Below are 69,890 nucleotides of genomic sequence, written 5' to 3' on the forward strand. Positions count from 1 at the left end.
CAAAACAATTTTCTTTAAAGGTGCCTTTATTTCAACCAAGTAAATAGGGATGTTTAGAAGATCATACGTATTGCGTATCATGCATCATGTATTACGTATCTAATCGTGATCATTCTCATTATACGTAAATATAGTTTTGATTGGATGTCCCAATGTAAACATTTCCGTGACCCATTTAAAAATTGCACAGCGGCACTATTTTTACATAATATGAGAGTGATTACGTGATATAATATACGTGATGCGTATCATCTGCTGAACCTCTCTATTAGTGTACCGTATAAACGCAAAATGTACTCCATGACAACAACAATCTTAAAACAAACGTTCAGTTGTCAGGCCAGCACGTAGGTATAAATAATAGCATAAAAATTGTGATTGCTTGACATTTTTTTCGTCTTTATAATTTTCTTTTTCTTCTTTATTACAGCGTACAAGATTCAATACAGCACGGGTTCAAACTTGCACAGTCAATCACGCATTATGAAATTACTAAAGGACAACAAAGATATAATAAAGAATGTTTAGAGACCAAAAAAAAATATCTACAAAAAAATTTACATACCTCATTTCTTTTGTACCTTTAATTTGTTTACGTTCACTGCTTAAAGTTACCTTAATTATCACTCGACGCTCATTTTGAGTTTTGCTTTAAATTTTGTCTTGATTTTGTTTTATGAGTGATTGGGCACCTAAATCGACATAAATGTATTGGACATCTTGCTCTCACAGGAAAAATAGAAGGTAAAAAGAGTAAGGTGGACCAAGAAAAACGTATTCGAATAGTTTGATCAGCTAGGTGACAAAAAAAAAAAAGAAGAGTAATATTAGAGAGATGAGTGGCGTACGATGATTACCGATGTCTGGCACAGACTTGGCACTTGAATAAAAAAAAAAGAAAAGAAAAAAAAAGAGAGAAAGAGAGAGAGAGAGAGAGAGAGAGAGAGAGAGAGAGAGAGAGAGAGAGGAGAGAGAGAGAGAGAGAGAGAGAGAGAGAGAGAGAGAGAGGTGGGGGAATATGCAATGTTTACTGGACAACAGATTGTTAATAATTATGTTTTAAGAGCATTTAAGGAACACTTGATCTATTTTAAAGTCCTATGATGTGATATGATATGATATGATATTATATTATATGATATGATATGATGTTTAAATGAGAAAGCCGCACACTTCTTTTAATCGGGAGAACAAATATTTGATTTGTCAATTGCTCCATACATCTTTGCTAGAAATACGAGCAACAATCAATACTGATTCTCTCTGTTGTCAATTCACTCCTTTCTGCTTCTGACAATTTTATACAAACATCACATTCACGTATAGATAGGACCTAGATACTTAAAAGTGTGCAGTCGCAGTGGAATTTTAGAATCAAATTGACGTTTAATAGCGACGAGTCGGTACCATAGAATTAAACGAATGAGAATACGTACGAAGCCTAAAAAGTGTCCACCAATGAAAGCATTCAGCGCCATTTTGTTGTTGGCTGAGAATGTAGTAATTACCATTCATTCGGTATCTATGTCAACATAACGACACAAGAAAAACAACAAACAATATCAAAATCCACAATAAAATGTTTCAGAACTGTTGCATATATTTATGGCACAACGAAGCTGTCAAAAAATGAAGTTAGAGAATGTGTGTAATCATGTATTATAATAACCTGTAATGTGTTTTCCAACCACCACATCATCTACTACTACAACCACCACCACAATATCATCACTAACACTACTACTACAACCACCAGCCCCACATCATTATCACTACCACTACTACTACACCACCACCAGCACATCATCATCACTACCACTACTACAATCACCACAACCACATCGTCATCACTACCACTACTACTGCAACCACCACCACCATATCATCATCATTACCACTACTACTACAACCACCACCACCACTACTACTACAACCACCACCACATCACTACCTCAACTACTACAACCACCACCACAATAGCATCACTACCACTACTACTACAACCACCACAACCACATCGTCATCACGACCACTACTACTACAACCACCACCATATCATTACCATTACCACTACTACTACAACCACCACTACCACCATATCCTTACCATTACCACTACTACTGCAACCACCACTACCACCATATCATCACCATTACAACTACTACTGCAACCACCACCACCACCACCATATCATCATCATTGAAATATTTTTTTTTTAATTGAGCTTTATATAGTGCAATATCTACTAAATGTGCTCAAAGCGCTTTACAAGGGGTCCCTGGTCAACATTTAACATGTAGGACGGGACATGACGCCTGTTAGGCGATATTACAATTTTTCGGACAAAGACAACTCTGTTAACGGCCAGGTACTCATTTTACACCTGAGTACGGTGAGAGAATGTGAGTAAAGAGCCTTTTCCAAGGACTCAACTATGCGCCGAGCGCGAGGCTCGAACCCAGGACCTTCCGATCCGGAAGCGAGTGTCATACTACTAGACCACATAGCCGCATCATTACCACTACTACTACAAATACCACCACCACATCATCATCACGACCACTACTACTACAACCACCACCACCACCATATCATTACCATTACCACTACTACTACAACCACCACCACATCATCATCACTACCACTACTACTACAACTACAATCATCACCACCACCACATCATCATCACTATTACTACTACAACTACAACCACCACCAACACCACATCACCTCACTAACACTCAGTACTACAATCACTACCATTAGGTTTTGGAGCTTTACTTCATTTGAAATAAGGAAACTTCGGTATTGTATTTGGCATTGTGTTTATATATCATAATATAATTCTAATCAGTTATCTATTTAGAACTAGATACTATACAATATGTATGCCAAATACCACCCCAATTCCCCTTTCTTGTGTGCGGGAATTCCTCTTTCGGCATTGAAATTGAGTGTGAGAGAGTCATCACTACACACATAAACAACAGAAACAATTTAAAAACAAGACTATGACACGCAACCACTCACACACGAGGCTATACTATTTATCCTTTTCTCTATATAGAATAGGACAAGACAAACAATAGCTTGTCTCTCGCTACACTTCGCATTGATGTTTGTCGTCTCACGAGTTCAACTCTCGGTCGACCTGTCAATATTCCTTTTTGCCTCGGACGTAATCATTAATAGAATGTTGTGTGGTTTTGACCGTGAAGAAAACCTTAAGAAGTCACATTTATATCATTTTAGAGAGATCGTTTTGAATAATTTTGAGTTAAACGAGCGAGCAGCAACTTGTTTTCATGAACGGCCGATCAGCGCTTGTTTACTATAGTAACGCGATTCCCAGCCAACATCAAAATGGCGGATATTTTTCTCATCGAGGCCGCTGGTTGGTTAGCCAATAAGAGCACCGTACGGTTTCCATTGGGTAAATTCCTTGGTCGGTACTTATTTACAAGTTTGATAACCCAAAGTATTATGGTCTCATTGTTGTGATGGAAATACTCTCAACCCCACGCAAAATATACTCCATTATAACAATGCTAAATCAACCCCATAGCTGTGTTCGGTTATCAGACCTGCTAATAACTGTACCTAGTTTAATAGCCATTTGATTGCAATGATAAAAATAAAATCTAGGAACACCCTAATCTTAGTTCTTTAGCAATCTTTTACAGTGCCATCAAAAAGGAATTTATGAAAATTATGAAATGTTTCTAAGATTTCTTTTTATTCAAACCTCTTCTAAAAAACTATTATTCGTAGGGATGCTGATGTTATCGGTGTTGCTATGGAAAGAAACTAGAAAATGGGCATAACTTTTAAATAGATTTGATTTCCAATCCAGTCACACTATTTAATAACCACCACTGAGGTTGTCGGTTTCTCAAGTTGTGCAAGTGCATGTTGTTCAATGGGCGTATCCGATGTCAAGGTACAAGGATTGGTTGAACTTGAATCCACTTTTGTTTGGACGTTTGCGTGAATTGATCTCTTATCATATGTAACTCTTCACTCGTCTTCCTTTTTACTAGCGCTGCATTGACATTGACTGTTGTGTCGCAAGTGACTGATTGATGATGGTGATGATGATGATGATGATGATGATGATGATGATGATGATGATGAGGAGGAGGAGGAGGAGGAGGAGGAGGAAGAAGAGGTGGTGGTGGGGAGGAGGAGGAGGAGGAGGAGGAGGGTGATGATTATGATGATGATGATGATGAGGAGGAGGACTAGGAGGAGTTGGAGGACTTAGATGATGACCTCGATGAATAAGAATGTGAGGGAAGATTGTTATAATGAATGAATGAATGAATGAATGATGATGATGATGATGATGATGATGATGATGATGATGATGATGATGATGATGATGATGATGATAGTAATGATGATGATGATGATTTCATATTCCAGGCTTAAACGGTGATGTTGTCTGGACACTGGACATACACCCACTGATGGATTGAAGCTTGTTGATACCTTATTATCTAACTCAACCTTCACTCCCGGGTCACTAGAGAGGCAATGACCTAGTGACACATGCTCCGTAACGTTCCACTAAACGTAATCATTATGGATGGGATGGGCAATTAAATCATTATATCTAATAATAATAATAATAACAATAATAATAATAATAATAATAATAATAATAATAATAATAATAATAATAATAAATAATAATATAATAATAATATAATAATATATACTTTATTCATCCAAAAAAAATCGAAATTCGTTTACAGACGTAGCATGCATGAAAATGTTTAAACACAAAGTTGAGAATCTATGGCGATAATGTATACACAAACACACACACACACACACATATATATATATATATATATATATATATATATATATATATATATGTGTGTGTGTGTGTGTGTGTGTGTGTGTGTGCACAAAAATGTAAAAATATACAACCAAGACCCAATAGCAACACTTTATATATTAATTTGATAAATTGAGATAGGCCATATCTATGGCCTTTAGTCCGAACCTGTGTGTGTATATTTAAAAGATAGTATTTAATTTAAATCACAGTTGCACGTTAAAAAGTCGAACACCATGTGGCAAAAATGAATTAAGGTGACGTGTTGTCTTTGTTTTTATAGATATAAGGCGACGGCTCCTCATGAATATATATAATATATATATATATATATATAATATATATATATATATATATATATATATATAATATATTATGGGTTTATTGATTTTGACTCTACTTATTTATCGGATATTTCATTATATTTTACGATTCATTTATGTATTTGTCTTTGAAGAGGCGAAAGTTTTTCAGACTTTTCGGCGTTTTTTATCGTGTGCCAAGTCACTAATGACTTCTAAGCCTCAGTTCAACCAATTATGTTGTAGAATGGATAGATGATTTCCAAAGTTGAAGTTTGTTATTATACAATACTGGTCAATTATGTATACATATGCCTTCCATACTCATCATTATCATGATACTAATACCCCCACCCCTAATTCTCAAAATAAATGTTGAAAACAACAATTGCGATGCGAATTAACAGCCAACTCCAAACCCCAATCCACAAATCAAGATCTCCAGTGCATGTAGTAAATGACTTCACATACTTCAGCAGTGAAGTTAGTAAAACAAGAGGTACGGAACATGATATCAAAACCAGAATAAAGTAAGCCCAGCAGTCTTTTGCCACCTTGTCGCCCATATGGAAACTATCACTAATGCAACTAAACTTAAAATATTTGGCTCCAATTTGAAACCTATTCTTCTGTTTGGATCTGAAACCGGGAGAGTCATATACACCCTTACTCACAAAATTCAGACCTTCATAAACAAATGCCTTCGCAGGATTTTGAAAGTCAAATCGCATTCCTAATATAGAATTATGGAAAAGGTCAAACCAAGAACCTATTAGCACCCAAATTATGGAGATGGTTCGGTCACACCTTGAGAAGATAAGGGAGCAACGTCGCCTCCAGTCCCTCGATTGGAACCCCAATGAATCTGAAAGGTTGGTTTTCCGAAACAGACATGGCGGCGCTCGTTGTCTGACGAAATGAAGATTACATGCCACCCCTGGGAGACTAACAAGAAGCAAGCGCAGACAGAAGCAGATAGCGGACGCTCGTATAGCGGTTCACAAGGAACGAAGAGGATTACGTCCAAGAATAATGTCGGCGTATATATTACCCCAGGTAGAGATTGATAACACTAACACTGATTTTCAAGAAAATCTAAAATAAATAAACGAACAATGTAGATAGAAATAGAAGAGAATGAAAGGGGAAAAAAAAAAGAAAACATAATATAATGAGCTTTATTAAAGCGCATAATCCACTAAATGTACGCAAAGTGCGTTACCATTAGTAATGATGATGATGATGAGGAGGAGGAGGAGGAGTAGGAGGAGGTGGAGGACGTAGATGATGACCTTGATGATGATAAGAATTTGAGAGAAGATTGTTATAATGAATGAATGAATGAATGAATGAATGAATGAATGGATGAATGAATGGTGATGATGATGATAATGATGATGATGATGATGATGATGATGATGATGATGATGATGATGATGATGATGATGATTACGTTTAGTGGAACGTTACGGAGCATGTGTCACTAGGTCATTGGCTCTCTAGAGACCCGGGAGTGAAGGTTGGGTTAGAAAATAGTATCAAAAAGCTTCAATCCAACAGTGGGTGTGTGTCCAGTGTCCAGACAACATCACCGGTTAAGCCTGGAATATGAAATTGTGACAAGCCGAAAACCCCAGCAACAAGCCAACAACAAAAATGTAACGACAAGAGAAGGTATGATGCGTGTGTAAGACATTATTACAATTATGTATTTTTCAGAGTAAGAAACGATGTTACCAACAAATGCCTGTTGAGAGTCTTTTCCAATGATTCCATTTTTTGCGCCGCACAATGCGGGGCTCGAACTCGAGACCTACGGACCACAACCCGTGGTGGTATCCTACCACCAAGCCACAAAACTACACATGTCACACCATTCAATCAACCCATGGATGATTAAGTAGGAACATGCAAATTAATACAGATGTCAGCTTTCGAATTTCGGCATTTCCTGTCAGCATCATTAATCCACGAAATAATGGCCATAATATTCAGTCGTTGGTGATTAAGTTGCAATAAAAATGGACACCACTGGAATTCACGGCCGTTTTCAAGGGCACATTAAAATTATTGTAAAACGGTTAAGCTTGAAATTTAGAGAGCTAAGACAGAACACTTTAAGAAAATTGAAGATTGGATAAGTACTATTACTACTACACTACTAATAAGAAACATGACGCATATGAGGCGATAATACCATTTTTTTTCTGACAGAGACAACGCTGTTAACGACCAGGTACTCATTTTACACCTGAGCCCGATGAGAGAATGAGAGTAAAGCGCCTTTTCCATGGATCAAATATGCCAATCAGAGCGGGACTCGAACCCTGGACCTTCCAACCCGAAGGCAGCAGCCTTTATGGTTCACACTATTATGTTATGACGATCGACCCAATCAGCAAAGTCCGGTCCGCATTCGTGCACCGTCGCGAACCCGCCTGGTAGCATCGTCACAACACACCTTTCGACTAGATGCTCTGCCGTCTCGGGTTCTTGCCCACAGCGTGGACATATTGGACAGGAAGTTAGACCCCACCGATGTAACGCACTTGCCGTTAGGCAGCTCCTCGACCGAAGCCGATTCGCAGCTACCCAGTGTCTCTTCTTACTGGTATCAAAGCCTGGCAACTTCTCACCAAGCTTAGAGGAGTGTAGGCGAGTAGAGTCTTTGTTTCGGCCGGCCGGTTAGAGAGGACGCTCTACTCACAATTCTACACGAATAAAGACGATGGCGGTAGATCAAAGAAGGTAGCATTTTTATTTACCAACCATCATTCATGGTACTAAATTATACAAAGTAATAATTTCCCATCAGAAAAAATAAATCGGATGTTCCTATCTCCCTATTACAATAAAATTGATACCACAAATGATAAAATCGGCCCACAAGTAAGGGAGTTATAACATTTTTTAAAGTTACAATATTTGTCATCAAAGTCATTTTTTATCACCAAACTCGTAATATTTGTCCGATTTTTACCAAACAAAGTGCAATGTCAACGATTTACACCCACAAATAAAAAAGGATCAAATCGCAATTTCTACAATATATTTTATTGTTGTCGCAAAATGATAAATATCAAAGCACAATTATTCCTAACCGTTTCCATCTTCTAACGTGAAAGGCAGGCTCTCCATCTTCGTTCTGAATTGCTGTGACAAGAGAATGGGAAAGAAAATTTGATCACGTGATCGTTCAGTCGATCGTTCGGTTAACTTGACGATTGCAACTATAACTCACTATTATATGGTTTGTTCGACGGATGGAATTTCATGTGACATACATTTGATGATGTTTTCAGAGAGTCCATACCTGTCTCAAGCGCTATGCATCTCTGTTTTCTATAATCATTTTCTAAACCGTAGGCTGTCATCGTTGAGCAGTTTTAGTTTTCTATGAGTGGATTAGTACTACTGATACTACTACTACTACTACTACTACTACTACTACTACTACTACTACTACTACTACTACTACTACTACTACTACTACTACTACTACTACTACCACTACTACTACTACTACTACTACTACTACTACTACTATCATCATCATCATCATCATCATCATCATCATCATTATTATTATAATAATAATAATAATATTATTATTATTATTATTATTATTATTATTATAATTATTATTATTATTATTATTATTATTATTATTATTATTATTATTATTATTATTATTACTATTATTATTATTGTTATCATTATCATTAACACCAGCATTATCATCAGCTTCCTCATTATTATTATTATTATTATTATTATTATTATTATTATTATTATTATTATTATTATTATTATTATTATTATTATTATTATTATTATTATTATTATTATTATTATTATTATTATTATTATTATTATTATTATTATTTATTATTATTATCATCATTTTCACCATCACCATCATTATCATCATCATCATCATAATCATAATCATCATCATCATCATCATCATCATCATCATCATCATTACTATTATAATTATAATTATAATCATCATCATAATCATCATTATTACTATTGTTATAATTTTTAATATTATTGTTATTAACACCAGCATTACCATCATCATCATATGATCATCCGCATTGTTATCATAATAATAATAATAATAATAATAATAATAATAATAAATAATAATAATAATAATAATAATAATAATAATAATAATAATAATAATAATAATAATAATAATAATAATAATGATAGTAATAATAATAATAATAATAATAATAATAATAATAATAATAATAATAATAATAATAATAATAATAATAATAATAATAATAATAATAATAATAATAATTATTATTATTATTATTATTATTATTAATATGCTGTGGTTGTAAGTCAACGTCGTTGCAGCTGCTTATTGTCACTTTTTAACTTCTGATTACCCCGCCGCTCAGGTCTCAAAGATTATAATATGTCTTAATCATTACAAAATTAACGATAATAATATATATTTATATCAAATAGGAAAGGAGAAAAGATCTCTCATGTTTGGCATTGAGCATCAAGGATAGGGCGCATTTAGATGTAATGTAACATTTATGATGTACACCCAAGTCGCACTAACGAGAATTATAACAAGGAAATGCATTGAGACTTCACTTTATTAATGGTTTTCTGATTAAGTTTTGGGCCTTTTTTTGTTGTTGTTGAAAAGGAGATAAATAAATAAATAAAACATAATATATTTTGTGTTTTTATTATAATTTTAGATTGTAAAAACGAAAGTAGAAAAAATACACTTGTTGTCAGCTGTGACTACCCAGCATTCGCATTTGGATGTGACGTCACAAGGGAAAACATTCAGTGAAGGATCTGTTTGCATTGTGAAAAGATTTTGTGTTCGATGGTTATAATTTTCTGACAAATTTAATGGCTTGGTGGTTTGTAGTTGCTCGTAATTACAAACCATCGTGATTTCAAGCCATACTGGCATCGTCTTCCGATTCAGAAGACGGTGGTTCTTGCCCCCCACCGCCTAAGAAACTGCGATTCTCACAAACGATAATGCAGACCAATGGCAGTGCTCAACACAATGGAACGACTGAAAATTCTCATGAAAATACCACCCCGTCGACCTCAAATGGTGTAGAAATTACAAATGGTGCAACTTCAGAACAAACGGCGAGAACCCTGTCAAAAACTGATCAAGACATTGTGAGACTCATCGGACAGCATCTGCGTGGCCTTGGATTTAAGTAAGCGACCAAAATAGAACACAATCCTTTGTGTTGTGTGGATTGTCCATATGACTGTTGTGGTGATTGTGATACAAAATTAGCAATGAAACTTATTTGTCACATAATTAATTTTTTCCAGATACACCACAAAATTCTTGAATATTTTGTAAAGGGTCTAATGTATATGTTTTTAAGAAATGATTTTGTTACTTCTAATTTAGTTAGAAAACTGGACTTGGGACTCAAGTCACTCAAGTGCGAGCCAGAGTCAGAGTGTCCATCTGCCACTGCCATCATCGAGGCAAGGCAAGGACGGGCTCTTCTCTTCTTTTTCTCTCCTTTTTAAAATTTTCTTTCTCGGATTTTATGCTCATAGGTTTACACTTCAAGAAATAATTTGATATACACATCAACAGTAATAATACTCGGGTCGGTTTATCTGGAAGAAGAAGAAAAAGCGAGGGGGGAAATCAACTCACACTGACTCTGCTGACACCACTCACACCCTTCTGTAGGTGTGTTGCATCATGTTAATCTTTCAATTATAGTCCAGCAAACAGATCTCTGATACTGATATCAGCAGGAATAATGCATGTTGACCAGCCTAATGAGCAGATTAGCCACAAGGAATCATAATTGAAATTGGGGCACGAGTCAAGGACCCCCTTGACTTTGACTTTGATATACACACTATGTTGCAATCCATTCAGCCTCCAAAACGCAAGCGCAGTAAATAAATAGCCTTCTATAATTTTATAGCAGTTGTAATGCAGATTTGGTTTTTAAACTCATCTGAGTCTCTCTCTCTCTCTCTCTCTCTCTCTCTCTCTCTCTCTCTCTCTCTCTCTCTCTCTCTCTCTCTCTCTCTCTCTCTCTCCCCCTCTCTCTTAAACGACTGTCCCAAGGTTTGGAGGTGACTTGAGGTACCTCTTTACACATTTCTATTTCTCTTGCTGTCTCAACTTCAGTCAGCTATTACCATTATATGGCCTGGTCTGTGAAGTCTCTCAGCTTTAGTTGTACCATTAGCCTTCCCGCCATCTCTCCATATCTATTTGGTCTTATAACTATTTGAAATTAAATAATATTAGCATTTATATAGCATATAATCACTAAACGTACTCCAATTGCTTAACAAGGGGTTGTAGTGTAGGACGAGACATCACATCTTTAAAGCAATATTTTAAACAATTTTTTTGACAGAGACAATGCTGTTAATGGCCAAGTACTCATTTTACTTGAGTATTTTGAGAGAAAAGAGTAAAGAGCTTTTTTTTTTTTAATGGACTCAACTTTGTGCCGCTCAGAGCTGGACAAACCAGTTCCAAGGTGTATGTGATACCTCAAGATCATGATATGTATCACTATCACAAAGCCAATATATATATAAGATTTGCCTCAATAGGCAGTGGATAAGGCAATGAAAAAAGAACAACTAATAATACAAATGCTCATATTCTCTCAGCTATTTAGAAGGATCATCTGCTCCTAATTAGATTTTATTTTTGTGTCATTAATTATAGAAAGATTAAATTTTATGTGGGATTTTTCTGGGTACAAATGCGTGCATAAGTATCATTTCCAACTTTTCGTATTTTGCCATTGCTTAAACATGCTGTTGATAGTCTAATTTTGTTTTAATTTTCTTTATTACAAGCATACCTTATATCACCTTTGCCCATTTGTCTTTGTCCAAAATAATGTTTTGGATTCTTAACTTCTTATTTAATTTACGGTGGTTTGTGAGATTATGCCAGTTATAAATTAACAAAATACTCGGCTAGTCTATTGAGTCAGGATGTTAATTGACATCTGGGACTGCATGAGGAGTGTCTCTTGGGTTTGTCAGACGGCGGGTGGGAGGTTGAGCAAAATATGTGCTCTTGACTTTTGAAACGAACTAAAGAATGTCTGTTATCTCTTAAATTACATTAAATGAGAAATTCATTATATTCATCACCTCCCTTCATTTGCCATTATTGTGTGAAATCTTTAGTTTACCAATAGGATTTTTATTTATTGATTCATATTTAACAGCTACTTTTTTTTCATTTTTCTCTCTCTATGTTTATGCGTCTGTGTGTGTAGGCCAATTTTTAGAACGTTTTGGAACAGTGAATTTTGTGTGCCTCCTGACTACAGGATTAGGCACAATTAAAATTAACTTCATTACTATTAATGATGATAATATTTGACAATTTTAGGACCTGAGCATAGAGTACTACATTCTTCAAAAACTTGCGGCCCTTGCTAGATTGGCTTTTATTAGGTGACTGTCTATAAAACTGCTGTCTCAGTGCCTATTTGTTGTTTATCAGACAAGGATGGTTGGGCACCTTGGATGGGTCTAGAGTGGTTTCTCTTCTATTTCTGGGTGGGGTTCCTGACCTCCCATTGTGGGCAGGAAGGTACTTGCTGTGTCTTCTATCCCCCTGTATTTGTTTTCCAATTGCTTTCAGTCTTTGTCTTGGAATAAGATGAGATTACTTGGTCTTGTCCTGGCCGGATACCTTGGCTGAGAGGGAAACAGTCAAATGTACAGTTAATTTTGGGAGATGATATTTGATTCCTTGTAAATCATCTTTCTGTTATACTGTTATTTTGTTTTAATTTTTAAAATATGATTTGTAAACATTTGAGTGTATTCCTCTTAGTGGGGACTTGTGCTGGTGTCTGGGTGAGACTTTTAGGTGATCTCAAACTAAGTACACTGATAGTCTGTTCTTGGAACCTACATCTGTTCCCTATTTGAACCTCTTCCCCCTGTCTTACTTTTTCCTCAAGTCCCTTTAATTGTACATCTAGACTGTTTTTACTATCCAATTTTCTTCCTTTTTACTGGCACTGATGTGACTTAAATGTATTGTAAGTGCTGTAAAACCCTTAAAAACATAAAAACAAACGGTTCTTCTATTTCCATTTTTGGGTTGCACCCTGTGAAATAATGTAAAAGTAGAAGCCACCAATTATAATGCTATAAAGCCAAGGAAAAAAGGCATGCTGGCTGAAGATGCATCCAGTTTTTGAATCTATCATTGTTGACAGTCTTAAATCTTTGGATGGTCATTTTGAACAAATGTCTGACCCCAGATACAACTCTTCTGCCTGAGTAGGTGAGGTTAAGAGTTTGATAAAGAGAAGCACAACAAAACATGCTCTAACTCTGAATTTGCTTTTTGTGGAAGGTTTCAAGAAGTGATGGAAGAAAACCAGGGTCATCCTTTCAGCTCTTTCATTGCTTATGGTAAAAAGTTGATATTAAAACTTGCAAAGACGTTAAGAGAATTTTCATACATGGAAAGCGTTAATTTTACTCTGTCCTAGCAGACTCCACTATCAAATTGAATAAAATCTTCAACAAAGTATGCAGGCTTGCCTACCATCCAAGGAATTCCTGAAATTTGAAAAAAATAATGGCTGTCCTGGAAAATGCTGAAGTTTTTACTTTTTGTCTTGGAAATTTAAAAAATAAATTATTTATTACCACCAGGAATTATGCAGTTCATGCAATCATGAACTACTTGTGACATCATCATCATCACCATTACTACAACAACCACATCCCCATCATCATCTCTACCACCACCACTACTACAACAATCACCACATCATCTCTACCACCACTATTACAACAACAACCACCACCACATCATTCCTACCACTAATACTATACTATGACAACCACCATCACATCATCATTTCTACCACTACTACTATAAAAACCAAACAACCACCACCACATCATCATCTCTACCACCACAAACTACAACCACTATCACCACCACATCATCATCTCTATCACCACTACAACAACAACCACAACCACATCATCACCCATACCACCACTACTACAACCACCACCATCACCATGTCATCAGCATCAACAAACCGTATCATTTGGAAGTTGGTAAGCTATTCTCTATCACTTTGGTTCGAGAAAAATTTCCTCCTTTTTTTTTTGTGGTCATTCTCTCCAGTGATAGTGTTATCTTGAGGAGTTATCCAAGTGATATTTTATCTTAAGCCATTGAGTGAGTGAGAATGACCCATTTTTTGCAAGCAGATTAGTCACTACGTATAATTGCCTCTAGCACCATTGTAACCATATTATGCTCTTGATATCAATATAAGATGTTTGACTGTCCTTTAAGACATTGTGCAGCTTATTGTTCCTCAAGTTTGAGGTTTTATCCGTAAAATGTCAGTGAAATTTGAAATTATGGGTATGTCAAATGGCTTTGTAACAATCCATATTGTTAAATGTTTACATCCTCTCAAACATGGCTTCGTCAGCTGATTGATCCGAAGCACCATCAATTTTGAGAGTGTAGTCAGAAATGACATCCCTAATTAGCTGAATTTCCACTTTACTTGAATAGATGAAACTATAAAAAATATCCTTTCTACTGCCTTCCATAAACTGAGCATCAGAGTCAGAGGACAGCACCCCCTGACTTCAAACCCAAATCAAAGGTACATGGGGATAAAAATGGGCAGCAACTTTACCCCTTGCAAGGACTTTGGTGTTACCAAGGAGGTAGAAAAATACACTTGTCATTTGAGTCAGGAATGTGGTGTAAGCCTTTTTGTCCAGCAGACTTTCTACCTTTGCCATGGGGTGTAAGTTGGACGGTGTAGCTGAAAGAGATTGTGGGAAGTGATATCCAGTTTTTTTATGAAAGCTGTATGGATTCTAGAACAGCAGGAGATGACAATAGATGGTAGCTAGTAAGTCCAAGGTCTACACAGAAGCCACTTGGCACATAGAGGTTTGCATACCACCTAACCCTTCTGCTTTTTGTGGAATAATTCTGATTTTTACTCTTTGCACCATTCTGTTGCCTTCTTTAAAATTCCAATTTTCAAAAATAGTGATAATGCTAAGAAAGAGGGAGGGGTGGTAAATAGAAAGTGGTGAGGAAAAAAAATATACGTTTAACGATTGCCAAAAGGGAAATAAAGTCAAGAAATCAATTCTGCCACCAAATGCAGTTCACAATCAATTTAATTGTCCAATGCTAAGAGCGCCTGCTATAGCCACTTTAAGCTAAAGGTTACAATAATCCCCACCATGCAGTTTCCAGAATAAAAATAGGACTGCCATTTTGCTTATGTGTTGTAGGGGGCAACTTAACAGCTTATCCATTGTGGATAGTGGACCCTATTTTTTTGGTCTCAAATCCCTATTTTCCGATGTTCTGATTCCATTTTTTAAATGTGAAGTATTGGTAGGTCTGGGTTTGATGGGTTAACACGAAAAAGATAGCTAATGTTCAGCATATTGCTTGAAATGGTTTTAGGACAGTTTTGATACTGTACACAAATTGAGAGAGACTTAAATATTATATGGGATTGTCAGATACAAATGTCACTACCAGAGCACTATCATTATCTTTACTACGTTCATCACTAAGTCACTACAATTGCTGGATCTCTGCCACAACCACCAGTTTAAAATAAACATCAGTACACAAGCATCGATTCTACCAACAATATCACAACATCACTACCACTGCAACCGTATTATCACTACACCAGCACACCATTACAGTACAACCATTAGTACTTCTGCCATCTCACAACTTACTTACTTACTTAATCCTCTTCGGGCCTTGAGGCACATAGGGCATCCACCAGACATCTCCATTTTTTGCGATCAGCTGCTTTTGCGGTGGCTGTATTCCAGGACAAGCCTGCTTCCTTTAATTCTTTCTCCGTGGTCCTTCGCCAGGTTTCTTTGGGTCTTCCCCGCTTTCTCTTCCCATCTGCTGTCCAGTACAAGGCTGTCTTGGGAAGTGACCCTTTTTCCATTCTGGCCACATGACCCAGCCAACGCCATCTTCTTTTTATTTGGCTTTCAATGCTAGTGCAGTCAGCTTTCTTTAATAGATCCACTGTTTTTATTTTTCTAGGCCAAAATAAATTTAAAATTCTTTTTAAACACTTCACAACTACCACTTAATAATTACTATGGGGCCACTGCCACCACAATAACATCTTCGCCTCTTACACGGTTGCATGATCAATACCATGCTCAATACCATGCTACCTCCATACACATCATCATCGTCACCACCATAAGCATTAAAGCATTGTGTTTTTACCAATACTACCACATTTTGCTTTTATTAGGTCCTGTCTTTTTTTTTCATTTTCAGTCAAACTGCAGAACAACTCATCGCCGAGTCAGGATGTGCCCTAGAACATCCCACAGCAGCCAGATTTCGGGCTCATGTTATGGAAGGCCAGTGGGATAAGGTACCCAAGATTCTGAATCCATCGCTTTAAAAAATGTTATCGTATACATCACCTTTTAAAATTTTATCATATATATCTATACATGAACTCCAGGGAGTTCAGAATAGGGTGGCCAGATTGGTGTAAGGAAAATCATATTTGACAGTGCCACTGATATGCTCCACACTCTATTGGGTCTCAGGGCCATAGTTGAATTCAAAATTGCTCTTCTTTTTGACCGAACTGCTCCGGTATTAAAAAAAAAACGAATTACCTCATACAAGCCAACAAGAGTGCTGAGATCACATGATCTTTAACTGCTATCAATACCTAAATCAAAATTGAAATCATTTACCAAATCTGGCCCAACTGTTTGGAATTCGCTTCCTCCATCTGTCTGATTCTTTGGTTTTCAAGAGACGTCTGAAGTCATTTCTTTCTCAAAGTGCTTATTATCGTCAATTGTCCTAGTTTAATATTACTGTCTCATACCTTTGCTGTATCTGTGTACTTGCACATGTGTGGGTGTGTTTGAGGGTGTTAAGCTTTTGATAGCATTTGATAGTATGCATGTGATGTAACGCACTTAGAAATTTCGACAGGAGTTGCTATATAAGATGAAAATTATTATTATTATTATTATTATTATTATCAAGGTTGCCAATTTTGCGTATATTTACGGAATTCGGTATGTTATAAACCCTCATTATATTGTCCAATCACCTGCTAATAGGAAAAGGTAAGTACATAATGTCTTTTAACTGGAGTTCAGCACTCAATCTATGTGTTTGCATAAAAGTTCAGTAAATCTTTGCCTCCCTAATTGGCGTCCCTGTATTTATTATTATTATTGTTATTATCATTATTATTTTATGGATTGCGCCCTATTGAGAATGGTTCTGTATATTTAAATAGAAGTAGAAAGATAATCAAAAGGTTGTGAAATCAAACAATCTTTGGGTTCATACAAATCAAGATGTGAGGAGTTAGAAATTGATAATGGCATGAACCTTAGTAATTAGTGTTGAAACAGATTATTTTAATGTGAAAATATTTATTCCTCAGACTGATGATGACCTGCTGGAGCTTGAGCCTCTTGTCAAAGGAGGCAAAGAAGACATCATTGTAAGGCTTGTTATGATAGAATTTTTTTTTTTTTTAATCCTTATTTATTTAAGTTTTCCAATTTCGATAATGGAATGAAAAATATTATCTTGTTAAAGATTGTTCCTAAGCATTTCTATACTTATTTATGAGTCTAATCCAGATCTCTTCATTTCCTTTATTTGTTAATAAACGAACGAGTAAAAAATCCTTCCTTTTTTTAAGACCACATGCCCTTCAGTATTTCTACACATTTGAATGATTCTAATTCAGTTTAGGCCTTCTTCCATTAATGTAGGGAATCGTCTTTGTAAGACGACCTGTTGTAGATCAAAATAAATGAGATATTGGCCTTCAGTTACAATTGTTGTATATTTTTCTGTCTGATCTGATTTTTAAAGTGATGAGATTTTAAAAAGTCTAAAATTTGATTATTAACTAGAACATTTATATCGCGCAATATCCACTAAACGTGCTCAAAGTGCTTTACAAGGGGTCCCTGACCAACAGCAACATGTAACTTATAGAATGAGACATGACGCCTGTTAGGCGATATTACATTTTTTTTTTTTTTATAGAGACAACACTGTTAACAGCCAGGTACTCATTTTACACCTGAGTACAGTGAGAGAATGTGAGTAACGAGTCTTTTCCAAGGACTCAATTAGGCTCGAACCCAGGACTTTTCTATCCGAAAGCAAGCGTCATACCACAAGACCACATATGAGTGTTGATTTTTTTTGTATTTTTGTATTATTAATTTATTATCCCTTTTTTTTTTTCTTCAGAAAATGCGTTTCTTACTCCTGGAACAAAAATATCTGGAATTGCTTGAGGATGGCATTCCATTGAAAGCCCTAGAATGTCTAAGACATGAACTTACTCCTTTGAAATACAATACAGAGCGAGTTCATGTTCTGAGCACGTGAGTGACTTGTTAGCATGTTGATTTAATGCTAGCCTTTTATTTGCTCTTTTCATCCTTGTTACAAACATAATCAAATTTTACCTTATTATTGATTAAAGTGTGTCAGATGGAGTCAATGATAAAAAACGGAGATAAAATAGATTCCCTGTTTTTGGATGAACCCTCGAACGGATTTCTTGACACAACAGCCAAAAGAGGCATTATTAAATATTGGGTAGGGTCTTTGAATTCCCATGGTGGGCGGGAGGTCACACTTTGTCTTCTATCCCCTATATCTGTTTTCCGATTTGCTTTATGTCTTTGTCTTGGAATGGGATTGCTTTGTTTTTTCCTTGATTGGGAGGGAAACAGTCAAGTGCATAATTATAGTTTTGGGAGATGATATTCTTTTCCTTGTATATCAATATCTGTTACTTACTGTTACATTTTTTTTTTTTTTAATATATAAAGGTTTGTAAGTCATTTAGTGAATTTCTCTTAGTTGGGACCTGTGCTTATTTCTGGATGAGACTTTTAAGTGATCTCAAACTAAGTATATTGATGGTATCTCATTGGAATCTACATCTGTTTCCTATTTAAGCCCTTCCCCTTTTTCTTGTTTTTTCTCGTGTGCTTTCAATTGTAAATGTATAACTTTTTTGACTATCCCATTTTTCCCAAATTACCTACATTGTTGCAAACACTTTAAAACTCGACAAAAAACAGACTTTAAATAGTCATATGAGCAACAAACGTAAATGGATAAATTTAGTTTATGGAAACAATGTAAGCTTGTGATGTTTATTGTATATACATATAAATACAAATGTCCATCCTTCATTAAAAAAGGATAAATGGTTATTCATCTCTTCTTTTTTTTTTTTTTCCTTACCTTAATGGAGTTCTGTCTCCCTACAGAGATTGAATGCCATGGAACGCTATTCTTCACACTTTTTTTTTTTTTAATTCCCTTTATTCATCCCAAAGGGGAAATTTGTCTAGGGTCTATTCCAAGGGAAGACTGGAATAACCCTGGCATCACCCGCAGTGCAGCGCCTCAAATTGAGCTAAGGCGAGGTGGCTTTTTCAAGGCTACATGATCGAATGGTACTTTTCGGGTACTTAAAAAAAAAATTTTTTAAAGGTTTTTTTCCATGTTTTCTATTTTTTTAAAATGTTAGATGTTTTCATGATATAGCTGTGTTTTGTTTTTTCCAAATAGATACATGATGTGCAGCAATGCTCGTGAATTGAGAGAATGCTCTCACTGGGAAGGCAGAGGCAACGAAAGCCGGCAGAAACTTATTGAAAACTTGCAAGGTAAGAAGACTATCCAAGAGATTAGAGATATTCAGACATTTTTCTTGTCAATGAATCAGCTACCTTGGCTAATCATTTACTCATATGGATAAAATGCAATAATACTGTTTGATATTTGTTCTTAATTTATTTATTATAAAAAAAATCAGATTTTAATCAGAAATATTTCAACCAAACTCATATTTCTTTACCTGCCTATTAGAGGGAAATAGGTGTTTTTCAGCTGTTTCTAGATTGAGCTGTATCATCAAGTATACATTGAGGGGGTTGGCATTATGCGTTACTTTGTATTTTCTCTCCATATGCAGTAGAAACCTGATATAATTAGGATGGTCAGAAGAGCAAAATCCTTGTTATATGCAAGGCTGAGAATCTTCCATCTAAATGGTAGATCTCCACCCATCCCCATCACAATTTTTTTTTTTTTATGAATAAAAACCACTCGCCACAACCACTAGATCAACATCCCTACCTTCATTACTATTACAACCACCACAACATAATTTCTACCACCACCACATCATCATCCCTACCACCACTACTGCAACAACCACCACAACATCATTCCTACCACCACCATATCATCATCCCTACCACCACGACTGCTACAACCACCATAACATCATCATCAACCCTACAACCACCAATCTTCAACCACCAACAAATCATCATCCCAACCACCACCCTACTTCTACAGCCACCCCATATCATCATCCCTACCACCACTACTACTTCAACTTCCAGCGCATCATCATACATACCACCACTGTTACTACAACTACCACCACATCATCATACATACCACCACTACTACTTCAACTACTAGCACATCATCATCCCTACCACCACTACTTCTACAACTACCAACACATCATCATACATACCACCACTATTACTATAACTACCACCATATTATCATCCCTACCACCACTACTACTACAACTACCACCACTATTACTACATCTACCACCATATCATCATCCATACCACCACCACCACTACTACAACCAACACCACATCATCATTCCTGCCAATACTACTACAACCATCACCTCATCATCATCCTTACCACAACTACTACTACAACCACCACCACACCACCATTCCTAAGACCACTACTACAACCACCACCTTATCATCATCGCTACCACCACTACTACAACCACCAAAACATCATCATCCCTTTCACCACTACTACTACAACTACCATCTATAATTACCACCATATTATCATCCCTACCACCACTACTACTACAACTACCACCACTATTACTACAACCACCACCACATCATCATCCCTACCACAACGACTACAACCACCACCACATTATCATCCCTATCACCAATACTACTACAACCACCACCACATCATCCCTACCACCACTACCACTACATCTACCAACATATTATCATTCCTAACACCACATCATCATCACTACTACAATCACCACCACATCCTGTATCGCTGGGTGGGGATCCTGACCTCCCATAGCGGGCAGGGAGGTACATACTGTGTCTTCTATCCCTTTATATCTGTTATCCAACATGCTTTTTGTCTTTGTCTCGGAATGAGATTACTTGGTTTTGTCCTGGCACTGGCCGGAATCCTAGCTGGGAGGGAAACAGTCAAATGCATAGTTATTGTTTTGGGAGATGATATTTTTTTCCTTGTAAATCATCTCTCTGTTTTGTATTATTATTTTTATTTTGAATGTATAATGTAAGCATTTGAGTGTGTTCCTCTTTGTTGGATTTTGTGCTTGTGTCTGGATGAGACTTGTAGGTGATTTCAAAATAAGTACATTGGTGGTTTGCTCTTGGAATCTACATCTGATCCCTATTTGTTCTCAATTCCCCTTTGAGCGGGTGGTTGGATGGGAGCATCACCCTTGAATCATATACCTATGATGTTCGCATGGGTGTACGATCCGATAGTGATGTCGTTTCTTCTTCTCTTTACTAGCCTATCCTGCTTCTTTGGTTTGTGATTGTATTTTTGACAGGGGATATTTTTTTTCTGTAAATCTTCTGCCTGTTTGTTCTTGGTTATTTATAATTTAGCTTATGGTATCTTTAGGTTATGATTTTGATTTACATTTGTACTATTTTTGTTAGATTGCTTGTTTTTTTGTTTCAGCGGTCTCTCATATAACCTCAATTGTGTTGGAAGAGACCTAAAGCAACAAACAAACAAACAAAACATCCTGTATCGGTCTTGATCTACGTGCTGAAAAATTTCCTCCTTTTTTGTGACCAGTAATTCTCACCCCTGTTTATGTCATACTCAGAATATTGAATATTCAAGGAAAATCAATTGTAACAATAATAGTAATTGTAGTAGTAGTAGTGGTAATATTTACGTGGATTAATGATGCAGTGGTTCCCGGCTGTAACGATTATGTTTAACTAAAGAGTAAGTGGAGGAAACAGATGAGGATTTGAAAATCCTGTAATTGCTGGATCTTTGTGAATCAGGGCGTGCTATCTATGGTTTCCACTGTATCATGATTCTGTCAGTTCTGCTCAAATTATTTTTTGATATACACTGTTGCTGCTGCGTTTCAGATCTGCTTATGCTACCAGATGGCTCTACTTTATATATGCCATGTCAGAATATGTTCAGAATCATGTTGTTCTTTGAGCAAACCCAATCAATGTAATTTTTTTTTTTAATTTCAGAGTTTTTACCTCCATCTATTATGCTTCCTCCACGACGACTCTTCACTCTTCTAAGTCAGGCAGTTGAACAACAAAAAGAAAAATGTCCATATCACAACACACAGTTGGACTCAGATCTCTCCTCCATCTGTCTCCTTATGGACCATGCATGCACTAGGTGACCTTAACTTTTACTTCCTGATATATCTTCTTTTTATTTTTTTATTTTTTTTTTATCTTTGGGGAGATGGGGGTAAGTGGAGCAGTCATTTTGCCTCTTAAGTGGTAAGATTTTTTTCTTAACTTATGCACTCCAAGATAATGAATTGAAAATACTCTACCTCATTGTCATAGATTAAAATGTTTTGTTTGGATAGAATACAAGGTAAGATTTTTTGTTGTTGACTGAGCTGTGAATGCGTAAGTTTCTTAGGTTTTTATATTTTTAATTAAAATATATCTGAGGCAAATTGAGGCTTCCTTTTTTTTCTATTTTACCTTTAGGTTTGGTTTGGGTAGATGTGGTTTCATTTTCAAACTTCATGCAAACCACCATTTAGATATGATTTTACCCTAAACCCAACTTGTGTTATGGCTCATCAACTTATCTGAGCTGACAAAAATAAAGGTTCCCCCCCCCCCCCCCCCCCCCCCCCGTTGTATGTACGGTACATTAAACCAAATGTGCAAATGTGGAAGACTTGAATCTTAAAGCTCTTTAATAAGGAATGGAAATATTGTAATTTTAATAAAGAATATAGCAAGTAATTAGCATATCAGAATGTATTTTCAAATTTGTATTATATATCATTTCTTTCTTTCAAGGGAGCAATTTCCAACTGTAACAACACAAGTTCTTTGGGACCACTCAGATGAGGTTCTGCATTGTCAGTTCTCTCCAGATGGCACCAGGTTGGCCACAGGATCCAAGGACAATAAACTCATAATTTGGGAAGTTGACATCGTAAGTGAATATTTCAGAAATTTGCTTTCCAGAATGGTGTTTGACAGACCACACGGACAATTCCACTCAATGTAAATGTCAGAAAAAATATTTTTAAATTCAATATGATATACTTTTGCTGCCAAACGACTTTTAGTTATGAAAAGGGTGGGGATTCCCTTTTCCTTTGCATTGCTTACAGCATACCCTCTTTGCTACAAACATTGATTGAACATAATATTGAAAATGAAAATTCTTGACCTAGTAATACAAATTTCCTTCTTTTTTTCTCCCCATTCATTGTAAATGCATCTCAAAGATATTTTGGATTTGACCTTTTGAACAGTTAGGGTATCAACATGTAAAATATCATGATTTTATCTGATTACTTAGGTATCAACGAACGTTTGAAATAGGCGATGCATTAATTTTTTTTATGTTTGGACCTGCAGCTCACTCAGGAACATTTCTTGCTCATGGGCAATAAAGCTTGATTCAACCCTATTCTACATCAATTTTTTTTACACTGATTTTTAATAAATTCTGATTCATTGTGTATTATTATTTCATTAATCTGTCATGTTGATCATAAATAGAATCTTTTTAACTTACTCTCATTGATTTTCAAAAAGTTATGATCACAAATAAAAATTATTTTAAACTGGTATAGGTGTCTACTATTGTTAATATTATTTGTGCTTTTCAGGACAATTTTGAGGTTCACCACCAAAAGACACTAAATGAACACAAATTTGGTGTGGGTTTTGTGGCATGGTGTCCTGACAATATTCACGTCCTTGTGTGTGGGCCTGAGGAAACCAATGAGGTTGTCATTTACAATGTTGTGGTGAGTATTCAAATTGGCATTATAATAAGGCGGACCTTGGATACAATGAGGTTGGACAGACAATAAGTCAGTTCTTGTATTTAAGGATTTGAAAGAAAGAGGCTATCACTTATTTATATTTTCTTCAATGAGTCATGAGTTGGCAAGGAAGGCAACTACACACACTGCTTTGGTACAAAAAAAAAAAATGGTGCTTTTGTTTTTTTTTTTTTTTTTGTTTTTGTTTTTTAAAGGATTAGTGTCACTCTGCTTATTCAACACATTAGTTCAAATTCACAAATGATTTTGATTAGAGGAGGGAATTGTATCATTTATTGTAAGGAAATGTTTGTGTGTGTGTGTGTGTGACATGGAGAATTGAACAGTGTGTTGGAAGCTGCAAGTATTATGCTGGTACATGAATAGATTCAGTTAAATACAAATGTCCTACTGTAAAGAGTAGGCATGTCTATGAAGGGTGACAGTTTGAGGATTTTATTTGACATTTTTTGGATTCCATTTTCGTAATGTGTTTAAAAAGTAAGATTTCACCTGTTTTTTGTTTTTTTTTGTTTTTGTTTTTTTAATTGATCAAGTAGAGTGATGTTGATTGGAACCATTACCTTGTTATTTCAGACTGGTGAGATCAGACAAAGAATCCACCAAAATAGTGATGACAGTTTGACCTATGCATCTTGGATGCCCGATGGGCGCAAATTGGTTGTGGGTGGTCTTAGAGGACAGTTTTATTATTGTGTAAGTGGAAACATTTTCAACTCTTAGTTCTGGTTTTTAGTTGTTTTTCTTTTATGTACATAAAAAAAAAATAAAAACAACTTAAAGGGCTGTAAAGTTTATATTTAGATAACAAATTATTGGTGATAAAAATTAACAATATATTGTTTCACTCATATGTCCACATTTGTTTTTAAATGATCAAATAGTTTTACTGTTTTTATTCAAATTAACTTTAGTAAATAAATGGATCATGCTATTGATATGTCTTCATACCTAAGTATATCAGCTAAAAATCAAACAGCAGCAATCTATTTTATAAATTTCTTTTTCTCAACCAGGACATTGATGGCAATGTTATAGATCTTTGGGAAGGTATTCGTATACATGGTCTTGCTGCTCTTGATGACAAGGTTGCTCTGGCAGCAGACACACACAACCGTATCCGAGGATACAACTTTGACACATTACAAGACTTTCCAATGTAAGTTTTTTTTTTTAATGCAATTTTAAAAAACCAAATTCTTTTGTCATTAATTATATTTGAAAGCAAAGGCCTGTTGCTGAATGATTTTAAAGTGGTTTTTATACATTTTTTCCTCGATTTTGAATCTTGACATGTCATTATATTATGCTTGCGTTGACTCCAATTAGTTGGCCAAGTTCACGAAATTGCTAAGTTCTTTTTCAAGATTTAAGGCTTGTTTCCTTGGTTTAAAATGTCACTCTCTGCCTTGAAGAAATAATAGGTTGAAGAACGGGCTTTTAATAATTGTAGAAATTATGAAAAGATAATTAATCTTGGGGAATTTGCAAAAAAAAATACCAGACCATAAATATCTCAAGAGCTTAAATGCCTCCAACGTAGGACAAAAATGTTGTGGTTAGATGCATGGAGCTGGAACCAGCTTTACTCGTGAGAGCTGATGCTTTACCAATTATGCTACCAGAACCTCTATATTACGAGCACATAGTTTCCAACTTGTCTTGTATTGAGCTAAGAATTTCCAGCATAAAAGATTCAAACAGTTTTCAAATTGCTTGATTTCATTTTATTTTCCTCAGCATCCAAGAAGATCATCCTATCATGACATTTGTAATGGATGAGAAAAAAGAACTTTTATTAGTAAATGTTGCTTCTCAGGTATGTACTCTCTCTCTCTCTCTCTCTCTCTCTCTTTCTCTCTCTCTCTCTCTCTCTCTCTCTCTCTCTCTCTCTCTCTCTCTCTCTCTCTCTCTCTCTCTCTCTCTCTCTCTCTGCAAAATACGTCTTATTATATTATACCTTTTTATTTCTCATGTATTGATTTCTCAGGAGGGACAATTGACCTTTTTATAATATTTTATTATTATGGATATTTTCATATTTAGGCCTTTGGAAAAGTGGGATAAATTCAGTTTGTTTTGTGACAATACACTATTAAAATATTATCCTGATTATTTCCACCAAACAGCAGATATGAACACTTTATCATTCCAAGATTAGATAACAGTTTGTTATGTGATATGATAAATTCCATTCTCATATTTTAACTGATATTTTAAAAAACTGAATCTTCCATATTCGTTTTCAGGGCTAGTATTTGATGTTTGTTAGTTGTCATCTTCCTTTCTAAAAAAAATAGGAAAGAAAAAATTATTACTTAATCTCCAAGATAGTCATGAAATTCTTTTGCTTACTCCTTTTTTCTCATCTCAAAGACGTTTTAAAATAATTATATTTTGAAGAAATGTTTTGCTTTATTTTGTGCTATGCCATGCTCTTCTACAAAGAATTGATATATATTTTTTTAAAAATAAATTGTCTTCTTTTTATTTAAGGGTTGTCATTTATGGGACCTGAGAGACAAGGTGCTTTTACGCAAATTCCACGGACAAACTCAAGCCTTTTATACTATATATTCCTGTTTTGGGGGGCTCAACCAAGATTATATTGCCAGTGGTAGTGAAGGTGAGGATAATATCTATTTTACTTTTGTTTTGCTTATTTCATAATGAGTTCATAGTAAAGGCTAATTTGTTGAATGAGTTTTTAAAAATATTTGATTGCTTTAATTTCAGACCACAAAGTGTTCATATGGCATAAAAGTCGAGAAGCACCTGTAGCTGTTTTAGAGGGTCATCGCCTCGTTGTCAATTGTGTACACTGGAACCCAACTGAACCAAGTATGTTAGCCAGTGCTTCTGACGATGGGACAATCAGAATATGGGGACCTAAAGACAAACTAAAGAAAAGAAAAGGTAAAATGTTCATTTAACTAGTTATGCCTCTTGAGACTAGATTTTTTAGATAAAACTTGTTTATACATAACGCTAATGTTGGCATAAATTACTGAAATGTGTGATATTGATTTATCCGTGTGACAGAAATGTTTGTTAAGATGCAGACTAGTCATTATCGACCTCAATGAATTACTGGATCATAAGGATGAAAATAGTTATTTTAGGAGATTTGTCTTTTTAAATGGTTTTAGTATTTATTTTAAAATTCTGGTTAATTTTTTAAATAGAAGGATTGCTGTGAGTAAAAGTCTTTCTGGACACAAATGTTTACTCATGGTCCTGTGAAGTCAACAGTTATAGATTCTTTTATGTGAATTTTAATCATTCATCAGATTGTATCTTTATTGTTCAGAACAATTGAAGCGGTATAATGAAAAAAGAAAATAAGTTTTAAATTGGAAATGGTCAGAATTATGGAAATAATTGGGGTGGGTTTTTTTTTTTGTTGTTTTAGAAACTACAATCGATTATCTCTACAAAAACATTTAGATTTAACACAAATATTTAGCATAGTTGTAGAAGTCACAAGTTTTAAAACATGACTCTCAGTAGCATGTTCAAAACATGCGTTGATTTTCCGTTTAAGATCCATATTTTCCAGTGCTCAATAAAACTTGCTCACCTTTTCAACCAATGGCATATGGGATATCAATGGAGAGGGCATGTCATTTTTTCTTTCTTAGTAAAAGTAAGCATTTTACCATAATAGGTGACAGAATTTCGTAGTTTAACCAGTAAAGAGGGTTAAAATCTGTACACAAAGATAATCTTCTCTTTCATAGCCATATAAATGACCTCTCCTGATTGATCAAACTTATCATAGGAAGCCATCCACTGATGATGATACATATCTTTGTTAAAGTGCTTTGTAGAGTAGGGGTCAATTTTTAAAAATCTAGGTTTTTTTATACTTTTCTCTCAATCATTCATATCTCAAAATTAGATAATCAGAATTTTATTAATATTTGTAGTCAAATTTTCAGACATATGCATAACATACCTGCCTATTATTACGGACTTGCGGAAATAGAAGAAATATTACTGATACAAATGGTCGCAATTAAAAAATAATAATATATGTAATATAATGTGTAGAATTTGTAGCAGATGTAGTTTTTACTCATTCACTGGACTTGATTTCTTATGAATATTTTACCATGCTGTGGAAAATGGACTTTGATTGATGCTTGACCCGCATAAGTAGTAGGCCTATTTAACATGGTAAGTTTATTATAAAAGGGTGTATCTATCATTATTTTTGTTTGCTTTAGTATTACTGAAATTTGACCATTAATTACTGATGAATTTTGTATTTCTTACTGAATTTGAAATTTTCAAGTAGGCAGGTATGGCATAATAATATATAGGCTTTGTTAGTTGTGAAAAAAATGACCCAACAACAAATTAATACCTTTTTGAGTAGGCAGATCACATTTAAATCCCTTTCACATCTTTTTGTTCATTTGCTTTTCAGATAGTGCAGCCAGCTCAGGACGCAGTTCACCAGTATGACAATGTGTGTAGATATTTGATTGTGTGATCATTTCATCATCAGTGCAGCAGTGATTAAATATGTAACGTTGAATGAAACTGGAATTTGATGTATATTTTATATGATTATGATATTTTTGGTATTGTTTAATTGCTTTAATCTTCATGTAAAAAAAGTATTTATTGTATATCAGGGATATTGATGCTAAAGCAAACCACTGCACCTCTAAAAAACGTTCAATTTGTTTGACAGCTTCTGAATACATGAGAGGCTATGGCTCTTAAAATTTTTCAAACTTCTTTAGTAGAATTGATGGTGAAAATATTGCATTTTTACAAGAACCTGTAAGTCACCTTGGACAAACATTGGATATTGATTTATGCTACTTTCTTTTATGTGCCTATAATAAAGCTTTGTCTGCAAAATGAACATGACGCTAGAACCTTGAACCTTTACATTGTGAAATTCCATTTGTCAGCAGGGCCTACAAACCATCACCCCCTATTGCTTATCTAACCAGGAAGGACATTTTTATCTAAGATTCTTTTGCTTCTCCTTAGGCAAGTTTATCTGTGGTGGATATCATACGACTTTTAAGTAAACAATTGTAAACAAACCTTTCATTGTAAATTTCCTTTTCCAAAACTATTTTCATCCAGTTTTGGTTACAGCTTATGGGATTTGAAGCTTTGGCATAAAAAAAAAAGTAATATTGATTTAGTTAGCTACTTTCATGTGGTAAGTTTCAGCAGTTATACATCTACAAACTATAAAAGGAAAACTGATGAAGAAAATTGAATTTTGTTTGTTTTGATACTAAGTCAACAAAGCTTCCTCATGGAACTACATAAAAAGTGAGAATGGTTTCTTATTTACAGAGGTATTATCAAAACTTATTGAACGTCTTGATTAGTGGCTCTTTTTCTTATATGTAGAACATATTAAAATTATCATTTATTTATGGGAGATAATAAGTAACCAAAAAGAAACTATTTATATCTGGGACAATATGATTGTCCATCTATGAACCAATTATAATCTGTTGATGTCTCTTTGTTTTTTCTTTTTCTTTTAACCAAGACGAAAGCTGTAACTTACTTTGGAATAATGTCATGATCTTGAGATGCATATCTGTTGCCATGGGTAGAGGATATGAATAATATCATTCAACTTACATTTCTATTGATCTCATAATGATAAAGAAGATGGTAGAGCAGAATAAATTGTATGTAAGGGTATGTTAATGTGTTTGTTACATATAAATTTGTGAATCTAAGTCAGATTTTCAGCTGAATGTAGGGTGTTTCACGATTGTGGGTAAACATTTCCATTTGAAGTATACTTGTTGTATTAAAAGTTAACAACAAATTAGAAAAGATTACAAATTTTGTCAACCATTTGTCTGGTATGATTTTACTTTTCATCGTTTTAAAATCTGGGGTTTATTTACTATTCATCGCATTAAAATTTAGCAAATGGGATATTTTCATGGATTACTTTTTTGCATGAAAATATTTAAGTGCATAATTGGACAACTAGCTTTTGCTGACCTTAAAGGGTTTATAGAAATGAATTCATATTTGATTTTGAAAAAGAGGAAAAGTTTATCTGCAATTTGTCTTACCTACTGTATGCAAAGCTCAAATATTTTTTGTTATCACACTTGGTTTTGGTTTTCACCACATTATAGTAATACACCATGTACAAAAGGCAATGGAATATGCATAGACTGTAGAACATCATTAGTAAAGGAAATTGTGTATACGTATACAAAGGATATTTTGTCTGTGTAGAAGTGGAACCCAGAAAACATCAAATATGAAATGGGTTTTTAATTTAGTTTTAAATGATTGTCAACTTATCGTAGTGGCAATAAAAGTTTTCTATGCCTCTTTTTTTGTCGGGGGAGGGACGGAAATGAGATGGGGTTTTTTTTTTCAAATATTGTTTTTTTTCTGTTTTTTTAAAATTCTATTTGTTTATATTTTTTTTTTTTTTTGAATTAAGTTTTTGAGGGAATGGGGGGGGGGGGGGGGGGGGGGAAATTAGATTATGATATTTCATTAACTTTAAGGAAGTCTAATTAAAAGACTTTTTAAATGTCACAGCACATTATTTTTACTTTTCCTTATTTTCAGTTGGCTCTGCCCATGATTTGCAAAAATTAAGTCTATGTGACCAAACAGTTTTGAAAGGGTATCTAACCATTTCTTGTGTAATGTGTCGTGGGACAAAAAGTTTGGTGTCATTTGTTTTCTTGATGGATTGATTAATCTTTTACACAAAATGATGATAGAAAATCATGGGTTGGAGATCTCAATATGTTGGCTTATGGCCACTTTTGTCATGCATTTTTTTTAAGAATGAGAGATGGTAATTTTTCCCTTGTAAATCATTTCTCCATTAGATGTCTTATGTTTATGAGCTAATCTTTAGTTTACATGTACTAGATATATATTGTTAGTGATAATACAAACGTACCTTCATTTTCGGCAAAGATGCAGGTGAGGGGATGACTTTTGTCTCAGACTAGGTTCAGAGGTACATTTTTTCCATCGTCTATTCCTGTTTTTGTTTTGTTTTTTCTTTTATCTGAATTTTCTTTTCTGGGTGCTTAAATGACTAATTAAAAACAAAACAAGAACAAAGCAGCAGTTTGTCTTTTTCATTAATACTTTCCCATCAAGTTTCAGCACATTAAATCCTGATGACCATCTTGGATGGATGTAAATTGGGTCTTGGTTTCAATTTATATTTTTTATGAATCCATTTGCAATAATGCAATTTTGAAAATATATATATTTGAATTGTGTATAAAATTTAGGTTTTTCTTTTAAGAGGTTCTTCTTGAGAAATTGTCACCCTTGAAGATATTTTACCAGAAATGTGTACAAAATAGTGTAACTGTGTTTGAGGTTCTACGATTACATGTATAGTTGGAAATCTTTTGTGAGAGTGTCAAGGCAACATTGCCATTGTTTGGATTATCATAATAACTCTTCTACCAATCAGCATCTTGCTAAAAAAAAATATGTGAATCTTATTATGTCCATCACTGACTTTTAAAAAAATATTAATCATCCTTGTAGAAAAGGTAATTATTTTCAAGAAGTATCAACAGAATGTCTTTTCTTTTCCTTTCCTTTGAAAGCAAGAGAAAATGGAACCAGATTAGTTATTTCAAAATTTTATGAAATCAAAAACTTTTTTAAATAAGAAAAATACTTCATATCCTAATTATTTCAATTCTTATTTTTCTTTTTTTTTAAACTTGGTTCTGAATTGTCATTAATAATTTGCAAGCATTGGATGGAAGATACCATTCATTTAACCTAGACGTCGAAAGATACCATTCATTTAACCTAGACGTCTCTTTCAAATCATACATCACTTCATTAATTATTGTAAATACTCATTAGTTATAATTAGAAATATTTTTTAATAAAGACAACTAATCCTTCATGTCGTTGATCAGATTTTGTGAAAGGTTGGAGTATAAATGGAATTATTTCAGTTTCCTATTTCTTGGTTCTTCCTTGTGTAAATAATGTCACTAGAATCACAATATTTTTTACCATCATTGATAAAATCAATATGTATGCATAACGGGACTATTCAAATTAAAGATCTGAACCAATAATTGAATTTTGTAGTTCATGTTTGAAAATCTATACTTTTAATATTGATGAGATAGTGCTCTCCAGAAATGTGGTGTTGGAGATGAATGACTGCTTCGTGTCAAATTCGTTTTTGGGGTTTTTAAATATTTTGTTTGTTTTTTAAAGTTATTTTTCTTTTCTGAATTTTAGTGGGGAGTCAAAACTGATAACAGAAAATAATTAATTGCTAGGTTGTATTAATAAGCACTAACCACAAAGTTGTGCTGAGTTTTGAATTAAAACCTTTTTATTGGTAATGGGATAGACCATCGCTGCTTCTCATATTGTCATGAAAAATATTAAAACAATAATAACAGGAATAGTACTAACATCAGCAGCCTCGGCAAAGCAATGCGAGGATGAAAGTAAATAAATGAATAAATAATAATGATAGTAACAATAATGATTGATGATGATTATTAAAAATAATGTTGATGATGATAATAATAATGGATAATAATTATGATAATAATACTAATAAAGATAATGATGATATTAATAATAGTGGTATTTTTTCTTTGTTTAAAACTCTTTGATGAACCAGCTGTACATCTTTTTGGGTCAGGGTGTCGGAGTTGCCTTAAAAGAATAATGAAAAGGGCAGAGCATTTTACAGAACTTATTATTTTTATAGTGAAGAATGAATGTTGAATAAGAAAAGGTCCTCCAATATGCCTTGGTAAAGTAAATGGTTTGCTCTGTGCCATTATTGTCATTTTATTTGTCATCAAGTGTGTAATTGTATCTGATAATCAGGATATTTTATGTCATGGGAAATATTTGGATAGTGATTGGATTAACTGAGCGTTCTTTTAAAAAGATTATTTATGAATGAATGATTGGTCGTCTTCTCAGGGATTTAAAATGCAATTAAGCATGTGTTTCATTATGATAATTACGGATGAAGTTTGAATGTCTTGTTTGTTTTTGGTTTTAAAAAAATATTAATGTCTTTTTTTCCCTTTAAGTTAAAAGTAAAATCTACTCCTCTCATCTGTTATCCTGTTATATGAAACCTTCTGTCCTTGTCCCAGAGTGATGTGACTTGATTTTGCTCAGACCCTTGCAGGAGACCTTTCTCTGACTGGGTGGGGTTCCTGACCTCCCATAGTGGGCAGGGGGGTACATACTGTGTCTTCTATCCGCGTATATCTGTTTTCCAACATGTCTTCTGTCTTTGTCTTGGAATGAGATTACTTGGTTTTGTCCTGGCCCTGGCCGGAGTCTTGGCTGGGAGGGAAACAGTCGATGCATAGTTATTGTTTTGGAAGATGATGTTTTTTTTCCTTGTAAATCATCTCTCTGTTATGTATTATTATATTTGTTATTTTAAATGTATAATGTTAGCATTTGGGTGTGTTCCTCTTTGTTGGATTTTGTGCTTGTGTCTGGATGAGACTTATAGGTGATCTCAAACTAAATACATTGGTGGTATGCTCTTGGAATCTACATCTGATCCCTATTTGTTCCCAGTTCCCCTTTGTCTTACTTTCTCTTGGCTGCTTTAATTGTAATTCTAGAACTTTTTACTATTCCATTTTCTTCCTTTTTACTGGCGCTGATATAACCTAAATATGTTGCAAGCGCCGTAAAAACCTTAAAAACAAAAACAAAAACAAACCTTTCTCTGAGGGAAATAGATGGATGCAAGTATCCCCCTCCCCCCTGTAAATCTTCTCTCTAAGTGACTGTCAGATCGGGAATGATCAGATTTTTCGTTAAGTTAAGGATCCCATGTCATTGACTGTTGTCTGTGCAAGATTTTGAATCACCTTAGACTGTACACAGGTGTAAATAGCTGCTGGGATTTGTGATTTGTGATCATATTTGAGATTGTTCCTAGTTGTCTTCTTAGGTCTGAATATTGCAAGCTATGAAATCTAAATCTATCTAAATTTCTTTTTATTTTGTACCTTCTTTCTTTTCTCAGGCGCTGAAAAGAATAAAACATACCATAAGCGCCAATAATTTTCTAAAATAATAACTAACTCAATCAAAGAATTTTTTGAGCTTTTCTAAACAATAGTAATCTTTGTTTGTGTGCCTTAGAGGGTTATAGTATGTTATGATTTAACACACACGATGACTTCCACTTTTGTTATTAGTCCAGTATCACGATACCAAAAGACTAACAGTAACTTCTTTGTTGACATAAATGATTTGGATAATTGGAAAATCCTATAGTCATATACATATTTATTCTATCTAGTCTAATTTTACTGACACTGACGCTCTTGGTTGTCTGGTTTGTTGGTTTTTTTTTACTTCAAAAAAGATTATTGGTTTTTTCCTTTTTCAAGAGGTGCAAGCAAATAGAAACTGTTGCTTAGATAAAAATTCAATCATAGTCATTACATTTAGTCCAAATATGCCAAATTCACTGGTTGAGTGGGAAATATTTTAATAGTATGCATTTTTTATCATGTGGCGAACCTGTAAATGCAAGCATTAGTCTGTTATTATGTTTTATTTCAGTTTAAGGTGAGACATGAACAAAGAACACTTTTTGAAATTTGTGGAATGTGGAATGTCTGCTAGAAAAAAAGAAAAACCATTAAACAATGGATTTGGAAATGTTGCCAATAAAGAGAGCTTCTTTACTCTTGTTTTGCCTCACATTTAGTCAAGTTTCAAACAGGTGAAAGTCATCAATGGGCCCCTTTATTTTATGCATCCTACATCGCATCTACCCAGACATATGCGTCAAGAGAGAGTGTGGTATTGAATATTCACATTATGTTATTTGATTAGACTTCACATCAAACACAATTGGTCTGGTCAGACTTTTTTTTTTGGTATATTCCCTTGTTAAACAGCACTACACTCTGGAGTCTTTCTGGATGCAAATATTAACTCTATGAAAATTTATTGTCAAAGTGTATGAGAATAGTCTGTCTGTAAGTGATTCTTGAAAAGGAAATTTTCTTCTATCATATGTTTTTTTGTTTTGTTAAAAGTTCCAGTGATTTTTTCATCCCCCCCACCCCCCCCAAAAAAAAAAAAAAAAAGAAAAACAAAACTGTCTATTCGTTTTTTTAATATTTATTTTTGATTTGTCTTGCTGAAACAGAAAATGATCGTTATCTACATCATAGTTAAAACATAGAATTTGTTTTAAATTCTCTTACTAAAGTAATTTCGTAATGAACAACATCTAAAGTAACATTTCAGGAGATGTGACCAATTCCAAATGTAGACTGAATTGAGTTTCTATCAAGGTAATAATCCGAGTCCATTTGATTTACAGATATTTGAAAATTCGGTGGAGTATTAATTATAAAATAGTTCTATTCTCATACAATATGGCGTGCAGTACATTTAACAACCCAATGCAATTTGAATACATTTCAAATGTTAACATTCCTTACCAGTTAAAGGGCAGCAACTCGGCAAGACAGTGTCATGAAATAAATCCTTTGTGAATAATATCAAATAATTTTATTAAAAGTGCAACGGGAAGTCTTTGAAGTGACGGAAGTGAATAAATCTGAATTCTCAATCTTTTTTATTTCTTTCTTTGCAAAGTATTTTGAGTATATATATATTATGTATAAGTGGGTTTGCTTTGATATTGTTATTGTAAGACATGAAAAAATGGAGTCGTTGTTTGTGACAATCTTAAAGAAAACGGTTTGTTGACCAAGGTATATTAATCAACAATTTATTTTTTTTAAAAATGATTTTAATGTTTTTTAAAAGTATCATTTTCATTTTTTGTTTTTTTACTCCGATTGATTTTTTTGTTTCTGGGTGTTGGTTTTTTGTTGTTATCATTGTTAGGGTGGATGAAAGACTTCATTTTTATATATGTATCGTATCTTTAGTTCTTTTTCTGTGTGCATAAGAGATGTCTAATATTGTATTCCTTCCATACATTTTTATCTTTTGTATTATCTCATGCATGTGTGTGATGCAACTAAAACGTTTTGATGCCTTCATGTAAAGATGATTCCCATTCAATAAACTAGTGACGATTTAAAAAAAAAATGATGGAGTTCTGATTTTATTTTCCTTATATTATTGGGGGGAAAGTGATGTTAGATTTTTAAAGGTGCTTTTTAAATACACTGTATTTGCTTAAGATAAACCCTCAGGGATCAGAAACAAAGTTAATTTTATCCAAGGCCAACAACCAATCATTGGTGGGACCTTTAACCTCCCTTGTGGGCAAGGGAAGCCATTTTTTGGTGGGGATCCCAACCTCCCATAGTGGCCAGGGAGGTACTTGCTGTGTCTTCTATCCCCCCTCTATCTGTTTTCCAATTGATTTCTGTCTTTGTCTTGGAATGAGATTACATAGTTTTGACCTGACCCTGGCCGGAGTCCTTGACTGGGAGGGAAATAGTCGAATGTATAATTATAGTTTTGGAAGATGATATTTTTTTCCTTGTAAATCATCTCTCTGTTATGTAGTTATTTATTTTTTAATTTAACATATGTTTTGTAAACATTTGAGTGTATTCCTCTTAGTGGGGACCTGTGCTTGTGTCTGGGTGAGACTTTAAGGTGATCTCAAACTAAGTACACTGATAGTGTGCTATTTGAACCATTCTCGTTTGTCTTATTTTTTCTTCAAGTTCATAGCGGGCAGGGAGGTACATACTGTGTCTTCTATCCCCTTATATCTTTTATCCAACATGCTTTCTGTCTTTGTCTCGGAATGGGATTACTTGGTTTTGTCCTGGCACTGGCCGGAATCCTAGCTGGGAGGGAAACAGTCAAATGCAGTTATTGTTTTGGGAGATGATATTTTTTTCCTTGTAAATCATCTCTCTGTTATGTATTATTATTTTTATTTTGAATGTATAATGTAAGCATTTGAGTGTGTTCCTCTTTGTTGGATTTTATGCTTGTGTCTGGATGAGACTTGTAGGTGATTTCAAACTAAGTACATTGGTGGTATGCTCTTGGAATCTACATCTGATCCCTATTTGTTCTCAATTCCCCTTTGTCTTACTTTTTCTTGGGTGCTTTAATTGTAATTCTGGAACTTTTTACTATCCCATTTTCTTCCTTTTTACTGGCGCTGATATAACCTAAATGTGTTGCAAGCGCCGTTAAACCCTTAAAAACAAACAAAAAACACCTTCAAGTTCTTTTAATTGTACATCTAGAATGTTTTTACTCTCCAATTTTCTTCCTTTTTACTGGCGCTGATATGACCTAAATGTGTTTAAAGCGCCGTAAAACCCTTAAAAATAAAAAAAGAAAGCCAAACAGAGAAGTCATTTGCTGTCCTCAATATCCCTATCCCTCAATGGTATATGTCCTGTCCAACTCGCTTTTTGTCTTTTTTGTTTTGGAATGTGGCCAATTGATTTTATCCAAGACTGTCACTACACTATCCATTTCTTCACACAGAAGTCAAGCATGATTATCATATCTAAAATCTTTGATCTTTTTATTATTTTTTTTTTTGGTATTTTTGTTACACACTGCAAAAATCTAGTAACAACTGGACTCTAAAGACCATGAAAGGGCAATTTTAAAAGATGCAAATTAAATCATTTTTTGACAACACACATGCTTACATATATCACTTTTGATGATAGATCGCAGTCAGTGTCAAGGCAAATCAGTCGCAGTCTAGATGTTGCTGGGTGGGGTTCCCGACCTCCCACAGTGGACAGGGAGGCACTTACTGTGTCTTCTATCCCCTTATAATATCTGTTTTCCAACTTGCTTTCTGTCTTTGTCTTAGACTGAGATTACTTGGTTTTGTCCTAGCCCTGGCGTACTTTGATGGTGTGCTCTTGGATCTACATCTGTTTCCTATTTGAACAAATTCCTAATTGGCTAACCTTTACTTAGCTAGTAGTAGTAGTAGCGTATGGCTACACCTCCAAATTAATTTCGTCAACCCAGCTTCGAAAGTCTTCCTCCGCCCTAAGGCGTAAGATGCCTAAGGACGGTTTCATAGTCACCTTCAAGTGTAGTAACTGGACATTGGACAATGATGTGGTCTCTGGGGCTGCCTGACATTTCCGGCAGGTATCACTGTTTCCAAGTTTCCATCTGCACATATTTGATGCAGTTCTGCCATATCCAGTTAAGAGGCGATTTGAGGAAACCAAGTATTTAATTGTAATTCTAGAACTTTTTACTATCCCATTTTCTTCCTTTTTAAGTGCTTAGTTTGAGATCTCCTAAATCTCATTCAGACACAAGCACAGGTCGCCACTAAGAGAATACACTCAAATGTTTACAAATCATAAATAATATGTAAACAAAACATATTATAGTGCAAATCAAAGAGTTAATGTACAAGGAAAAAATATCATCTCCCAAAACTAACTATACATATGACTGTTTCCCTCTCAGCCAGGGTATCGGGGCTAGGGTCAGGACAAAAACCAAGTAATCTCATTCCAAGACAAAGACAATAAGCAAGAAAACAGATATAGGGGATAGAAGACACAGTAAGTACCTCCCTGCCCATTATGGGAGGTCAGGAACCCCACTCAGTAAGTTAGGTATACAATTTATCTGGGAAGCAATTGCCCGAGAAAAAGTAAGACAAAAAGAATAAATATATTATTCAAGCAAGGATCAGAAGAGCAATCTATCCATGTGTCATCCATTTCATATAAAACAGAACAAAATACTATTTCTAAACTTTTATTCGTAAGGCCTCACAACAAATATTTTTCAGGTAATATAATAGTCACACCTAAGATTTTCCCCCAAGCACAAACATATACATGTACAACGCAAAAGCAACAATCCTTCTTTCAGCTGAATTTCTACACATACCCATATGTACAATTTTATTAAAAAATATATGCCTACACAAAAATTATATTATCAAAACATTTATCACACTAAAGAACAATTTCTGCTCTGCTACCACTTAAAATAATAAACATTGCACTTTTTTAAAGTTGATATCAGGCTGCCTAAAAATGATGAACCATATTATAAGTATTGAATAAAAATGAATGAAAAAGCTTTTGATACAAACAGCATGTAAGAAAGACGTTTTGAGTACTCATTCCTCCAACAATAAAAACAATATCAAAAGAGTTTGAATACATTTGCTGACTTCATTTATGTCAATGCTGTTTCTATCATCATCATCATCATCATTGCCTTTTTCACCCTGGGTCAGGGTATAGGCCACAGACAAACAGTTTCCATCCTTCTCTATCCTGAGCCAACTTTTTTATCTCATTCCAGGTCTTACCACTTCTCTGTATATCAGCTTCTTTAATTCTTCTCCATGTTCCTCGTGGCCTTCCCCTTGATCTTCTGCCCTGAGGGTTCCAGTCCAATACTTTCTTTGTTATAGTTGAGTCATTCTTTCTAAGCGTGTGTCCAATCCACCTCCATCGTCTTCTTCCTATATCCTCTCCTACTGGTTTCTGCTGTGTTCTTTTCCATACTTCTTCATTTTTTATTCTATCCATCCATTTTATTCTGAGTAGCTTACGCATGCACCTGTTTACAAAAATCTGTACCCTCCTTATACATGCCTGTGATGCGTTCCAAGTTTCACATCCATACAGTAGGACAGACTTCACGTTTGAGTTGAAAAGTCTTAGCTTTAGTTGAAGGGAGATATCTTTAGTTCTCCAAACTCTGTTCAAAGATGTGAATGCAGCCTGTGCCTTTCCTATTCGTGCTTTCACCTCTGCTTCCGTGCCTCCATCCTTGTCAATTATACTTCCGAGATAGCAGAAAGTGTCTATATCTTCGAGTTCCTGATCTTTTACTTTGATCTGCTCCCTTTGACGCGTACCTATCCTCAAGACCTTTGACTTTGCAGGGTGTATTCTTAGACCAATTGATTCCGAGAGGTTGTTTATAATTGTGGTTTTTGCTTGCATCTGGTCCTGGGTGTGGGACAAAAGAGCCAGATCATCTGCAAAATCCAGATCATCCAACTGTGTCCAGGGGGTCCACTGTATCCCATTTCTTCTCCCTTTGGAGGTTTCCTTCATTAGCCAATCAATGGCAAGGATGAACAGGAATGGAGAGAGCAAGCATCCCTGCTTTACACCAGTCTTAATTTCAAAGCTGTCAGTCAGCTGATCTTCATGTACAACCCTGCAACTTGATCCTTCATACATTTCCTTAATGAGGTTTACTATCTTTTCAGGGAGTCCATAATGTGCCAGAATTTTCCACAATGTTGCTCTGTCAATACTGTCGAAAGCCTTCTCGTAATCCAGAAAGTTGACAATAAGAGGAGAGTTCCATTCTATAGACTGTTCCACTATGACTCGCAGAGAGGCAATCTGGTCGGTGGTTGAACGGTTTTTCCGAAAACCTGCCTGTTCGTCCCGCAGTTTAGCATCTGTTGCATTCTTAATTCTCTCTAAAATAATACGGTTGAAAACCTTTCCTGGGATAGAAAGAAGAGTGATGCCTCGATAATTATTACAATTACTGAGGTCCCCTTTCTTTGGAAGCTTGATAAGATGTCCTTCCTTCCAATCCTTTGGGAATATCCCGTCATTCCATATTCTCTCAAATAGTGGGTGCAGGGCCTCAGCATTTCTTTCCGCATCAACTTTTAGAGCCTCCGGTGGAATCTGGTCTGGTCCAGCAACTTTCCCCCTTTTCATCTTGTTAATGGCACCCACAATCTCTGCTATCGATGGTGGATCACAGCTAATTGGTAGCTCATTCCTTGCAGGCAAAATTTCTGGCTGGTTGTCTGGTGGTGGTCTGTTCAGAAGGCAGTTGAAATGTTCCCTCCATCGTTCAGATTGAGCCTCTTTTCCAAAAATAGTTTTCCCATCTTTGTCTTTGACTGGTACCTCTGGTTTCCCATATTTTCCAGCAAGTGTCTTGGTAGTTTGATAAAGGATCCTCATGTGTCCTCCAGTCGCTGCTGCTTCTGCTTTCTCTGCAAGTCTGTTCATGAATGCTTCCTTGTCTTTCTTCACAGATCTTTTGACTTCCTTAGCTATGGCTCGATACTGCTCTTGTGCATCCAGTCTTGAAGCCCTTGTTCGGCTTGCATTCACTTGTTCCTTCCTTGTTCTCCTCTTTTCAATAAGGTCCAAGGTGGTTGGACTTATCCATTCTTTATGTTCCGATTTCTTTACCCCCAATACCTCGTGGCAAGTTGTTATGTAAACTTCCTTGATCTTTGCCCAATGTGACTCTACATCTATGTCCTCCTCGAGCTCAGTAAGAGGTTGGAATCTATTACTCAATTGTAGTTTGAATTCCTCATTCTTTTCCCCATCAAGTGCATTCACCTCGAATTTTCTTCTTGTATGTGATCTGGCCCCGTGTTTTCTGAGTCGGAGCTTAAGCTTTGCCAATAGCAGGTGGTGGTCTGATCCAACATCTGCCCCTCTCCGTACTGTCACATCTTCCAATGAACGTCTGAATCTACGAGAGATACAAAAATGATCAATCTGATTCTCTGTCACACCATCTGGTGAGACCCAAGTTGCTTTGTGGATCCTCTTATGGGGGAACACTGATCCTCCAATCACCAAACTGTTGAATGCACAGAAATTTGCAAATCTCTCACCATTATCATTCATTTCTCCCATGCCATGACGTCCCATGATACCTTCATAGCCTACGTTATCCTGTCCCACTTTTGCATTAGCATCTCCCATCAATATGTTGATGTCTTTCCTTGGCAACTTGTCAATGACTTGTTGTAGCAGACCATAAAATGTATCTTTGTCCTCATCTGTTGCATCATTTGTTGGGGCATAGATCTGTACAATGTTCATGCTGATCTTCTTACTCCGTGTTGTAAAGGACGCCATGATGATCCTTTCTCCGCATTGTTCCCATCCTCTCAGTGACTTCTGGGCAAACTTGCTTAGAATTATTCCTACTCCCTGTGTATGAATCCCGTCCCCTCTCCCTGAATATAAAATCTTCTCCCCAGACTTGAGGTGTTTCTGTCCGGATTGTATCCAGTGGGTTTCGCTTACTCCAAGTATATGCAGCCTGTATCTTCTCATCTCAGTCACAACTTGAGAGCTTTTTCCTGCTTCATACATGGTGCGAACGTTCCACGACGCAATTCGAAGCTGCTTGTTTGGCGAAGACGTCATCGGGTCAGCAGAGTCCTTTCGGCTTTGTCTGTTGTCCTTCATAAATTCTGTAATTCCAGAAACTCTTCGGTCGCCCAAGCTAAAAAAAGGATTTGGTTTGTCTGTCTGTGTTTCTGTAACGGTTTGAGTTTAACGGAAAGGGGTGTTAACCCTTTGCCAACCCCCAACCTGGAGGACCAGGTGACTCAAAGATGGGGGAATCACACACCATTAGTCGCCTTTTACGACACGCTGGCTTGGCGTTGGGCTATTCTTGACCCTCTCAGTTGAGGGACCCCGGACACCACACGGGGAGCTGTTTCTATGTTGGATGAAAAAAAAAGTTTTCTCCTGAGATACTTTATTTAACTTTATTTAGTTTTATTTAACTCATAAATTGCACATTTTCTTGTAAGTCGCCCCCCCCCCCCCACCCCATCAACAAAATACTTCATTATACCATTGATCTTGGTTGGAGTGTTACATTTTTTTTAAAGCCAACTTATTTAAAAAGAATATTTTGCTGATTTTACTCCACTTTTTTTTATCATAAAGAAGTTCGTTCGTTTGGTTGTTTTTAAGGGTTTTACGGCGCTTACGACACATTTAGGTCATTTCAGCACCAGTAAAAAGGAAGAAAATGGAATAGTTAAACGATTATAGATTTACATTTAACGCAGCCAAGAAAAAGTATGACAAAGGGGAATGGTATAAATAGGGAACAGATTGCACATTCCAATAGCATACCGTCATTGTACTTAGTTTGAGATCACCTTAAAGCCTCATCCAGACATAAGCACAGGATCCCAATAAGAGGAACACACTCAAATGTGTACATTATACATTCAAAACAACATATATAACAATACATGAGAGAGAGGTGATTTAAAAAGAAAAAAATATCATCTCCAAAAACTATAACTAGACATTTGACTGTTTCCCTCACAGTCAAGGACTCCGGCCAAGGCTAGGACAAAACCAAGTAATCCCATTCTAGACAAAGATAGAAAGCAACTCAGAAAACAAATATAAGGGGATAGAAGACACAGGGTGACCTCCTGCCCACCATGGGAGGTCATAGACTCATTTGTTGTTAAAAACCATGAAAACTTATTAATGTTTTTAGGAGTTAAGTGGCACATGATCATATCAACATTGAGAAAATAATAAGAGGTGGGTTTGTTCTAACAAATTACAAAACAGAAGAAGATCCAAGGAGAACTGTATATGTGTGTCTTGTCTATAACTCCCCAAAAAAAGTCCCAACCAAATTCACCCATAGGATTTCCTTCAAAAGGGATCTGTATATCCAAACAATAGCTCTCAAAATATAATTCACAAGGGAGAGAAAAACAAATCCTCCAGATAATTACTGTCTCTCTCTATCAAAGAATTGTTAACCAAGGGTTAGCCAAAACCAAACAACTATTCTCCTCAGTCTAGGGGAAAGGAAGAAACTGTGCGAAAAGGGACACAATAGAAAGCTCAATTTTTTATTTGTTTGGGTTTTTTTGGGTTTTTTTTTGTTGTAATTTTTGTGTGTGTATGCGTGTGCGCTTGCAAAACACTCAGGTTACTTCAGCACACACCAGAAAAAAAGGCCATGACGGATTAGCCATAGGATTATATATTAGAGTTAAGATGCACTTTAAAGCAACCACAAAAAAAAAAAAAAAAAAACAAATAAGAAAAGTAGAAATAGAGACCAGGAGCAGAATTGAGGACAATCTATCCATGCGTCTAACCTCAGACCACCTTAAAGTAGCACCCAGCCCAATACCCCCCTACCCCCCTTGCAAAAACGACTCAGTCAAATACTTACCAAATATATATGTAATATTGAAATAATTTATCTAACAAAACGATACACACACACACACACACACAGAGAGAGAGAGAGAGAGAGAGAGAGAGAAGAGAGAGAGAGAGAGATGGTTAAAAAAAAACACAATATCTCTTTTGAATAAAAATAAATCCATCCATTTCCCTCTCTGCAAAAGACTAGACAGGGCCCAGGTGAAACCAAATATTCTCAATCCAGAAAAAGGACACAAAACCACATGGAAAGGACAAGGTCGCCAAAGGAGATAGCATGGGTGTGGACAGATCAAGGGTTTTACAGCGCTTGCGACACATTTAGGTCATTTGAGCGGCAGTAAAAAGGAAGAAAATGGGATAGTCAAAAAACTTATAGATTCACAATTGAAATCACACAAGAAAAAGTAAACAAAGGGGAATGGTTTAAATAGGGAACAGATGTAGATTCAAGAGCACACTATCAGTGTATTTAGTCTAGAGATCTTTAAAAGTCTCATCCTGACACAAGCACATGTCTGCACTGAGAGGATTACACTCAAATGTTTACAAATCATTTATATAAAAATAAAAGTAATACAGTACAGTGCATAACAGAGAAATGATTTACAAGACAAAAAAATATTATCTCCAAAACTAACACTACACATTTGACTGTTTCCCTCTCAGCCAAGGGCTTCAGCAAGGGAAAGGATAAAACCAAGTAAACTCATTAAGATAAAAAGCAATTGGAAAACAGATATAGGGGTATAGAAGACACAATAAGCGATCTCCCTGCCGCCCGTTTTGGGAGGAAGGAAACCCCCCTTTGGACAGATTGTAGAACCAACCGGTCCATGAGGTCAACTTCCCCCAGCCCCCTGGGGAATTCCATTCAATGAATATATTTATGAGACTAATTACAAAATCTTTATATTGTGAAATTTACATAAAAATACAGAATAAAAGATGATTAAAGAAAAATCATTTCACATTAATGTAAGTTAAAGTAGATTCTCCTTTTTTATGAAAAAGTACAAATATAATTTGTCAATATAAATTAAGCTCTTTTAATAGCTTTATACAAAAACATACAGGTAAAAAAATATTTGAAAATCTCAGTATTTAGAAGCTCTTATGCACTTATGCCATGCTATCAATAATAAACAGGACGAATTTTTTTCTTGATATGTAAAACAAAATTTTGATTATGACTGCAACACAAATTGAGAGAGAGAAAAAATGTATAATCTACACTCCAGAACGGTTTCCTCAAACTCCTCGGGACATTCAAAAATGTTTGAGGTACAATGTACATTGCCATGAGGTTTGATGGGGAAAGGGGTCAGTGGTATGGTCTTTGCTTTGTATCTGAAAGATACAGAGTTTGAATATCCACCGTGTAATGTGGCCGTCAACAAGCAATCTCTCCCTAGCTCACTTACAGTCCTGTGCTGCGGAGGATACCTGGGTTATTCCAGACTTCCATTTGAATAAACCCTAAGACAAATTTCCGCATAAGTGAATAAGGGGAACTTTATTACCGCCATAGCCAACCATAAGCACATCATGGCACTTGGCATTGTAATTGGAACTAATGCGAAGTGATAAGAATAAGCAGAGGTATCTTTTATGCGAAAATCGATGGAGTGTGTGAGTAGGTAATCCAACTAAAATTTCATTATACAAATAGCAAAAATTAAATTACAAAGCTTTTTTCACGAATAATTTTAAATTCAAGAGAAAGAGAGACTGTTCAAAAAGACCTAATTTTTGGTGATTTGTGAAGAATCATTCACCTTTTAACAGCAGCAGTTTGGGATACCTAGTTTGAGTGGCTGTGTGCGTCTCCGGTGTATTATACTGCACCCACACAAACAGGTGGTGTAGATAGATACACACGGTACACACATTAGTAACTGTCAATATCACAGTAAGTCATCAATGGTCAAAATCAAAAGGCAAATTTTAAAAACAACAACTTTAATTAATAATTTTTTTATGTTGGCTGGGTCAAATTAAGTTCGAGGAAACTGTGTTCTAGGTAAAAATTTGTTTGTGGAAGGAATGGAATGATAACAGAATGAGGAAAAAAATTTGGGGCATTCGAATGAGGTCGAGGAAACCATGGTCAAGGAAACTGTGCTGGAGTGTATAGTATGAATTGTAAATAACAAAATCAACTACTGAGGGGGAAAATCAAACAAAAAACATGTAATCAAACTTAAAATAAAGCATTACAGAAAAAAGGATTTGATTATTTGATCAGTTAAATGTATTATCTCTGGAATTCTATAAAGGTACAAAATTATACCAAAAAGAACAACAAAAAACAATGATTGAAAAACATTGCTGTTTCAAGAGAAAAGAACAGCTGTTTTTGATGAAAATACTGATACTGTTGTTTTAATTAATCACATCATTCATATACAATCAGTTGAGTTTTAAAAGCGTTAATAACAGATTCACAAATAGCTTGAGCATTTGACATTTTTTTAATACAAAAAATGAATTAATATCTGACAGAGTATAATCATTGAGCATGAGGATACAGTATAACGATTTTTTTTATTTAATAATAATCTTTTTTTTTTTTTAATTTAAAAACAAAAAATCCGACAAAAGGGTAGAAGATTGGATAGATTATGGATTTAGAGTTTATACCCAGAACAACGGAGACTATTCCAAACAGAGGAAAGAAGGAGATGCTAAAGCAATCTATCCATTTTGTTACATAATAGTGTTGATATATTTTCTTCATGTTTACAAATAGTAGTCAAAATAACAATTGCATCTAATATTCGCATTTTAGTATTATGGCTTATAAAATGTTAAATCTTTTACATAAAAATCTAAAATGTGAGTATGAAACAGTGGCAGAAAAAGCAGGAAAGAAAAATACAAGAAAAAAAAACATCCCAAAAATTCAACCTGCCTCAACAGGATGATTTTTTGGTGATGTTGTTTTTTTTTCTTGTATTTTTCTTACTTGCATTGTTTGGCACACACTTTTTGAGATCTTTATCTTACACCAGTCCTGCTCCTTCATATTTCACTTTGATAAATCTTTATGGCCTTGCTCAACTGGTAGCAGATTCAGAGATGGGTCAATGAATACTGTGTCATTAATATTTTTGTAAAATCTCATAGCACCTTTCTTTGTAAATAGAAAACAAACACAGAAGGATTTCAGATAAATTTGTTACTTAATTTTAGTCTGTACTATTGATTAATAACAATACAATGGTATAGATATTTATGAGAATCAAAGTCAAAGTTAAACTCACCAATGACGAGAGAAAAAGATTTCAATCACAACTCACTTTTCGTGCCAATATTTAATTTATGATCCATCTTCTTTGATAATCAAACAGTTCCAAGAAACTTTTTTTAATTCTTATGATATCAAACTAAAGGCCTTCTTCATCAAACTTTCAAGAGCAATCAGATTGAGTGATAAAGAAATGGCACCTTCAGTCACAGAGACTCAGCAGATCAACTACCCTAGCCCACCAGATTCACCAGAATTAGTCTTTCCAAACCTCCCCCATCCCTCATTTTGATCTTTAGAAAAAAACTTTTAAAAAACACCTACATTTCAAGGAATGAAAAAGAAAAGAAAAAATGAAAACCTTTCCATTGAAGGATTATTTATTGAAATGATTCTCTGTGATACTTTTCACTTTCAAAATATCAAAATGATTATTATGATTCCATTTTTTTTCTCTTTCTATCTTAGCAACTTAAGTTGACATTATGGGGATAAAAGAATGCAAGCAATGGCAATAGGAAAATTACACTCAACATCTAAAGACAACAAATTCAACAATATAATGTTCATTCCATTTGCAAACAACAATTTTGTTTGGCTTGGAGCTAACCACCAACATAAAACATTCTTCCCATATTAAATAATAATTTATAATCACAATTCATACAACTCTATACATCGTCAGAATTAGCTTTAATAACCTTTCACCAGGGAATATATCATCCTGAAAAAAAAAATCAGTAATAGCGGTTAGTATGTGTGTAATATTTGTTAAAATGTTTTTAAAAAATACCCATGTCTAAAGAAAATAAAACAAATTTAAAATATCTTATCTGTTTCTATATCAGTAAAAAAGACCTATAGTGTTTTAACTATAATGCCGATGTAATACAACATATTTCCTTTGCTTGTTTACCAGAAGAAGGCCATGTACTTTGTTTTGTAACTTTTATAAGAGTCATGTTTACTCCCTTTATTTTACTATACATTACATAGGTTAAATAGGTAAGATTTTATTTTGTTTCAATAAATAATTATAAATTTGATCATGTGAACTTGATACAACAGTTTCTTTAGTAAATTAGTTTGATTGAAAAAAAAAAACCCCAACAGAATCATCAATGATTTGTTTGACCCCTTGACCCCTTTTGCTGACAGAGAAAACTGCTAAACTTGTTTAGAAATAGTACATTAGTAAAAATGAAAGGATAGGATATATATATATATATATATATATATATATATATATATATATATATATATATATATATATATAATATATATATATATATATATATATATATAATATATATATATATATATATATATATATATATATATATTTCTTTTGAAAAAAAAAATCCATAAAATTGAAGAAGAGAAAACTTTATGTAGATTGATAACCCAAGTTATGTCTTATGCCACAATGCCTTTTCTTGAAAGAAAATCACAATACACTGAGCAAAGTCAATAAATGAATGAGTGGCAATTATTGCAAACTCTGACATAATTTTATTAAATAAGACACGTTACAAATAGCATCATGCTCAACTCAGAGTGACTTTTGATGATAGATATTGTAAGTGCTAGCACAAACATGATACCTGACAGGTGTGCTGTGCTGTTTAAAAAATGGAAACTAGGCTTGTATTTCAGATGACACAATAATAAAGCAATTTTAAGTCAGAAAAAAAATATATATAAATATAAATAAAACAATTGTTGGAAGATTTCAAAATAATTATCAACTCACCAATAGAGGAAGACGAAAATGAATATCAAATGAAAGCCAAGCCGGGCTAGACCCTCCCTCATGTATATTTTCAAATGCTTTTGATTATGAATCTCAGTTGGGTCAAACAAGCCTATGTTTCCTGATGGTTTGGTGACCACCCTATGAAAGAGATTAAAAGGCCAGTGAATTATGGGATGGAAGATATTTAGGAAAAAAATATAACAAAAACATGCATACAAACAAATAAACAAAAAACTAAAGAGAAAAAATTAATGAAACAACAAACTGTGCATTCTCAAACATATTTTCAGTGGAGATGGAAGGAGAGGGAAGGTGTACATGTAAGCGCGCAAGAGAGAGAGAGAGAAAGAGAGAGAGAGAGACAGAGAGAAGGGGAGAGACAGAGAGAAAGATAGATAGATAGAGAGAGAGAGAGAGAGAGAGAGAGAGAGAGAGAGAGAGAGAGAGAGAGAGAGAGAGAGAGAGAGAGAGAGAGAGAGAGAAAAAGAGAGAGAGAGAGAGAGAGAGAGAGAGAGAGAGAGAGAGAGATTTTAATATAAATAAAACTTGAAATTCAGGATACTTACTTGTAAGTCAGCCATGCTCCAAGAGGAGCATATATAAGGAATATAATCCAGTGCCCAAACAGTAGCAGGAAAATTGCTATGGCATCATGGCAAATGATTTCCGGTAACACCCACTGAAAATAGTAAGGAATGATACCTATTACAGTAAAATTGCGAGACTTCATATTTACAAATTGGCAGAGAGTTAACGTAAATATGGCTCAACCAATCATTTTGCATGACAATAGAAATAAACACAAGTAAAGTGATTTGTTTATCAATATATTTTATCATTTAATTTTTACATTAAATATCTACAATATGAACTTCTCTTGTAATATACAAAACAAAGAATGAATAAATATCTCCAGACATAACAGATCCATAGTTGTACATAAGCTGTGCTGATTTATTAACTGATCTAATTACCCCAACAGTTGCAGTCAATGCGTTGAGTCAGTAAGTCAAACTTTGTAACTTCTAGACATAATCATTTATGATGTATAAAAAATAAAATCCATATGAACTCATCTAATGTATCTTACAAAGCAACAAAGTACTTACAAAGTTTAGTTTTTCACAACATGCCCTGGCATTCAAGTAATCACATTCCAGATCAGATAATGTGATAACCTAAAACAATGGTTAAGGAACTGTAAATTCCAAAAGATACAATTTTTAAAAAGACAAAAATGGGTTTGCATATAGAAAATGGGGTTATGACAAATAAATCTTTTTAAAAATTTAGAGATTAGCACCACAACATTAGCAGGATTATTTTTTTTCCAAGTGGTAAAAGAATAGATTAAGTAGATTATTTGTTCTAGTTTTTTAAAGCTTTTGAAAATCTATTCAATCCATTCATGGGGCAGACCCCCATTAATTTTTTCTTATTCCACCCAGAAAAAAAATAAATTAAAAATAAGTTTTATAGTTTTTCAAATAACTTAATACAGTGGTCACTGTTTTTAGCACAGTCAGTGGAAATCAAGTAGAGAATGCTTGAAGCCAGGCGGTGTGTATATAGGAGATTTTAAACTTTTTTGCCACTACCCACACTCCGCCCCCTTTCCTCTGTACTTTGGAAGGTAGCTGTGCTACTGTTGTTATTATTACTCAAATACATCAATCTATTAAGTTTAATAAAAGTTGGGTTATACTAAAATTAAATTAATGTTAACTTTGAAAAAAATTATTTTACTTTATTGTTCCCACCTTTGAGTGAAATGCTTAAAAAAAATAAAATAATCAATCAATTCGGTGTTGAATTACCATTTGTCATCGTCGCTAACCTAAATAAAACCATTATTTTATTATTATATCCCAAGGATGATACAAAAACTTTGTAAAAACTTTTAATTACTCACATCATTATAAGTAAAAGTATGAGATTAGAGCTTTGTTGGATAAAATGGTTAACATTTGGAAAATACCTCAACATGGCCATCAGTCTGTGATGGGTATCAATAATCTTATTGAAGCATGGTCTTTTCTTTTTCAATGCTTGATCAAATAATACCAAGTTTATCCCTATAGGAACCCTCTTCACTCGAAGAAATTTATGCTAATCGTCAGAATAAGACAACAATTCAAGTAAAATATTTTAAGAGCCAACTTTTAAAAATGTTCTTTACTTCTTTTTTTTTTTTTGATGACAGTGACAGGTAATAAAGGAAAAGGCTATTCGGACCCGAGTCTGAATTGCTTCCCGTGGCAATTCGGACCCGGGTCTGAATTGCTTCCCGTGGCAATTCGGACCAGAGTCTGAATTGCTTCCCGTGGCGATTCGGACTCTAGTCTAAACTACATAGAACTCCGTGGCTAACCAGGGTCGAGTCTGAATAACTCCATAGCTCTTCGATTCGGAATACTGCAATGCAATGCGCCCGAATGATGAACTTATCATTAGTATCTATTTTTATATAGAAATAAAACAGCATATTTTTTTTAATTAAAAAAGAATTAAGATACTGCCTTTTGTCAAAGCCCGACCTCTACTGCCTTTTAAATAAAACGTTCAATGCCCAAAGTCATATTATTCTCCTTTCTCTGCACTTTTCGCAGCCGCAAATAGCAAAATATATAATGTAGACATGTCATGCATGTATCTTTTGCAACACGCTCATGGCAAATCAAATAAATCTTCTAATCATTACACACAGACACTCTTTTTTCTATGCGAGGGCAAATTGATTGTTAACGTTAATAATAGCGACTAAGAATTGTAATCTCCCAAAGACCACGAATATTTAGATCTATGTTTTGTTTTTTAAGGCGCTTGCAACACATTTAGGTCATATCAGCGCCAGGAAAAATGGAGACATTGGAGTTCTAGAATTACAATTAAAAAGTACCCAAGCAAAAGTAAGACAAAGGGGAATAATAGATACCGCTTTTGAAGGTATATCTAGTCATCTTCGGGAGTTCTAAACCGTGACTTGCTCGCTCACTCGCCCTCCTACGGACTGACAACTGACAACTGAGAACGAGCAGCTTCCACCCACCTTACCACGCTTCACTTTCGAGCCAGCTTCCACTTCCGACACTTCCTGTGATTGCGCAGGCGCATTGTGTCAGGAGTCCGAATTGCCACGGGAAGCAATTCAGACTCGGGTCCGAATTGCCACTTCGGGTAATAAATGGCATGATATATGTGACCGATCAACTTAATAGCTGTATTATGTCCAAGTGAATATATATGATTTTAAAATATATCGTCACCAATTCTACCACGAGTACTAGCACGTCTGTTATTGTTTAATTTTATTTCCTTTTCAGTTGAAATTCCTTTCTTTAGTTTTAGTCTTTATTTTGGATGGTAGTTGAGGCTGCTGTTGTAATTATTACTTGATAAATCAACCTATTAAGTTTGTTTTTTTTAAAGCAAGTAGGTTAACTTAAAAGGAACATATTTCTTTTTTTTTTTAGTCTTCATTTTTAAAATCGTTCATGAAACCACGAAAATAAACTTTCAGATCCTCCCTCCTTTGTGTTCCACCATCTAAACAAGCAAATATTTTTGGTGTCTACTTGCATGGTGTGGATGGCACACTGAACTGTCACCGTGTCGTGGTTTAATCAACTGACGGGTTTAGCTGGGTATGTAACAAAAAAATAGCTGCAAAGCAGTTCATAGACTATTTGAATACATTAAATTAGAAGATAATATCGCACCTTTTCAGGATATATATATGTTAGAGTTAGAGTCTATCTAGACAATGTTAATGTGTAATGTAAAGTGATACAAAATACTGTTGTATCTCAATTTCTCCGTCATAAAGTCCAGACGCTTAGAAAGGAAAAACTGTTCGTGACTGACTTCTCCTTTTGTAAGATTCTTTATCTTGTATAATTGTGAATTTGTACGACAAAGCAGTATTACACCAGTTTGACTTAACTTTAACCAAATAAAATTGACTTCTCAAATGAAAATTATCTGGCTTCTGTCTGTGCTGAAAGGATACAAAATAAACAGCAATAAATAGAAGAGTCCCCTCGCCTAAGAGCGAAAATATAAAGAGTAAACCATCTGGACCCATCCTGGTATTTGTAGAACAACCAATTAAGGTTCTAGACAAGTCTTGTTTGTAGAAGACTGAAGAGGAGAGAAGACGACGACTACGACGGCCTTGTTTCGGAGTTCGTTTAATTTATTTCTATTCAGAAAGTTTATCAAAGGTCTTTACTGCTTGGACTGAAAACAGGGTTGCCAGATTATTTTTCAACAAAATGCCAGTGGAAGACTCAAAAAATGCCAAAACACTCCAAAAAATGCCAAAGTCTGTTGACTCCCATCCCCACTAAGAAAACTACTCACTTTTGATAGACAATTTACTATCATATCCTGGTGGCTTGCGTGTTTTCTTTTCTTTTCTTTTTTTTTTTTTTTTGAATTATACTAAATTTCCTGTTGGGGTAATTTTTTACCTACTGACTACTAAGTGGAGTGCTAAACCACTACACCACGGTTGAGAAAAGGTGTCATTTGAAGTATAATATACAAGAAAAGAAAATGCCAAATGAAAATGCCAAATGCCAAATGATTTTTCTAATGCCAAACGGTTTTCAAAAATGCCAGATTTTTGGAATCTGGCATTTAAAATGCCAAACTGGCAACCCTGACTGAAAAGCAACCAACTACTTCTTTTTTATTACTGAACACCAGATTGGTAAAATTCAAAGAGTTAAAACTGACTAAGTTAATTCTCCTGCTAAAATTACATAGTTCAACTAACAAAGGTTGTGAATCAAAAACAAAAGAATAACTGCAAAGCAGTTCATAAATGATTTGAAAACATTAATTTAGACGATAATATCGCACTTTCTCAGGATATATATGTTAGATAATTTAATTTGACAATGTAAAGTGATAAAATGCCATTTTAGCTACTAAAAAAAAAAAAGCAAAAAGTTGATGGTCTTTTTTATTAAAACCATTTGGCAATTCATCGTCATCATTCTCGGCATTGATCATTGATCATTCATTTTCAATTGTTTTTTCTTTGTTGGACATTATTTTAAAAACAAAAATGGATTCGAGAAAAAAGGCGATGGAAGAAATGTTTGCTAACATGCCCAATCCAGATGCTATATTTGAGTCATGGTGGCCTTTTCTAATAGCTGGTGGTTCTGGCATTTTCTATGGAGTGAGGTGAGTGTCGAAGTCGATGGACTTGGGACTGGGACTGGGAAATTAGTTCACAACTTTCACTTTCGACTTTCGTGAAACTCCAGGCTCAGAATTCAAGATTATATTTATTTATTGATTTATCTTTACTTTCTTTCTCATGCTTTCCTGGGAGGAGGTTATGTCTGTATGCAAGTGTAGTGGCATTCATTAGGCCTACTATAACTCTATAGGCTATATTATAATTATAGGCTATAGGCTGGGGAAACGTCAACGTCCATTTTTGTGAGTTAGCTGATGATGATACTGATACTGTGATAATAAATGGCCTAGTGGCTGTGACCCAATTTTTAGGACTTTTGAGTGAGGAGTTTCAGAAAAAATTCCATAGATTTGTTTTATGGACGGATTTTATTGATTTATGTCTCATTTTCTTCAGGAGGAAACCCTACTGTTTGTTTGGTGCTGCTTAGACTTAGTCAATGCCAATTTAGTACCCATTATATCTTTTGATCGTGGATAAAATAAGGTTTTATTTAGTTTTGGATAACCCCCCCCCCCCTTGAGTTTTTATAATAGCGCAATATCCTATAAACGTGCTCAAAGTGCTTTACAAAGGGTCCCTGACCAACAGTAACAGCAGCACGTAACACGTAGGACGAGACATGATGCCTGTTAGTCACTGTTAGGCAATATTACAATTTTTTCGGACAGAGACAGCACTGTTAACGGCCAGGTCCTCATATTACACTTGAGTACAGTGAGAGAATGTGAGTAAAGAGCCTTATTCAAGGACTCTACTATGCGCCAGCGTGGCTCAAAACCCATGACCTTCCGATCCGAAAGCGAGTGTCATACCACATACCGCACATAGCAATAAAAATCAGATTTCTTGTTGCGGGACATTATACAGGGTTCAGTACTTGGACCCGTTCTTTTTGTTTTGTACGTTGGCCCTCTGTCTAAAATCATCAGAAGTTTTGGTCTGTCTTACCATCAATACGCTGATGATACGCAATTGTACTGCGTTTCCAATACGAGAAATTTACAAGAAGTATCAGCCAATAGTAAAAATTGTATCCAAAGTGTTAAGAAATGGATGAATGAGAACAGACTGAAACTGAATGATGATAAGACGGAGGTGCTGTATGTGGGGAACAGGAAGTGGAAAAGTGAAACAGATTTGAAGTTGGGGGATGCCTCTATTCAAATTGTTGACAAAGTGAAAAACCTTGGCACATTCTTAGACTCTGGACTGTCGATGGAGCATCAGGTTAATAATTTGGTTAGATCTCTCTTTTTCCAACTAAAAAAGATTGCTTCCATTAGACGGTTCATATCTGAGGATGTGACCAAGCACCTGGTTGTGTCCCTCGTACTATCGAAATTGGATTATTGTAATGCTCTGTTGTTTGGCGTTTCGCAATACAATCTGAAACGTCTTCAGATTGTCCAAAACAGCGCTGCCAGACTAGTATTCATGAAGCGTAGGTGCGACTCTGCCGGACCTCTACTTCATGACCTGCATTGGCTGCCTGTTGGGAAAAGAATTAAATTCAAAGCTTGTGTTTTAGTGTATCGTTGTCTTGAAGGTACTGCCCCTTCCTACCTTTCAGAACTAATTGAAAGATATTCAAAACCCCGCCCCTTACGTTCGGCCAGTGATTCCACAAAACTAGTTGTCCCTCGAATTCGGAAAAATGCTGGAATGAGATCCTTTTCTCATTTCGGACCCTCTATTTGGAACGCCTTACCGCAGAGCATTCGTGAAAAAGAATCTTTGTCTATTTTTAAACGTTCGCTTAAAACATATTTGTTTCGATTTTAGTAGATGGTATGAGAAGCAAGATAGGTTTGGTTTGTGTTGTGTGTGTGTGTGTGTGTGTGTGTGCTTGTGTGTGTGAATGAGTATGTTTCAGCCAAAGTAATTTGTAATTTAAGCACTTAGAGTCTGGTGTCTCGGAGTTATAGCGCTATATAAGTTTTCAGCATTATTATTATTATTATTTATTTAACATCTTAACTTTTTAATATCCTGTATCCCTGAACTCATTCCAGTGAAATCCTAACTCAAATGTCAATGGCCATTTTAGGCCAGTTTTGAAATCCAAATGGTGGTCCTGGGTGGGGTTCCTGACCTCCCGTAGTGGGCAGGGGAGTACATATACTGTGTCTTCTATCCCCTTATATATCTGTTTTCCAACATGCTTTATGTCTTTGTATTGGAATGAGATTACTTGGTTTGGTCCTGGCCCTGGCCGGAGTCCTGTCTTGGAGGGAAACAGTCAGATGCATAGTTATTGTTTTGGGAGATGATATTTTTTTCCTTGTAAATCATCTCTCTGTTATGTATTATTGTATTTGTTATTTTGAATGTATCATGTAAGCATTTGAGTTTGAGTGTATTCCTCTTTGTTGGATTTTGTGCTTGTGTCCGGATGAGACATATAGGTGATCTCAAACTAAGTACATTGGTGGTGTGCTCTTGAAATCTACATCTGATCCCTATTTGTTCCCAGTTCCCCTATGTCTTACTTTTTCTTGGGTGCTTTAATTGTAATTCTAGTACTTTTTACTATCCCATTTTCTTCCTTTTTACTGGCGCTGATATAATCCAAATGTGTTGCAAGCGCCATAAAACACCTAAAAACAAACAAACAAACAAATGAAGGTCTCTTTACTAACAGAAATGCAAGTTTCAGGTCACACAAAGTCCATCAGTAAATAACAAAGGCTTCTAGGATTACATTTGTCAGTCTTTAAACTAGTATAACCTTTCATCCCCTGATCTGATCTTCAAAATGTTGGTGCCATTAGAATTGTGTTGAAAAGAACTTTATAGTGATGTAGGTTTCATTGAGCTCAATCCAATTTGAATTTTTTTACTACAGTACCTAATTATATGGCCTGAACGGCACACTTGAAACATTTTACTCTACTTTACCTAACTTGTTTTTCTTCTCCCAAAAGAATCATGTCTCACAACTATGCTCTGCAGATGACATTTCGATATATATAGAGAGTTGAGTAATTTTGTGCACGGTCAGTAAAAGGATACATGACAATGGTCAGAAAATATATCATCCCAACATTGTGTGTGTTAGATAAAGAAGTGACAAGATATCGCTCTAATTCTAATACTAGCGCAACACTGGATAGAGCGACTCCTAATGTGACAACGGATATCGCTCCATTATTTTGTTAATCGTAAAAGTAGAGTCACTAAAACTATAAGAAGGAAGCATTTGTATACCTTTAATATGCAATTTACATTTTAAAATAACAAAACAGTAGTGGCTTAATTCATATTTTTAAACATTTCTTCTAAATAGGCATGATTGAATATCTCCACAAGTTGTGTGGATCTGTAGTGTTGTGGTTAAGCTGTTTGACTCTTGATTGCAAGGTCCTGGGTTCAAATTTCCAATGGAGCTATTTTTTTTTCAATATTATTTCTTTTTTTTTTCTACTTATATATTTATCTGTTTTCTCACTGATATTTTAAATTTTTAATTCCTTAATTTTTTAAGCGTATTTATTGATTTGTTTATTTATAATTGTTCTTTCTACTATTTTTCTTTTATATATTTTATTTATTTATTTTTTTTCATTAATTTGTCATCATCATTTTCATCCGTACACTTTTACCATGTTTTATTATTATTGTTATAATTATCTAATAATTAGGCATTGTTGTTACAACAGTAAACAAAGTCAATGCGATCAGTGTGACATTTTCTGGGCGATACCTAGCAGGTAACACTAGATATTGCTCTAACACTACAGTAACAGAGCGATACCAAATTCCTGCACTCCACTCTACTCCATTCAAGTCTGAATGAATTACAGGATTATAAGAGTGCTAGTGCTTACAGGCTTGCCAACCAGTATGATTTCTCATATTTTGATATACTTTGAGGTCCAAAATATGATAATATGGGAATGTTGACTAAAATATGCTAAATGTAAAAAGTCAGAGAAAAAGAATAAAAGTGGAATAATTGAAGGTTATGAAATGTCTCCACCTGGGTGAGAATCTGAGTAGCCAGACAAATGATTTTTCATGGGAATTGCAAGATTTTCCCACCCTCTACTAGCTTGATAAGTCTTCATAAACTATGTTAAAGTTGAATTTTGGATGGTTTCTTGTGTTGAAAATATGTTTTTTTTTGGGGGAAAATAAGAAAAAATTAGGATAAATATTGTAAAAAACATAATTTTTTTCAAATGGTTGAACTTGGTTGGCAAGTCTGGTGTTAGAACAAAACAGGCACCTAACAATGGACATATAATATACTTATAAATAATGGAAATTTGGTTCATCTGAAGTGCTCGAGAAATAAAGCCCAAGTAAAGTTTAATTTGAATGTAAATATTTCTATATGATTATACTCTCTAGACAATGGATAAGGGGGGCCAAATGTGTTGGCGGATCGAAGATGAAAGGCAAAACTATAATCATTACTGGAGGGAATGGCTGCATTGGCAAAGAAATTGCAATGACTCTAGCAAAAAGAGGTAAAAAGTATGGTCAATTATCATATGTGAATGCCATACGATTATTGACATTTTTTCAATGATAATGTTACCACATGTATGAAATGTGAACTACATCATTGTTTATATTATTATTATTATTATTATTATTATTATTATTATTATGTGTGTGTGTTTCTCGATGCTGAAAAAATATTATTGTCACTACATGACTACACAATTGAGTTATTGATCTATATTTCAGTTTTGATAATCTTCCTCAGAATTTCGGGATTTTAGGATTTTCTCAGAAATTTTTCCCTGATTTTGCCGTGTCAAGACATTTTCCTTTGATAAAAGCTTAGGTCAAGTGGTGAAAAAATCACCATCCTGTCTTGTGTCATTTTTTGGCACCTTTTCTCAGTTGCACAAATTTTGGTTACACTTCCATTTGTATGCCGTTAGTATAGACGAACTGGCACCAGATATTTAAATTGAGACAAGACAATTGATGGTCGAAAGGAGAGGGAAACAATCAAATATATTGTTAGAATTTTGGGAGATTTTTTTTCTGTTATGCACTGTATTATTTTTGTTTACATGTTATATATATTTGAGTGTATTCCTCTTAGTGGGGGACCTATGCTCGTGTCTAGATGAGACTTTAGGTGATCTCAAACTAAGTACTTTGATATTGTGCTTTTGGAATCTATTTGAACCAATTCCCCTTTGTCTTACCTTTTTCTTGAGTGCTTTAAATGTCCTAGAACTTTTTACTATCCCATTTTTCCCTTTTACTGGCACTTAGTGTGTTCCAAGCGCTGTAAAACCCCTAAAAACAAAAAACATCAGTTGATGGCAAAAGGATGGTATACCAAGTATAACATCAAATTATCTATCAGGTAAAGAATAAGTTCCAGCCGATATGCTGCAATAGAACTGCAACAGTTATCAGATAAGAATTGACACATGTACTTTATATATGCACAAGTAATTAATGAATCAATTTTTTACACTTTCAGATGAATGGATGAAAAACGTGGGGTTAATTTAAAGTGAATAAATAGGAGGATTGAGTTTGAATGATCAATAATTTAATGAAAAACAAAAAATAATGTTCCTTTATTCCAGTTTTTGGTAAATGTGTAATCTGGTCCCTTATACCAAAAAAAAAAAAAAGTGGTTTCCCAACATTGTATTAGAAGATAAATATATTGATTTTGCACAGCCTACTGCAAATCATTTTCAAGTTCTGTGCACACCCATTTCATAAATAATTGAGCTAAATGGCATTATTGACAAGAATGTTTTTATTCTTAGAGCCAAAGCTCATTTGGGCCAGGTCTCTCGGATTTTATTTAAAACAAGGAAGACTTTACAGGGACCAGTTGTAATAGAAGGGTTAAGGATTGAGAAGTCTAGACTTCAGATCTTAATCTTAGAAATTTTATTGTAAACCAAATGAACTCAAAATGAGCTGAAAAGTCTTCAACTGTAAATTTCATGACAATTTATGAATAATCTAAACTCCATAGTGTAAGAATTTGTCTGTAGATTTATACTTTCATTTATCCTTTTTGTTTAATTATTATTTCATCGTTTTAGGTGGAAAAGTGATTTTGGGCTGCAGAGATGAAGTAAATGGAAAACTTACTGCTGAAGAAATTCGCAAAGAGACAGAAAATATGGATGTCTACTGTCTAAAATTGGACTTGAACTCTTTTGATAGTATCAGACAGTTTGTAGAAAAATTCAAAAAGAGTAAGTATCTTAAAAGTGGGGAGAGTAAGTATCTTAAGAGTGGGGAACTTTTTTTTTAACATTAGATTTTATATAAATGTTTTGGAAGACCTTTACCAGCAAAATTTAATGTCTTCTATTATCCGGTCTGTAATGATTGGGTGGCTGGGTCTGTCGGATGTGTTGTTAAGTATTTTGAGTGAGATAAAAGTTGTATCCAAGGGTTACAAGTAATGTTACTGCCTATTTAACACTGGAAACCGGGATTAACTCGGACTCCACAGGTACTGTCTCTAAATGGCAGCAAAAGATCATTGTCTCAAATTCATTTGCATCAAATGCCTCAAAGTTTGTTTGTTTTGGGTTTTTTTTGTTTTGTTTTTTTTATTTTTGTTGTGTTGAAAATCTTGTTTAATGGGATGAATTGTTTATGATGTTAATATATGCTATAAAAACTTTATTTCAGAGGAAAAAGAGCTTCACATTCTTATCAACAATGCTGGAGTAATGATGTGTCCAAAGGGAAAGACTGAAGATGGCTTTGATATTCAATTCCAAACCAATTATTTAGGTTTGTTGGAATTTCAATCCTCTTTCTTATTTTTTTTTCCTCAATGGGTTTTGTTATTAGACATTACCTATCCAATATTTGGCATATACTGAGAGACATACGTTCTTTCATAGTTCAAATTCATCTTTTATATTTTGATTGATACATATTTAACTTATTTAATTGAGGAGTGACAATTGCAAGATTTTAAAAAAGTATTTGTGATTTTTAAAAAATGAATAACTCATGAATTGAATTGAATAACACTCTTGGATAATGTTTTAAATTGTCAATAAAACAGGACCATTCTTATTGACTGAACTTCTTCTGGACATTTTGAAGAAGTCTGCCCCAAGTCGTATCATCCACACCACAGCTTCAGCACAAAACCTTGGGGAAATAGATTTTGATGACATCAATGGTGAGAATGGGGAATACAATGCTGGAGAAATGTTTGCAAGGAGCAAACTAGCTGTCGTGTTACATTCTCATCAACTTGCTGAAAGACTTAAGGGTATGATTTTCTATTTACATCTTTCTATATAATTTTTAATATTTACTGAATCTTTGACAATGAAATATTAGGTTCATCTGTCCGTAGTCACAACCATTATCAGAGATTTATTTACAGTGACTTTTGACTGCCATCGGTTCATCAATTTAAAAAACTAATCATCTTATCCCCCCCTCCTCTTTTATTTTTCTTAATAAATATTGATAAAGTATATTATTTTTGGTTGGTTTTATCATGTAACTTTGTGTAAAAAGATTGCAAAGGTATTGATCTTATCCCCCCCCCCCCCTTCCCTCCTTAGTGAAATAATGGACTATCTGTAGAAACAGAAATAATGGAGGATCCACTGTATTACCAACGTTGATATCTCACAATTTAAGCATGTGCCTGGCAGACAAACTCCCCACTATAAAAACTAGCAACACCCAGATTATTATAATGGCTGTAATTCAAGTTAGAATTTTTACATCCTTGATAACAAAATTATGACCACACCTTATCTATATTTTGTTGCAAACTGTTTCTCAATGAAAGTATTATAAAAAATCTAAAAAGCCATTTAACTGTGAAAAATACCTTTGCACAATTTTTAAAATATCTGTAACAATTTAAAAATTTTAAAGAATTTTTTATGGCTTGTAGAATATTCTGTAACCATTCTTTGTTTTGTCACATGATCTTAGCTCCATTGATATTAGTTATAGAATAAACAAAGCTAATAGGATTCAATAGTCGTACCGTCACTTCCTTCCTAATGACGTATGGTAACTTAGTAACACTGGCTCTAAACTATCGGAACAATGGCGGACGCCGTATGAAATATTTCTCCGGCGAGCTTAAAAGCGTATCCAGAGGAAAAAAACCCCATCAATTTGATCATGTTTTGACTTTTACACATTCTGATCACAAGGCATATGAAAAGGGAATGAAAAGTTCTCGCCAGCATGAAGAATAAAAAGTAAAAATTTTCTTTGTTTAGAACCAAGATGGCCGCCGTTGCCGGGCGCGTGACATCAGACTACTGAATCCAATTATCTTATGAGTAATTAACTCATGTATTTTCTCAATCAAACTGATCGTTTAGATTTTGAGACATGGCACACACAATTTGATTTAATAGTAAAGTATGTAATAGTAAAGACCACACAATTGAATAATGTATGGGTTGTCATCATCAAGATTTGATTTCGACTTTTCAAAACATGCTAATTGCCCTTCTGTCCAATAGAGTCAAAGCAAATAAAGAACAATGAGATTTACAGTTTAAATCAGGTATACAACAAGTGTCAACTAATCAACTGACAGTGTCTGCCTAACACTTTATCATGGTGTCCACTATCCACATTAGAAAACATCTCTCTTGTGTAAGATAAATACAGAGAGAAATTTGACCGTCAGAATGTCCTCCATATACAGTTGTCTGTTATACATATGTATCTGCAAACATCAATTTACTTATTTAAATCAGCGATAATCTCTAAGGAGCAGATATTGATGCCTTCTCAATATCACTACTATTTATGTTGTTTCCTTTTCTTTCTTTTATCCTTAGACACAAAAGTGACTTCAAATGTTGTAAATCCTGGCGTTTGTAACACTGAAATTTACCGTCATTTACCTCTCAAATCAAAGAAGTTTATACGCATCAGTTTTGCTCCCTTTATGTGGTTCCTAATGAAATATGCTGAGGATGGAGCCCAAATGGCAATCTTTTGTGCTACAACTGAAGAAATGGAGGAAAAGTCTGGACAATTTTTGAAGTAAGTTTTTTAAAGACTTTATTTGGGGGTTTGGTAACTATATTACTAGAACACTTGACCCATTAGCCCTCTCCTTACCATTTATTAGGAAATCGTCACATTTGTTATGATGCAACGAACGTTTTCCATATTCAGATTTGTTTTGTATGGTAACACTCTTTGCATCATTTTAAAAAAATTTAACTTGTCAATATTAGTGGACTGTGTCATGAAGGACTGGATGTAAAACTTCATATTTTTATGTACTTTATTTGATATCTTAAAAAATATCTTTTTGCTAAATATATAGTGGGTTGGACCTTTATATTAACAAGGTAAAATGTAGGACAGGTGGAATGTAAAGAGATATCAATTATTCTGGATGTAATTAAATGAAGGAACTATAATTTTATTTCCTATTTTGAAATTACAGAGATGGAAAGGAGCAGGAATTGACAGGACCATCACAAGACAAAATGCTTCAAGAACAATTGTACAGAGCATCCTTAAAGTGGATAGGGGATGCAAAATCGGTGACGGCGAGTGGAGAAGGAGATGATGATAACCTCAAGCCTGTTACAGAAAAGGTTGAAAGCAAAGTTGAAACTAGCATGGAGAGAGTTGAGCTTTGAGATTTGGAATGTAAAGTTGATGGTGCTGTTTGAAAGTTGTGTTATATTAAGTTCTGCAGTTTTTATCTATTTTTACCATTAATTGCTGAAGTCACTGAAATGATGCATGATATAATATAAAATGTGATGATCGTCAGGGTTATTGTGTGATTCTCGTAAATGTGATAGTTTTAGTTTTATTTAATGTTCTAAACGTTTATGAGCTGATTGGTCTAAAAAAATTCATTGAGAAATCCTAAAATATCAGACGTGTAAAGGATAACTTTACAATCTGTCCCTTCATTAGAATTTATCATTGCTTGCAAGTATTTTTTTCATCTTACAGAAAGTCCCTTTTCTTATTGAGGAGTGATTCTCTATGGCGTATTGATTTTGATGGCCACTTGTTTTTTACATGTGGTTTGTTGGAAGGAATACTGCCATTTTTGCATTCTAAGACTAAACCATTTTAAAATAGTCAATTTTTCTGTTTTTCTTTGTTTGGTTTGTTTTATTTTGTTGATCTGCAGCTAGTAAAAGAATGTTAGATTGATCACTTTGTAAATTGTAGATATTTTATGTCATTGCCGTGTTATTTATTTTTGTTTCATCCATTGTCAAATCTTGTAAAACACATGCATAATATTTTTACCTGAAATGTTCTTTTTTTGTTGTTAGTTTTTGCTAGTTCTGTAGACTCACATTGTATAGTGCCTAATTAACATTAAGCAATATTGAGCCTTTAATTGAACAAAAGGATAAACTCTATGTTGTAGAGTAAGGAGTAAATACGAAACAAGGGGAAGGGGGGGGGGGGGGTTATTCCCTGTTCACAATTAATCTTTGTCTTATTAAAACTTGAGCTGTCATAAAGCGCAATAACCACTTATTGTGCTCAGAGTACTATACAAGTGGTCCCACGACAGCAGCTGGGTTGGGTTCCTGACCTCCCATAGTGTGCAGGGAGGTACATACTGTGTCTTATATCCCCTTATATCTGTTTTCCAACATGCTTTCTATCTTTTTCTTGGAATGAGATTACTTGGTTTTGTCCTGGCCCTGGCCGGAGTCCTAGCTGGGAGGCAAACAGTCAAATGCATAGTTATTGTTTTGGGAGATGATATTTTTATTCTTGTAAATCATCTCTCTGTTATGTATTATTATATTTGTTATTTTGAATGTATAATGTAAGCATTTGAGTGTAGTCCTCTTTGTTGAATTTTGTGCTTTTGTCCGGATAAGACTTATAGGTCTGGGTGGGGTTCCTGTCCTCCCATAGTGGGCAGGGGGGTACATATTGTGTCTTCTATCCCCTTATTACTGTTTTCCAACATGCTTTCTGTCTTTGTCTTGGAATGAGATTACTTGTTTTTTTCCTGGCCCTGGCCGGAGTCCTAGCTGGGAGGGAAACAGTCAAATGCATAATTATTGTTTTGGGAGATGATATTTTTTTCCTTGTAAATCATCTCTCTGTTATGTATTATTATATTTGTAATTTTAGATGTATAATGCAAGCATTTGAGTGTATTCCTCTTTGTTGGATTTTGTGCTTGTGTCCAGATGAGACTTATAGGTGATCTCAAACTAAGTACATTGGTACATTGCTCTTGGAATCTACATCTGATCCCTATTTGTTCCCAGTTCCCCTATGTCTTACTTTTTCTTGGGTGCTTTAATTGTAATTCTAGAACTTTTTACTATTCCATTATCTTCCTTTTTACTGGCGCTGGTATAACCTAAATGTGTTGCAACGTCGTAAAACCCTTAAAAACAAACAAACAGACTTATAGGTGATCTCAAACTAAGTACATTGGTGGTATGCTCTTGGAATCTACATCTGATCCCTATTTGTTCCCAGTTCTCTTGTGTCTTACTTTTTCTTGAGTGCTTTAATTGTAATTCTAATTTTACTATCCCATTTTCTTCCTTTTTACTGGCGCTGATGTAACCACTAATAAGTGTAGCAAGCATCGTCAAATTCCTGAAAACAAGCGATGTAATCTCTGTACTCATCAACTTAAAGCTCACTTGAAGTTCTTATTGAATTTTTTTTTCTTCCCATTCCAATTTTAAATCAAAATATTATTCATCTATCTGTGCTGTGTTTGATATTGATATATTGTAAAATCGTAGTTATAGTGTTTCCCTTGAGATGGGGATTCTGCCCCACTGTGTGGCTGGAGCTTTTGAGTAAAGTCACACCATAGGGTCTGGGTGGGGATCCTGACCTCCCAAAGTGGGCGGGGAGGTACATACTGTGTCTTCTATCCCCCTCTACCCGTTTTCCTTACTTAGTTTTGACCTGACCCTGGCCGTGTTCCTTGGTTGGGAGGGAAACAGTCAAACGCATAGTTATTGTTTTGGGAGATGATATTTTTTTCCTTGTAAATCATCTCTCTGTTATGCATGGTATTATGTTTTATTTACATATTATTTATGATTTGTAAACATTTGAGTGTATTCCTCTTAGTGGGGACTTGTGCTGGTGTCTGGATGAGACTTTTAGGTGATCTCAAACTAAGTACACTGATAGTGTGCTCTTGGAATCTACATCTGTTTCCTATTTGAACCAATTCCCCTTTGTCTTACCTTTTCTTGGGTGCTTTAATTGTAATTCTAGAACTTTTTACTATCCCATTTTCTTCCTTTTTACTGGCGCTGATATGACCTTAATGTGTTGCAAGCGCCGTAAAACCCTTAAAAACATAAAAATAAACACCATATGGTCAACACTCTAATTGTCTAAGTTAAGTGTTCTAGAATGTCACTTTTATTATACTTAAATATGTGAACAATTCATTACACTTGTATAATTCATGTATGTATTATATTCAGATTCTCTTAATACACTTTAAATTCCATATCTTTTCCTTCCACGGAGATTATTTATTGTTAATTATGATCATTTTAAAGTTTTCACCCATGGTAAATAATAAATGTGACCCAACATCTCAAATCAGTTTACCCTGGGAAGGGGGAGTCTAGGTGCTTAAAATTGAATTCATAGTAAAATCATATTGGACGTAAGCTGAGTTTTTATGTTTTATTGAAGAGTATGAATATAATTTCTTAAAGTGACAGCAACTAAAACTTGACATTTCATGTCATTTAAATCCCTTTGTGGCATTGGCTCATCTAGACATAATATTGTTTCGAGGTGTTGGGTCACAAATGTAACCAGAGCTGGTAAGGTCATTTTATATTTTTATGATTATGTTTTTTGAAGTAGAAATCTGTGTAAATATGCCGATGCAGCTGAAGTATGTGTGAGTGTGATGTTTTCAGATTTATCAGGGTTGTTATAATAGAAAAAGGCTAATGTTATGCCATGTTATTCTTTTATACATTTTTAAAACTGTTGGTTTAGAATAAGAATTAAGACGAGTCATACATATTTTCATCTATGGATTTGATAACAAAATTAGAATTGCATTCTTGTTTCAGTATTTCGTCTGGCCTCCCACAGTGGGCAGGGAGATACTTTCTGTGTCTTCTATCCCCCTATATCTGTTTGCTGAAATCTCAAAGGCTTTGCAATATTATTCGACAAAACATAAGACACTCACACCCTGCAAAGACTCGTAAGCTGCCGCACATAAAAAAATATAAATGCTCTACAAAATAGAATAAAATGTGATAATTTGACAAATTAAAAATTAAAATAAAACGAATGATTGACTAATCAAGCAGAAAACATTTTTGATAAATATTTCTGGTCTAAGGCTAAACATTGACATTCAGTAAAATGTCTCAAATCTCTGTTCAAACTTGTCCCTTTTTCATGGATTATTATATCAATATGACCATTTCCAAAAATTTATCCAGGTTAATGCACTTCACGATGTTTCATTTATTTTCCTTGCAGGCCATTTCGATTTAATATTGTGGAAGTCTCCCTCAAGGCATCCTTTTAGTAGTATGATCGACCATATCTTACAGTACCTCATTCACCTGAGTCAATTGTAAAATGCCTTACCCAAGGACACAACACCGGGCCTAGACTTTGCTATCACTGTTAGCCGTGCTTGTTAGTGTAGACATTCTATTACCGATGAGTACTATACAAGGGGTCCCAAGACAGCAGCTGGGTTGGGTTCCTGGCCTCCCATGGTGGGCAGGGAGGCACTTACTGTGTCTTCTATCCCCTTATATCTGTCTTCCAACTCACTCTCTGTCTTTGTGTTGGAATGAGATTACTTGGTTTTGTCCTGGCCCTGGCCGGATACTCTAGCTGAGAGGGATACAGTCAAATGTATAGTTAGTTTTGGGAGATGATATTTCTTTCCTTGTAAATCATCTCTCTGTTATGCATTGTATAATGTTTTCTTTATATTATATGCGATTTGTAAAACATTTGAGTGTGTTCCTCTTAGTGGGGACCTGTGCTTGTGTCTGGATGAGACTTTTAGTGATCTCAAACTAAGTACTTTGATAGTGTGCTCTTGGAATCTACACCTGTTTCTTATTTGAACCAATTCTCCTTTGTCTTACCTTTTCTTGGGTGCTTTAATTGTAATTCTAGAACTTTTTACTATCCCATTTTCTTCCTTTTTACTGGCGCTGATATGACCTTAATGTGTTGCAAGTGCCGTCAAACCCTTAAAAACAAAAATGATCTGTCTTTGTCTTGGGATGAGATTACTTGGTTTTGTGCTGGCCGGATACCCTAGCTGGAAGAGAAACAGTCAAATTTATAGTTATAGTTAAAGTTTGGGGAGATTATATTTTTTTTTTGTCTCTCTGTTATGCACTGTGTTATGTTTTGTTTAAATATTATATATGATTTGTAAAATTTTGATTGTATTCCTCTTAGTGGGGACCTGTGCTTGTATTGTGTCTGGATGATACTTTTAGGTGATCTCAAACTAAGTACTTTGATAGTGTGCTCTTGGAATCTACATCTATTCCCAATTTGAACCAATTCCCCTTTCTCTTGCTTATTCTTGGTGTTTTAACTGTAATTCTAGAACTTTTTACTATCCCATTTTCTTTTTACTGGCGCTGACATGACCTAAATGTGTTGCAAGTGCAGTAAAAGCCTTAAACAGTGTTTATTGTATCAATTTTTAAAACTAATGACATTCATTTAAAGTAGTACCTTTTGATTTATTGATTTCATTTCATCATTTCCTTCTTGTTAGTGTTAGTAATTTGGAGATGGTACATTCCATTACATTCAGTCATTCTGTTTCGACCGTATCATAAAAGTCTTCCACCACTGCCATTTTACCATTACATTTTTGTTCAACGTAAGAAAGGTGTGGATGAAAATAAACATTGAGACCTGACCATTAAAACAATTACAGTTCTTATTTTTTTTCGGTGTTATTGAGTTCCACGTTTTACATATTATTTGAGAAAAATACCTGATATAAAAATAATACATTCATTTTTGCCAGTCTCATGTTTGGACACAGTTCCTGGCTGGAGAGATACATTCTTATTGCCTATTCTATCCTCCTCTTTCTGCTTTCCCCTTCAAATTGCTTTTCATCCCTTTCCTGATAATTTATTAAACTTGATTTTTTCCCCCAAGACTTTGATGGGAGTCTTTTCTGGGAGGAAAACAGCTAAATGTATGGTTCTGTGTTTTTAATTTTTAATTTTGTTAGCATTTATGGGCATCCTTCACTTTTATTAGTCATCTCATACGAAAGATGCTTTTGAGATCTTCTGTTCCCTGTTTGAGCCAGTCTTGTCTAACTTTTTCTTTGCTGCTAATAAGCACAGGCAAACTC

General features: G+C 34.7%; 4 protein-coding genes across 4 annotated transcripts in view; 3 read left to right on the forward strand and 1 right to left on the reverse strand.

Annotated features, from left to right (window-relative positions):
* The window catches only part of LOC144960604 (HHIP-like protein 2), a 23,158-nt gene extending 22,532 nt beyond the window's left edge, over positions 1 to 626 (forward strand). The window contains exon 14 of the mRNA XM_078893833.1: positions 431 to 626. Coding sequence (XP_078749959.1) covers positions 431 to 528 — 98 coding nt within the window. The 3' untranslated portion in view covers positions 529 to 626. The remainder of the gene's footprint in view (positions 1 to 430) is intronic.
* Positions 627 to 9,946: 9,320 nt separating this feature from the next.
* On the forward strand, positions 9,947 to 35,070 carry LOC144960616 (WD repeat-containing protein 26-like). The gene is made up of 14 exons (XM_078893842.1): positions 9,947 to 10,373; positions 16,514 to 16,613; positions 17,658 to 17,717; positions 18,485 to 18,621; positions 19,826 to 19,923; positions 22,603 to 22,759; positions 23,407 to 23,545; positions 24,231 to 24,371; positions 24,987 to 25,106; positions 25,427 to 25,569; positions 26,151 to 26,229; positions 26,907 to 27,036; positions 27,147 to 27,326; positions 28,843 to 35,070. The coding sequence occupies exons 1-14, from the start codon at positions 10,183 to 10,185 to the stop codon at positions 28,878 to 28,880; spliced, it is 1,713 nt and encodes a 570-aa protein (XP_078749968.1). The 5' UTR covers positions 9,947 to 10,182; the 3' UTR covers positions 28,881 to 35,070.
* A 7,769-nt stretch (positions 35,071 to 42,839) lies between these two features.
* Positions 42,840 to 53,553, reverse strand: LOC144960624 (protein cornichon homolog 4-like). The gene is made up of 5 exons (XM_078893853.1): positions 53,360 to 53,553; positions 50,460 to 50,528; positions 49,917 to 50,029; positions 49,348 to 49,488; positions 42,840 to 48,318 (listed from the first exon to the last, which is right to left on the reverse strand). The coding sequence occupies exons 1-5, from the start codon at positions 53,432 to 53,434 to the stop codon at positions 48,288 to 48,290; spliced, it is 429 nt and encodes a 142-aa protein (XP_078749979.1). The 5' UTR covers positions 53,435 to 53,553; the 3' UTR covers positions 42,840 to 48,287.
* A 505-nt stretch (positions 53,554 to 54,058) lies between these two features.
* LOC144960676 (retinol dehydrogenase 13-like) lies at positions 54,059 to 69,449 on the forward strand. The gene is made up of 7 exons (XM_078893961.1): positions 54,059 to 54,546; positions 58,922 to 59,040; positions 60,604 to 60,759; positions 61,205 to 61,309; positions 61,590 to 61,802; positions 63,355 to 63,562; positions 63,975 to 69,449. Exons 1-7 carry the CDS (start codon positions 54,425 to 54,427, stop codon positions 64,171 to 64,173), a joined length of 1,122 nt encoding a protein of 373 aa, XP_078750087.1. The 5' UTR covers positions 54,059 to 54,424; the 3' UTR covers positions 64,174 to 69,449.
* Positions 69,450 to 69,890: the final 441 nt, after the last annotated feature.

This window comes from Berghia stephanieae, chromosome 1, assembly GCF_034508935.2.
Source record: "Berghia stephanieae isolate SIO BIC M18660-M18661 chromosome 1, UCSD_Bste_1.3, whole genome shotgun sequence".
Taxonomy (NCBI): domain Eukaryota; kingdom Metazoa; phylum Mollusca; class Gastropoda; order Nudibranchia; family Aeolidiidae; genus Berghia; species Berghia stephanieae.

What these genes read in the sequence shown, in the direction of transcription:
- LOC144960616 (XM_078893842.1), top strand. Translation starts at nt 10,183, where the DNA reads ATGCAGACCAATGGCAGTGCTCAACACAATGGAACGACTGAAAATTCT. An exon ending in ATGGACCATGCATGCACTAG is followed by an intron (nt 22,760 to 23,406) that starts GTGACCTTAACT and finishes CTTTCTTTCAAG; the next exon opens with GGAGCAATTTCCAACTGTAA. An exon ending in TAATTTGGGAAGTTGACATC is followed by an intron (nt 23,546 to 24,230) that starts GTAAGTGAATAT and finishes TGTGCTTTTCAG; the next exon opens with GACAATTTTGAGGTTCACCA.
- LOC144960676 (XM_078893961.1), top strand. Translation starts at nt 54,425, where the DNA reads ATGGATTCGAGAAAAAAGGCGATGGAAGAAATGTTTGCTAACATGCCC. An exon ending in ACTTGCTGAAAGACTTAAGG is followed by an intron (nt 61,803 to 63,354) that starts GTATGATTTTCT and finishes TTTTATCCTTAG; the next exon opens with ACACAAAAGTGACTTCAAAT. An exon ending in AAGTCTGGACAATTTTTGAA is followed by an intron (nt 63,563 to 63,974) that starts GTAAGTTTTTTA and finishes TTGAAATTACAG; the next exon opens with AGATGGAAAGGAGCAGGAAT.
- LOC144960624 (XM_078893853.1), bottom strand. Translation starts at nt 53,434, where the DNA reads ATGGGTCCAGATGGTTTACTCTTTATATTTTCGCTCTTAGGCGAGGGG. An exon ending in GTTGTGAAAAACTAAACTTT is followed by an intron (nt 50,030 to 50,459) that starts GTAAGTACTTTG and finishes TACTATTTTCAG; the next exon opens with TGGGTGTTACCGGAAATCAT. An exon ending in ATTTTCGTCTTCCTCTATTG is followed by an intron (nt 48,319 to 49,347) that starts GTGAGTTGATAA and finishes TTTTTTTTTCAG; the next exon opens with GATGATATATTCCCTGGTGA.